Raw genomic sequence first — 72089 nt, 5'->3', positions numbered from 1 at the left:
CTGACACTTATCACCAGGACGTGCATTGCAATGGCCTGATTTGTTTCCACCATGCCAATACCTTTTGATAACTTTTTCAAAATCATTCTTTCAATAATAAACACAGCATTGAATACTGGCCACACGGTGCTATACCTGCCACCCTAATGCTGGAGGGCATGTCTTAACAATGTAATTTCAGCTCCACCAGCAACTCTGTGTTGTTCTGGGCTCGTCACGTAACTGTCCTGGCACATTCTCCCACCTATGAAGTGAAAGGTGTGGACTCTCTAATTTCATGATTGTACCTCTGTTGAACTTATTAATATTCAGGAGGCAGTGTCTAGAGATCTAAGAGGTGAGAATAGGAGGTGGTATGGGAATAGGATGACTCATCTGAGCACGGCTTTAGACAGTGCCGTGGAACAAACACAGGTAAGAAGAGGAACACACTCTTCTGGGACAAAACATTGACCGTGACTGTGTTATATCTAGTTTGCGAGCCTCATAACTGTGTTGACCTTAAAAGAGACACAGCCAGTCTGCCCACTGTAACCATGTTTAAACCAAGGAAGAGGATGCCAAGAACACTGAGTGCTTACTATGTGCCGAGTGCTGTGCTGAATCCTTTCATCCCCACAGCAGCCCACTGGACAAACTGAGGCCCAGGAGCCATCTGTCACATCCATAAAGATCATGCAGCTCGTCAGCAACGATCCCAGGCGTCTGCCTCTGAGGCCTGTGCAGCCAGCCATTAGGTTGAACTGCCCCTCGTGAGAAACTGTTCTGAAAACTTGATCTCATTTAATGCATTTTCAATAAAAAGCACCCTTATATTCTAACGCACTGCCTCTGACACCTGACACGGAGACTGTATGCAGTGGGGTTCATTTTCCTACAGCAAATCGACTCATAGGAAATAGTGTCAGGTCAAGACAAGATAGAACTGCAGACCTTGAATCACTGAAAGTCTCTTTCTCTAAAGAGAATTTAGAGACCCGTGAGTCTGAACTCCTCCTTATATACAGGAGAAAAGTAAAGCCCAGGGAGGTAAGTAACTTAGTTCCCCGGACACAGCTAATGAGAGGCCACAGTGAGAAGGACAGTGCAGGCCTCCTAACCAGCTGAGCGTGTGACCTGCCTTCTCTGTCTCTTGACTGTCACCCAAGCATGCCTTCTCCTTAAGTACTTTTTCCAGCCTCTCTGCTTCCAATAAATCACAAGTTCATTATATGCACACGTAAAGTCTCGTTTGCTCATTTGTTCCAGTGTATTTTTATGCTACCTGTGTGTTCCCAGCAGACACGAAGCAGAGGAATATTTTTAACACAGGTTGTTTTGCTCCACCTCCAACACCTGATGATGTTTAGCTGTTAGGACATTAGTCATTCCTTCTGTGCTGGTGTGACTCAGTCTCTGACCATCTGGGAGCTGGAATTCATGTTTCCAGCTTAGATCCACCAGCGACCCATTGGGTGACCACTGGGAAGCCTTGCCCAGGTTCAGTTTGATAAGAGAAAGAGTATGACTCTCCTCTTCCACTTAGGGTCACTAAGGTGTAAAAAAAAGGTAACAACAGAAGAATAAGAATGTGGGTTTTTTTCCTGTTGTTGTTGTTGTTGTTGTTTTTTGCTGTATGCAGGCCTCTCACTGTTGTGGCCTCTCCCGTTGCGGAGCACAGGCTCCGGATGCGCAGGCTCAGTGGCCATGGCTCATGGGCCCAGCCACTCCACGGCATGTGGTATCTTCCCGGACCGGGGCACGAACCCGTGTCCCCTGCATCGGCAGGCGGACTCTCAACCACTGCGCCACCAGGGAAGCCCTAAGAATGTGTTTTGTGTACATAATATACTATCTAACTAAAACTATAAATATTTACTGGACATCAATGATTGCTTTTAATAGTTAGTTTAAAAATAAACACAGCAGGCTTCCCTGGTGGCACAGTGGTTGAGAGTCCGCCTGCCGATGCAGAGGACACGGGTTCGTGCCCCGGTCCGGGAAGATCCCACATGCCGCGGAGCGGCTGGGCTTGTGAGCCATGGCCGCTGAGCCTACGCGTCCGGAGCCTGTGCTCCACAACGGGAGAGGCCACAACAGTGAGAGGCCCGCATGACACAAAATAAATAAATAAATTTTAAAAAATAAACAAACACAGCATTACATATTGGGCATACTCTACTGTAATGGAGAGAGTGCCACTCTGCTAGAGGACACATCCTCACTGTAATTTTAACTCCATCACCAACCCTGTCATCTTGAGCACATCATTTAACTCTCCTGGCATATTTTCTCCTCTATGAAATGAAAAGTCTGGATTCCTTAATACCTAATGTCATGACAAAAAAATCTGTCTAGTTTATTAATATACAGGATGTCGTGTCTAAAGGTCTAAGACTAAGAATAAGGAGGTGGTATGGGAATAGGATAATTCAATTACTTCAAGGAACCAGAAATTAGGGAAAAGAAGAAGAAAGAAAATGAGGAGGGGAGGGGGAAGGGGAAGGGGAAGGGCAGCCCTTGTGTCTTACATGATAATTTCATGGGTCTGAAGCAGCATTAATATATCTGCAGTTTCAGACTAACACACTTGCAGAATTCCTGCGGATACTGGCTACTTGAACTAGGAAAGTTAAAGTCTGGAAAGCAGAAAGAAATGATATTTTTTACACCCTCATGGTGAGTGTTTAATATGCTGTCCAGGGTCAAGAAAAGTCCTCCCAAGAGCATCCCTCTGCTCCCCGCCCCTGCCTGCTTTCCCAGTTCAACTCTCCTTTCCAGACTCGGGATAAGATATTCCTCACAGCTTACTCAGGGCCAGAAAACACTCTACGTGCTTTATCATGTATTCAATTATTTAATGCTCACAAGGACCCTAGGAGGTAGGTACTGTTAGTAGTCCTATTTTATAGGAACATAATTGGAGACACAGGGATATTAAGTAATATACCCACGGCCACACAGCTGTCAAACAGCAGAGCAGGAGTCTAGCTTAGAGTAGTTGCAATGTCTGTGCTGTTAAGCACATACTCGACTGTCTCCAATGAGATGCTCTTGTGTCCTTTACATATGAGATAGGTAATCTCGGATTCATTTAGGCTGAGTCTTATCTTTAAACTGAGGACAAAAAAATCCTACCTCCCTGGGTTGTAGTGAGTATTAAATTTGCTTAATACCTGGTATATACAAAGGGCTCAATATTTTTTTTCTCTTTCCTCTAAGATGCTCAAGTTAGGGCTCTCCATTTCTCAGCTTACAGAGCTATCATTCTTCTTGTGTGCCATTTGCTACCTTTTCTCATTGTGGCTGATTTGGAACCTGATTTTTCATATATTCGTTCTTCTGGGCATAGAAAAAGATGTTTGTTTTCCTGGTGTGTGTGTGTGTGTGTGTGCACGAGCTTGTTTCAAACCATATTTTCATTTGGATGGAGTAAATGAATCCTTCTCAAGGTTTAGCATTTGCGGTCTGAAAAAACAGAATTAGAGCCTTTTCAAATCTGATAAACGGAAGTTTCCAGCTGCTCTTCTTTCAATCTAGCCAAACACTTTATGCTCAGTTTGAAATTGGTCTCCTTTAGTTTCCAAGCTCCTAATTGATACACCAAGATTGAACTCTCTTTCCTCCTGATATCTTAACTGCTCGGTTCTAAATTAACTGCTCCATTCCATTTAGCATATTTTAGAGTTTTCTTTCATGAGAAAAGAGATGATCTCTGGAGAAAAAATAATCACTTTTTCCCCATCTATAGTTTATTTTTTTTTATTTAAAGTAAATGCCTTACCTAAGTTCATTTGGATTTCAATCCTTAAATTCCAACTCTATATTTTTATCAGCATCTTCTACATTTCCATTTTCCTGTGGCTGATATTCCAAAAAGAAGAAAGTTGTTTCTATGGTTATTTCATCCAGAAGCTTCAGGAATAATTATTGTATTGGAAAGTTTGACAAAAAAGAAAGAAAACAAGTTAACAGAATTAGAAAAGAAGACATATCATTTAAACTATACAAGAATATCATGAATAACCATATACCAATAATTTTGAAACCTATATTAAACACATTAAGTTTTTTGGAAAATAATTTAAAGAGCCAATACTGATGCAAGAAGAAAAAAGAAAACTAATGCACCAACATGTTAAAACTATTGAAATTATATGCCTAAGATCCTTTTCCTCCCCTACAAAACAGCCCTAAGCTCAGATAGTTTTATGCCAAACTTCAAGAGAGTCAATAATCCTGATCTTAAATAAACTGTTCCAAAGCACAAAACAATATGGAAAGGAGCCCAATTCGTTTTGTGAGGCTATGAGTTTATACCAAAAATTAGGTAAAGACATATAAGAAGAAAAAAATTAATTTTATTTAATAAAATAGATGCAAAAATCCCAAATAATAAAAATGTTAAAAAAATAAAAAAAAGTATCATGGGCTTCCCTGGTGGCGCAGTGGTTGAGAGTCCGCCCGCCGATGCAGGGGACGCGGGTTCGTACCCCGGTCCAGGAAGATCCCACATGCCACAGAGCAGCTGGGCCCGTGAGCCATGGCTGCCGAGCCTGCACATCTGGAGCCTGTGCTCCACAACGGGAGAGGCCACAACAGTGAGAGGCCCGCATACCGCAAAAAAAAAAAAAAAAAAGGATCATGATCAAGTAGTTTTTTTTCCAAAAGTGAAGATAAATAGACATTTAAAAAATCCATTCCATTCATGTTAATGGACTAAAGGAGAAAAATTACATGTTCATCTCAGTATATATTGGAAAAAAAATTTAATGAATTTCAATACCAAGCCAATATTTTTAAAAAGTTAAAACTACAAATAGGAGAGAACTTCTATAACATGGTAACAAGCTACCTACCAAAAACCTATAGCAAGCATTATATTTAATGAAAAAAATTTCAGTCATTTTCTTAAATGTTGGAAAAAGACAAGGGTGACTGCTCTCATTATCATTCTCCCTAGTGTCTGTGGAAGCTTATAATACCTTTCCTAATTATCCCCTGTCCTCTGTACTAAGTCCATCTCTAGACAGCTCTCCCCTGGGACCCTCCCCTTAGCAGAGTGGACTTCCCAGGTCATGGCTATCAAGTTTGGCCATGCCACATCCAACAGAAGCTCTAAGAGTTACCATCTGGTTCTGCAGTTGCTCTTTTCCTTCTGCCATCAGAAGGCCATTTCTCAGACAGGGGCTGCTTCTTCCACTGGATCACAGAAGAAAGGAGATAGGACTGCAGCCAACCACAGCCAACTGTTACCAATGGGTAGGTGCGATTAAGAAGTTAAGACTTGATTTTGGAAACCTCTGAGATTTGAGAGTGTTTCTTATCATATCATAACCTAATGAGAGCTGACCAATACAGTCCTGAAGGTCTTATCCAACATGAACATTTAAAAAAAATTAGATATAAGGGCTGCAAGAGGAAAGGAAAAAAATTCATAATTAGATTATATGATTTATGATAAAAACCCAATAAATTCAAAAAACTACTAGAACTCATAAATTTCAAGCAGGTTGTTGCATATAAAATCAATTAAAACATCAGTAACTTACACTAGTAAAAACATAAAAATGACAATCATCCCAGAACAGTGGACCATAAATTCCCATCTCTTATGTGTGGGCTGCCCATAGTGACTTCTTTCCAAAGGGTACAGTACAAAAAGGGGGATGAAAAGAATAACTTCACAGTGGAGACCCCTGACAAACACTACCTCAGCTGAGTGATCAAGGTCAACCTCCACATTGATAAGTCATGTCGACAGCATCTATTCTTGACATGATGTGATGAGAATGGGACTTTACCTCTGTGATCTTCCTCCTCAAAACCCACAACCCCAGTCTAATCATGAGCAAAAACATCACACAAACCCTAACGGGGGGACATTCTACAAAAAGCCTGACCAATATTCCTCAAGTTGGTCAAAGTCATCAAAAATAAACCCCACTTCAGCCCATGTATTAGTCAGGTTTACTGTGACAATTCTGGTTAACAAACAACCCCGCTCACAATGTTTTACAACAATAAGTATTTATTTTTCACTCTCCAGCTTATAGATTGGGTTGTGGGTCTGCTGGGCATGGCTGAGTTCAGCTGGACTTGACTCTAGTAGGTATCCAGGATACATCTTAGGTTTAAGTCAGCTTCTCAGGTCTCTCTCATTCCTTTCACTGGAATGCACCCTTGGCTAGATGATACATTTGTTTACAAAAGAACAAAAATGGGAAAACTTTCTATGGTAAGCCTCAGAAGCATTTTTGATTATTGATTGGGTCTTTTTCTATGGTAAAGGAAAATGAAACTAGCTCACTTCAAAATATGTTTCTAGAAATCATTTTTTCCTCCACTAGATAAAAATATGCTTTTCAAAAATCAACTCTTCTTTTCTCCACCCAGAAAAAAGAGAAACAAAAAAGCCCAAGAACATAATAAAACAGACCAAGTATTATGTGATTTGTCAAGATGAGCTCTATCTTCAGACCTTGACAAATCACATATGGAAGGAAGTCATATGGAAGGAAGGGACAGTTTTGATGAGTGATGTTGGGATCAGATGTGGATGGCTAACCTCTGTCCACATGCTGGGCTCTGACTGGCACCCTGCATCTGTCAGTCAGCATATGGGTGAGCTGCCCTATCTCGTCTGTCACATGAAAGAGCAGGCATACTAGGTGTCCTTACTGATGAAAAAACAGGACATGCCCCTCTTTGCCTGTTCACTGTAGCAATGTGGACATGTCACAGAGGCTCTACATGGGGAAACCACCCTGGGGGGGAGGGCTTAGTAACATCTTAAGACCATATTTTTCAAGTTATTCCATAGAAGTACCTCTTTTCTCAGAGGCAAATGACAAGTGCACACACATATACCCAGGGAAACCAGGAGATAGAGCCCGAAGGATCCTGGCCTAAGTAGAAAATGTCTTCCAAGTCTACTGATTGGGTTTTAAAATGTCATATGAATATTCCATTTGATTTCATATTCTCTTCTATTTAACATAAAATAATGCTTTAAATTGCCATCTGGAATTGAAAAATTCCCCTAGCATTTTAGCCTGTGCCTTGACCTGCAATCAGCATACCACGTGGGTACGGAGTGAGGTGCTGACAAAGAATACGAGAGCTGGTGTCTGATACTAGCGGAATCTGTCCACTTTTCCATTTCCACAACTGCTATCTTAGTCCAAGTTACCACCATCCTTTTCCTGGACCACAGTTTTACGGCCTCCAAGCTGGACTGCCTGCTTCCACTCTGATCTACTCTTCGCTCTGTGTTCAGAGTGTATCCCACTACTGTAAACCCTTCCATGACTTTTCACCGCTATCAGTAGAAAATCAAAATCTTTAGCAAGGCCTCCCAGCCCTTGTGGTCTGACCTCCACCAGTTCACACAACCTCCTCTCTGACCACAGTCTTCTCACTCTCTGTGCTCCAGACATATGGCCTCAAGCCTGCTAGTCTGTTTCCTCTCCAAAGACTTAGAACAACCAATTCTCCTACTTAAACATTCTTCCTTTTACCTTTATTTTTGTTTAGACCCCCTAATAAGTCACTATTCTCCTATACGACATTCTGACAGCATATTTCTCTAATCCACTGGCACTAAGCTTCTTTTTTTTTTTTTTTTTTTTATTTTTTTTTTTTTTTTTTTATTTTTTTTATTTTTTGCTTTATCACAAATTTAATCAGTTATATGTATACATATGTTCCCATATCCCCTCCCTTTTGCGTCTCCCTCCCACCCTCCCTATCCCACCCCTCCAGGCGGTCACAAAGCACCGAGCTGATCTCCCTGTGCTATGCGGCTGCTTCCCACTAGCTATCTACCTTACGTTTGGTAGTGTATATATGTCCATGCCGCTCTTTCACTTTGTCACAGCTTACCCTTCCCCCTCCCCATATCCTCAAGTCCATTCTCTAGTAGGTCTGTGTCTTTATTCCTGTCTTACCCCTATGTTCTTCATGACCTTTTTTTTTCTTAAATTCCATATATATGTGTCAGCATACAGTATTTGTCTTTCTCTTTCTGACTTACTTCACTCTGTATGACAGACTCTAGGTCCATCCACCTCATTACAAATAGTTCAATTTCATTTCTTTTTATGGCTGAGTAATATTCCATTGTATATATGTGCCACATCTTCTTTACCCATTCATCCGATGATGGACACTTAGGTTGTTTCCATCTCCGGGCTATTGTAAATAGGGCTGCTATGAACATTTTGGTACATGTCTCTTTTTGAATTATGGTTTTCTCAGGGTATATGCCCAGTAGTGGGATTGCAGGGTCATATGGTAGTTCTATTTGTAGTTTTTTAAGGAACCTCCATACCGTTCTCCATAGTGGCTGTACCAATTCACATTCCCACCAGCAGTGCAAGAGTGTTCCCTTTTTTCCACACCCTCTCCAGCATTTATTGTTTCTAGATTTTTTGATGATGGCCATTCTGACTGGTGTGAGATGATATCTCATTGTAGTTTTGATTTGCATTTCTCTAATTAGTAAAGATGTTGAGCATCCTTTCATGTGTTTGTTGGCAGTCTGTATATCTTCTGTGGAGAAATGTCTATTTAGGTCTTCTGCCCATTTTTGGATTGGGTTGTTTGTTTTTTTGTTATTGAGCTGCATGAGCTGCTTCTAAATTTTGGAGATTAATCCTTTGTCAGTTGCTTCATTTGCAAATATTTTCTCCCATTCTGAGGGTTGTCTTTTGGTCTTGTTTATGGTTTCCTTTGCTGTGCAAAAGCTTTTAAGTTTCATTAGGTCCCATGTGTTTATTTTTGTCTTTATTTCCATTTCTCTAGGAGGTGGGTCAAAAAGGATCTTGCTGTGATTTATGTCATAGAGTGTTCTGCCTATGTTGTCCTCTAAGAGTTTGATAGTGTCTGGCCTTACATTTAGGTCTTTAATCCATTTTGAGCTTATTTTTGTGTATGGTGTTAGGGAGTGATCGAATCTCATACTTTTACATGTCCCTCTCCAGTTTTCCCAACACCACTTATTGAAGAGACTGTCCTTTCTCCACTGTACATTCCTGCCTCCTTTATCAAAGATAAGGTGACCATATGTCCGTGGGTTTATCTCTGGGCTTTCTATCCTGTTCCATTGATCTATCTTTCTGTTTCTGTGCCAGTACCATACTGTCTTGATTACTGCAGCTTTGTAGTATAGTCTGAAGTCAGGGAGCCTGATTCCTCCAGCTCCATTTTTCGTTCTCAAGATTGCTTTGGCTATTCGGGGTCTTTTGTGTTTCCATACAAATTGTGAAATTTTTTGTTCTAGTTCTGTGAAAAATGCCAGTGGTATTTTGATAGGGATTGCATTGAATCTGTAGATTGCTTTGGGTAGTAGAGTCATTTTCACAATGTTGATTCTTCCAATCCAAGAACATGGTACATCTCTCCATCTATTTGTATCATCTTTAATTTCTTTCATCAGTGTCTTATAATTTTCTGCATACAGGTCTTTTGTCTCCTTAGGTAGGTTTATTCCTAGATATTTTATTCTTTTTGTTGCAATGGTAAATGGGAGTGTTTCCTTGATTTCACTTTCAGATTTTTCATCATTAGTATATAGGAATGCCAGAGATTTCTGTGCATTAATTTTGTATCCTGCAACTTTACCAAATTCATTGATTAGCTCTAGTAGTTTTCTGGTAGCATCTTTAGGATTCTCTATGTATAGTATCATGTCATCTGCAAACAGTGACAGCTTTACTTCTTCTTTTCCAATTTGGATTCCTTTTATTTGCTTTTCTTCTCTGATTGCTGTGGCTAAAACTTCCAAAACTATGTTGAATAAGAGTGGTGAGAGTGGGCAACCTTGTCTTGTTCCTGATCTTAGTGGAAATGGTTTCAGTTTTTTACCATTGAGGACGATGCTGGCTGTGGGTTTGTCATATATGACCTTTATTATGTTGAGGAAAGTTCCCTCTATGCCTACTTTCTGCAGGGTTTTTATCATGAATGGGTGTTGAATTTTGTCGAAAGCTTTCTCTGCATCTATTGAGATGATCATATGGTTTTTCTCCTTCAATTTGTTAATATGGTGTATCACGTTGATTGATTTGCGTATATTGAAGAATCCTTGCATTCCTGGGATAAACCCCACTTGATCATGGTGTATGATCCTTTTAATGTGCTGTTGGATTCTGTTTGCTAGTATTTTGTTGAGGATTTTTGCATCTATGTTCATCAGTGATATTGGCCTGTAGTTTTCTTTCTTTGTGACATCCTTGTCTGGTTTTGGTATCAAGGTGATGGTGGCCTCGTAGAATGAGTTTGGGAGTGTTCCTCCCTCTGCTATATTTTGGAAGAGTTTGAGAAGGATAGGCGTTAGCTCTTCTCTAAATGCTTGATAGAATTCGCCTGTGAAGCCATCTGGTCCTGGGCTTTTGTTTGTTGGAAGATTTTTTATCACAGTTTCAATTTCAGTGCTTGTGATTGGTCTGTTCATATGTTCTATTTCTTCCTGATTCAGTCTTGGCAGGTTGTGCATTTCTAAGAATTTGTCCATTTCTTCCAGGTTGTCCATTTTATTGGCATAGAGTTGCTTATAGTAATCTCTCACGATCTTTTGTATTTCTGCAGTGTCAGTTGTTACTTCTCCTTTTTCATTTCTAATTCTATTGATTTGAGTCTTCTCCCTTTTTTTCTTGATGAGTCTGGCTAATGGTTTATCAATTTTGTTTATCTTCTCAAAGAACCAGCTTTTAGTTTTATTGATCTTTGCTATTGTTTCCTTCATTTCTTTTTCATTTATTTCTGATCTGATTTTTATGATTTCTTTCCTTCTGCTAACTTTGGGATGTTTTTGTTCTTCTTTCTCTAATTGCTTTAGGTGCAAGGTTAGGTTGTTTAGTCGAGATATTTCCTGTTTCTTAAGGTGGGATTGTATTGCTATAAACTTCCCTCTTAGAACTGCTTTTGCTGCATCCCATAGGTTTTGGGTCGTCGTGTCTCCATTGTCATTTGTTTCTAGGTATTTTTTTATTTCCTCTTTGATTTCTTCAGTGATCACTTCGTTATTAAGTAATGTATTGTTTAGCCTCCATGTGTTTGTATTTTTTATAGCTCTTTTCCTGTAATTGATATCTAGTCTCATAGCATTGTGGTCGGAAAAGATACTTGATACAATTTCAATTTTCTTAAATTTACCAAGGCTTGATTTGTGACCCAAGATATGATCTATCCTGGAGAATGTTCCATGAGCACTTGAGAAAAATGTGTATTCTGTTGTTTTTGGATGGAATGTCCTATAAATATCAATTAAGTCCATCTTGTTTAATGTATCATTTAAAGCTTGTGTTTCCTTATTTATTTTCATTTTGGATGATCTGTCCATTGGTGAAAGTGGGGTGTTAAAGTCCCCTACTATGATTGTGTTACTGTCGATTTCTCCTTTTATGGCTGTTAGTGTTTGCCTTATGTATTGAGGTGCTCCTATGTTGGGTGCATAAATATTTACAATTGTTATATCTTCTTCTTGGATCGATCCCTTGATCATTATGTAGTGTCCTTCTTTGTCTCTTCTAGTAGTCTTTATTTTAAAGTCTATTTTGTCTGATATGAGAATTGCTACTCCAGCTTTCTTTTGGTTTCCATTTGCATGGAATATCTTTTTCCATCCCCTTACTTTCAGTCTGTATGTGTCTCTAGGTCTGAAGTGGGTCTCTTGTAGACAGCATATATATGGGTCTTGTTTTTGTATCCATTCAGCCAATCTGTGTCTTTTGGTGGGAGCGTTTAGTCCATTTACATTTAAGGTAATTATCGATATGTATGTTCCTATTCCCATTTTCTTAATTGTTTTGGGTTCGTTATTGTAGGTCTTTTCCTTCTGTTGTGTTTCTTGCCTAGAGAAGTTCCTTTAGCATTTGTTGTAAAGCTGGTTTGGTGGTGCTGAACTCTCTCAGCTTTTGCTTGTCTGTAAAGGTTTTAATTTCTCCATCAAATCTGAATGAGATCCTTGCTGGGTAGAGTAATCTTGGTTGCAGGTTTCTCTCCTTCATCACTTTAATTATGTCCTGCCACTCCCTTCTGGCTTGTAGAGTTTCTGCTGAGAGATCAGCTGTTATCCTGATGGGGATTCCCTTGTGTGTTATTTGTTGTTTTTGCCTTGCTGCTTTTAATATGATTTCTTTGTGTTTAATTTTTGACAGTTTGATTAATATGTGTCTTGGCGTATTTCTCCTTGGATTTATTCTGTATGGGACTCTCTGTGCTTCTTGGACTTGATTAACTATTTCCTTTCCCATATTAGGGAAGTTTTCAACTATAATCTCTTCAAATATTTTCTCAGTCCCTTTCTTTTTCTCTTCTTCTTCTGGAACCCCTATAATTCGAATGTTGGTGCGTTTAATGTTGTCCCAGAGGTCTCTGATATTGTCCTCTGTTCTTTTCATTCTTTTCTCTTTATTTTGCTCTGCATTAGTTATTTCCACTATTTTATCTTCCACCTCACTTATCCGTTCTTCTGCCTCAGTTATTCTGCTATTGATCCCATCTAGAGTATTTTTCATTTCATTTATTGTGTTTTTAATCGATGCTTGATTCATCTTTAGTTCTACTAGGTCCTTGTTAACTGTTTCTTGCATTTTGTCTATTCTATTTCCAAGATTTTGGATCATCTTTACTATCATTATTCTGAATTCTTTTTCAGATAGACTGCCTATTACCTCTTCATTTGTTAGGTCTGGTGGGTTTTTATCTTGCTCCTTCTCCTGCTGTGTGTTTTTCTGTCTTCTCATTTTGCTTATGTTACTGTGTTTGGGGTCTCCTTTTTGCCGGCTGCAGGTTCGTAGTTCCTGTTGTTTTTGGTGTCTGTCCCCAGTGGCTAAGGTTGGTTTAGTGGGTTGTGTAGGTTTCCTGGTCGAGGGGACTAGTGCCTGTGTTCTGGTGGATGAGGCTGGATCTTGTCTTTCTGGTGGGCAGGTCCACGTCTGGTGGTGTGTTTTGGGGTGTCTGCAGACTTTTTATGATTTTAGGCCACCTCTCTGCTAATGGGTGGCGTTGTGTTCCTGTCTTGCTAGTTGTTTGGCATAGGGTGTCCAGCACTGTAGCTTGCTGGTCGTTGAGTGAAGTTGGGTGCTGGTGTTGAGATGGAGATCTCTGGAAGATTTTCGCCGTTTGATATTATGTGGAGCTGGGAGGTCTCTTGTGGACCAGTGTCCTGAAGTTGGCTCTCCCACCTCAGAGGCACAGTACTGACTCCTGGCTCCTCAATTTGGGATGATTTGTTGTCTATTCATGTATTCCACAGATGCAGGGTACATCAAGTTGATTGTGGAGCTTTAATCCGCTGCTTCTGAGGCTGCTGGGAGAGGTTTCCCTTTCTCTTCTTTGTTCTCACAGCTCCCGGGTCTCAGCTTTGGATTTGGCCCCGCCTCTGCGTGTAGGTCGCCGGAGGGCGTCTGTTCTTCGCTCAGACAGGAAAGGGTTAAAGGAGCAGCCTCTTCGGGAACTCTGGCTCACTCAGGCCGGGCGGGAGGGAGGGGCACGGAGTGCGGGGCGAGCCTGCAGCGGCAGAGGTCGGCGTGACGTTGCACCAGCCCGAGGCGCGCCGTGCGTTCTCCCAGGGAAGCCGCCCCTGGATCCCGGGACCCCGGCAGTGGCGGGCTGCTCAGGCTCCCGGAAGGGCGGTGTGGACAGTGACCTGCGCTCGCACACGGGCTTCTTGGCGGCGGCAGCAGCAGCCCCAGCGTCCCACGCCCGTCACTGGGCTCCGCGCTTTCAGTCGCGACTCGCGCCCGTCTGTGGAGCCCCTTTAAGCAGCGCTCTTAATCCCCTCTCCTCGCGCAGCAGGAAACCAAGAGGGAAGAACAAGTCTCTTGCCTCTTCGGCAGCTCCAGAGTTTTCCCGGACTCCCTCCCGGCTAGCTGTGGCACATTAGCCCCCTTCAGGCTGAGTTCTCGCCGCCAGCCCCAGTCCTCTCCCTGCGCTCTGACCGAAGCCCGAGCCTCAGCTTCCAGCGCCGCCCGCCCCGGCGGGCGAGCAGACAAGCCTCTCGGGCTGGTGAGTGCCGCTCGGCACCGATCCTCTGTGCGGGAATCTCTCCGCTTTGCCCTACCCAGGTATGTGGGGAGTTTCTTGCCTTTTGGGAGGTCTGGGGTCTTCTGCCAGCGTTCAGTATGTGTTCTGTAGGAGTTGTTCCACGTGTAGCTGTATTTCTGGTGTATCCGTGAGGAGGAAGGTGATCTCCGCGTCTTACTCTTCGGCACTAAGCTTCTTAAGGAGAAAGGTAATGTCTTCTTTCTGTCTGTTCCTGATGCCTGCCTAACACCTTCCCTGAACACATAGTAGCTGCTCAATAAATGTTTTGTAAATGACACGAGAATGAGCTAGTGAAAAGTTCATCTTCTTTCAAGTCCAGAAAACTAAGGCTGAGAGTGAATGAGTAACTTAAAGAATTTTCTAATACAATACATACTTTGTTAAAAGTCCATTCTAGTTATCAGGAGGCAAAAAAAAAGTTAGACTGAAAGCTTTGTTCCAGCTTCTCCTAAGACACCATTTAGGTAACTCTGGGGATGAGAAAGACCTTTTGAGTGGCAGAATCTCGTCAAAGACTTGAGACAGAATTTGTGAATCTCTCCCGAGTCTTGACACCTGAGTGCTCCTTATCAAATTTGGTCCCACAAGAACATTAAATGAAATGGCAAGGGCTTCTTACATTTTTGAAATTTCAAAACTGCTCTCGATATAAATAATTATTTGGAGTTTTTTATTTCTTATTCATCATGCCTATTGGGAAACATAAAAAAAAAGAATGTTTTGTTAACAAGCACCATCCCTTGATGATGATTCTCGTACTGGCTTGAGGCCAACATGAAAAAGGGGGGAGAATAAACTGGCAGTGAAAAGCAGAGCATTTGCTCAGTAATCATTCCACCAACTTTATGAAGATCCACCTGCCGCTTAGAGCTACTAGGATACAAGACTGACACTCCCCGACTACAGGTAGCTCAAGGCCTCCCAGGGAAGATAGGTCATCATCAGAGAGTTACTAACAGTCTGTGATTTGGACATGGTACATGAGCTCTTTCAACCTGTTTCCTCATCTCTAAAATTAGGAAAATGACAGTACTTACCTCTTAGAATTGTTGTGAGATTAAATGGGATAATGACCGTAAAAGGCTTAACTCAGCATCTGGCACATGATTATTTATATCAGTTAGAATATTTTTGCTTACAAGGGACAGGAAACCTGACCAGTAGTGACTTAAATCATGGACTTATTGTTCTGTTAACAAGCAGCCTGGGGGTGGGCTATCCACTGAACTGTTTAGCAATGATGGGGATCTGGTCCAGCATCTCTGGAATTCTCTTGACCTGACTTCACAGTGTAAAAACGGCTGCCATTGCTCTGATCGGGGACTTCTCAAGTGCCTCTCTCTTGACAGCAGTAGGTACATCTTTCCTAAGAAGCCCAACAGACTTTCTTTTATACTCCACTGGCCAGAAGTATAATATGTATAAAGTGCTTAGCACAGGGCCTGGTACATACTAACTAGTCAGTACAATTTAGCCATTAGATGACAATGATCGTGATGATGATGATGGTGATAATGATGGTGGTGATGACAGTGATGATGATGATGGTGATGGTGGTGGTGACAGTGATGATGATGGTGGTGATGGTGATGACAGTGGTGACGATGCAATAGAGAGGCAAAACATATGTACTTTCTCCTTATAATCAAGACATCTCTCAACTTCTGGATCCATGTGTCCCTCTTTTCTAAGGTCTGACATAAAGATAAAGAAATGGATCATAGAATACAGAAGCGAATTGGACTAAGTTAAGTTACTGTTTGGGATAGCAAAAAGGAAGGATGGTCACGGATAAACAGAAGTAGATAAAATAGGATGTGGTGTTTATACTAGGGAGGTTGGTAAAGTTGGAGATAGCATGGAATCATAAAGCATGAGCTCTGAAAGTCCTTCTCATCCCCCATATGAGAAAACCAGGGCCCAGAGAAGTTAAATTATTTATTCAAGGTAATACAGAAATTCAGTTAGAACTCAGGTCTCCTAAAGCCTATGATTTAAAAAAAATTTTTGTTACAAAAACGCACTCTAAGGGTAACAGAAAGAGATGCCTAAAATAGACTCTAATTATTTGTGGAATCAATTGCTGTCCATCTGCTATAATTTTACCCTTCCATCCTGGCATAAAAAGAGTTAATAAATAAGAGTTTTCTGGTTATAAACAACAGAGAAGTCCAAAGATTCCTTGGTTAGTTGAATGGCACAAAAGGCTGATGGTCAAACCTTGCTTTCAAAAGATTTCATCATCTATAGCGTGTGCTTCATTATAAGCTGAACTTTTGATTCCTTGCCCCTGGAAACAAAGAGATATTTCTATTTCAGTAATCAAACAAGTGATCTGGGTTCAAATCATGGCTTGTGTCCCTTGAAAAAATTCAGTTTCTCAGAAATAGACTCACAGACATAGAAAACAAACTTATGGTTAACGAAGGGGAAAGCGGGGAGGGAGGGATAAATTAGGAGCTTGGGATTAACAAATACAAACTATTATATATAAAATAAACAACAATGATCTACTGCATAGCACAGGGAACTATATTCAATATCTTGTAATAACCTATAATGGAAAATAATCTGAAAAAGAATACATACATATATGTATATATGTATATATAGATATATACTTTGTTATATACCTGAAACTAACACAACATTCTGAATCAACTATACTTAAATTTAAAATAAAAGTCCAGTTTCTTTGTCCCTCTGGAAATAGAAACAGCCTCTCCAGTCATAATCCCATGACACTGAACAGTTTATATTTTACTTTGTTTCTTGATTTAGCAATTTGTCTATGGACTGGGTACATATGCAACAGATGGGAAATAAGTATGTGTCAAATGCTATCCCAACATTAATACATAGATATCTGATCATCTTTTGGACCTTAAAAAGATGGGGTTAACACAAACATCAGAGAGACCAAACACAGTGGCACATCAGAGGCGATGGCAGTCAGAGCTAAATCCTTACTAACAGGAATAGTTAATTTATATCGACATCTTCCACATGTCAGATGTTACGCTAAGACTTTGACATGCATTGCCTGTTGCATTTAATCCTCACAACAACCCTCTGAGGCAGGGACAGCTATTGTCAACTCTCACTTGGTAGATGAAGAAACAGGTTCAGAGAGCGTCACCCAAGTGGAAAATGATGAAGCCAGGATTTGAACAGCACTGATCAGAGCTGCATTCAATTGTATGTAATAGGAACCAGACTTCAGTGGCTTAACCAAATAAGGGTTTAATTTTTCTTACACACCAAGAAATCCAAGCCTAGAGAACTGAGGGCTCATACATCAGCTCAGGAAGTCTTCAAAGACACAAAGACCCAGTTGCCTTCTCGCTTCCATAGGCACCACCCTTAGCTTGCGGCTATTGTCCTTATGGTCAGGAGAGGGCTGCTCCACTCCAGGCACTGCATCTGGAGTGAAGCAAAAAGAAGCAGAAAAGCAAGGGACAAAGGACAGGCTAGCCGAATCTGTTCCTTTTATCAAGAAACTGATAGCTTTTCCAGTAGAACTCCATTTATAACTAGTTGACCAGGACAGGATAACACAGCCATTCTAGCTACAAGGAAGTATGGACACGTGAATATTTTTAACCTAGCATATTGTTACCCTAAATAAAACTGGGGTTCTGTTACTGAGAAGCAGAGAATGGATATTGGGTAGACAATCAGCAGTGCCCGTCACAAATCCACATGGCTATTGGATGTTAAAGCTCAAGAAATAAATGTGCTCATAACCTCTATGCCAGCATGAACATCAGATATTCTACCCCATACCCCCTCCCCCTGCCAAAAAAATGTTTAAGGCCAACTTGTCACCCAAGTGATAGTGTTTTTACTTGGCTTCTTCTAAAAACCCAGTCCCGGAGCATAGAGGAAGGAAGCCTGAACGCTGTCTGGGTTCTATAACCACCACTTGCCTCCCATGCCCCCCCTTTTCAGTGTAGTAAATGACCATCAAGCCTTCTGCTTCCCGATGACCAAACACCGAAAATAATTTTCTTTGAGAAGATTTTGTTCCACCTAATTTGTGAGTAAAATTTCCTAAGGGCAGTAGTGAAAGGTCTAAGATAATGAGGAAGTCTTCAAACTCAGGGGAACTGATGAGATCTGCTCTCAAAGTTACCATACACCATTAATCAATTGTTACTAGGCAGAGTCATGGAACCCAGATAGAGGTCAATGGATCACATGACCCACCACAGGCCAAACGGCCAGCATCCTGCTGCTTAAACAAAAGCAGAAGTGACTTTGTAACTATTCCCACTTAGCCGAATTCACAACCTATGCTGATTTTTCATAGCCAGGGTTCAGTTCAGACTGTGGAGAATCACTGAATAAAATAAAGTCGAAAACCCAGAGGTGGGTGGTAGTGTATGTGTGTGTGTGTGTGTGTGTGTACAAGTGTGTGTGTATGTGTGTGTGTTGAGAGGGGCGGTGTCACCAAGTAAACAAGATAAGTTGGCCATATAGTTTACAAGAAAAACAAATCGGAAATAAAAATCACATTTAGCACATTATCCAGTTTAACTTAATGTGTCCCTATCTGAAAATTGCAAGTACTGTTACTCATTATTTTCAATACGCATTGAAATTTAATCTTGTCCTTTTTTTGATCTAAACCACAGAACACGGTATTTTGATTTTTCAGATGCTCTGTAAACCAACTTATATCAGACTTGTGACAGATCTTGCCCTTCTTTGACTTCTGTTTGTTACTGCTTATATGCTAACTCTTTGTAAGAGTATCTTTAGATGGTTTTGAAAGGTAGATAAATAAACATCTCAACATCGCCTTTAACTATTTCTTAGCAAAATCCAAAATCCAAAACTCCCTCTCTGTTAGTTCATTCTTCCACTGATTCTAGAACTTTCTTGGTATTAAGGAAAAATATAAATTAAAACAAAAAGTAAAATCATTTATTACAGAGAGCAGGACAATTTTATTTTATAAACAATTCTCTCCTATCTTGGTTCAGCCTGTTCTTTTTAGTCATACTTGGGACAAGACGCTGGGCATAAACCACATTTAATAGAAATACACAAAAGGCGATCCAGAGAAACAAATTGGGTTGTGTTAAGGTTCTCTTTCCATATCCATTTAGATATGGAACAGTTAGTGCTTGGAAGCCCCCAGTTTTAGTTCCTGAAGTAAGAGAAGTCCTCTAATTTGTCAAATAAAAACTTACCCACATTTGTACCAAAGCAGAAAAATCTGTGCAGATCTAATTTACCATGAGAAAAGATGAAGAAGCAAAATGCATTCGTTTAGGATCTCTGGTGTGTATTTTTAGTTTATGCTAAATCTTTTCTAATATTACCAATTCTTTAAGTTCTGGAAGTCAGACAGCATTCCAATGAAACATTTAGGAATCTTTATGACAAGGGCAAAAGAGAAGCAAAAGTTAAATCTTACATGCATTTTGACCAGCCTTCCACGTTTAGGAATTTATATTATAAAAATAATCAAAAGAGTACAAATAAGAACATGTAAAATATATTCATCATATTCATTACAAACATACTTGCTCATAGTGAAATTTGCAAGTCACTAAAATGTCCCAAAATAATGGATTGGCGAACTGCATGACGATGCTGCAATGACATTCTCTGTAGGTATTTGAATTGGTAATGAAGATCACTATTTATTGATATTACAAAGATGTCCACAGTTCAGTGTGATGGGGGAAAATCAGCTTATAGAACAACGTATGCAGTACGACCTCATTTTTGCACAAAGTGCAAAGATGTAATATGCTAAGAAAAAAGTATTTAAAGGATACGCTCCAAAATGTAAACAATGGTTGTCTTTGGGTTTATTAGGCCATAGACAATTTTCACTTTTTCCACAATAGACAATTCACGTCAAGGTTTTAGCATAATATCTGAATACATATGGTCCATATGTGTTAGGTATTATTCATATTAGGGTTTTAGCTTTATCAGCCATTGCCTCTGATGTGTTTTGTCCCCTTCTAAGTAATTTCTTTTTCTTTTAACAATCATGAGAAAACTATACAAGAAGTGATTTCCATTTTGAGGAAAAAAATGGCTGGGGGGAAGGTTAGCAAGAAGTTCCTGCACCAGTGCCTGCCATTCCATCTGGGTTAGTGACATGCGTGTAAAGGGCTAAAAAGAGAGGCGGAGGGAAAGTGAGAAGGAAGGCTTCGCCACACTAAATGAAAGGCAAACAATATGCATATCAGCATCCCAAGATATACCACTCTACTGGGAAAACCCAAGACAAAAGAATTATCGGACATAACAGTTCAAAGCATATTGCACCTGTCAAAACGTCTGTCATCTTCTATAGAAATTCACCATTCTAAGAGAGAAAAGGGAAACTTTCGCAAAGTCACTCAGGAACAACAGCTTACTTTGTTTCCTTCCTCTGGCCAACTCCTCCATCTGAAAGCCATTTAGCTCCATGCTAAAGCTTGCCTGGAAGGACCAGACAATAGGAAGGTCTCTTTCATTGTCAAGGACAGTTACACTTTGAAGATGACGCTCAAAAGAGGTTAAAATGGGTCAACAAGCAATTGTTGGGCCTAAGCAAGGACATGTGAAGAGGACATTGTTAAAGTCACAAATAAAAAAAATCTCGATCTCAAAGAATTTAACTTTAATCTAGAGGAGGTGTCGGAAGGAAGGAAGTAACAGGCAATACTGATTTCATCTCAAAGAAGAATTAGGAGGGGAGGGGATCTACCCCAAGAGGATTAATTAATAGACAGTTTGGGGATGGTCTTTGCCATTCCAAACACGCACCCACACTGTGTATTAGAAAGATAAGTGTAATTTAAGGCAAAGTGAGAAAAACGTGACTTTTCTAAAAATGATGTAAATGCAAGTGGTATTAATTCTATGCTGGCTATTACATTTGTTAAGAGTTTTATTTTCTGGATGTGCTTTGGGAACTATGTGTGGCATTTAGTCAGATGATAGGTAAGTGGCTGGGTGGGTGGGTATATTTAAACAGTAGTTATTTCTTTTGTGCAATTTCTTAGATATCTTTAAAAGGAAAGTCTCAAAATCCCTCTGAGAAAAGCTGATCTAGAGAGAAGCAACAAGGTAAATCTGTGTCAGCCCACCTAGATGCCTAGGTTTACAGTCTGGGTCTGCCTTGTTCAGGCCACGTGACTCTGGACAAGCACCTTAACCTCATTCCTGTCGGTCACCACCTGTGTAAAAGGGGATAACAACAACAGCCCAGCAGGAGTATTGGGAGGATTAAAGGAGAGACTGCATCCAGGAGAAATGAAAACGCATGACTACACAAAAACTTGTACACACAAGATTATCACGGCATTATTCATGATAGCCAAATAGTGGAAACAACCCCAATGGATAAACAAAATCTGGTCTAGCCACACAACGGAATATTATTCTGCCATAAAAAGGAATAAAATACTGACATGCTACAACATGGATGAATTTTGAAAAATTATGTGAAGTGGAGGAATCCAGTCACAAAAGACCACATATTATATAATTCCATTCATATTAAATGCCCAGAATAGGGAAACCCATGGAGACCGAAAGTAAATTAGTGATTGTTCAAATGGGCTGGGGGGTGGAGAAGAAGGGGAGGATAGAAAGGTGATAGCTAAAGGGTACAGAGTTTCTATTTGAGTGGGTGAAATGTAAAATTTACTGTGGTGATGGCTGTACATATCTGTGAATATGCTAAAAACCAGTATATTGTATACTTTAAATGGATGACTTGTATAGTATGTAAATTATATCTCAATAAAGCTGCTAAAAATAAATAAAACAAACCAATCAAGAATGATGGACAAATCTTTGTGGCAAAAAATAAAACAAAATACTTTTTTTAAAGGATGGTGGAGAGATACTACAATAAAGCAATCAGAACAGTACTTGGCACAGAGTAAGTACTCAATAAACACTGAGTATCAGTAATTATTTTTGAGAGTAAGTATAAATCATTGTGAATAGTTTTGGGAAAGCTTTGGAAAAGAGTACTGTTATGTAGTGTGACTAATAGTAAGACTGAAATTTCCATTTTAATCTTAAAATATTCATCTTTAAAGATTTTTCAAAATTCAACCTTATTCCCTGAAATCTAAAGACAATCTATTCCTCAGTAGTCTATTCAAAAGGTAAATTTCAAAATACAATGCAGCTTTTTCTCTTCCTTAAAGAGTTTGATATTTAAGTACATTAAATTATTTATGATTGTCAGATCTTCTTTAAGCTTTAGAAACTGACTAGCTACAGAGTCAAACATGAGAAAAGTGTGAACGTTCATTCATTCTGAAATACACTTACAATTGAAATCATTCTTTAAAAAAAAATCTTTGGACTGTTTTCCAAAGGCCACACATACTATGCCTAGATTAAAAAAATAGCTGTTGTCAGTTTTCAAAATCTCAAACAATTCAGAAAGATAAAAATGGTAGATTCACTCCTATCCCCCACAAGAACCCAACTCTTCTCTCCTTCCATGTGTCAACATATGTGTCTATTTATAGATCTACAGGTATATTTCACTTTATAAATTATCCATGCCTTTGGCCTTGCTCAAAGATGAATTTACTAAGAAACTAATGAAATTTAAGCTTCAGGGCTCCTATTTGCAAAAACCCTTCCAAGGCCCTCTACCTAACTATGTTCATAATTTTGTATTCTTTTTCTTAAAGAGGCCCCCTCAAAATATATAAGCTCAGGCTCCACAAAGTTTGATCTGTCCCTGGTTGCTACTTCCTGCACTACCCATCACTTTGTCCTTTCAAATCCTACCTCTCCAAAATCAAGTTTAAATCCTGCTATGGGAGCCCTTCTATGATTACTCCAACCCAAACTGACTTCTTTCTCTAAGTTTTCGCTGCACTTATTCAATAGACAACTTCAAAATCCTTTTGCCAAAACTCTGCAGGTCAATTAAGTTTTGGAACTTAATTTTTTTTTGTATATTATTGTGCACAAGCTATATATTATGTAATGGTGCATAAATCATGTATTACATAACACTGTCCCATCAGGATCCCAAGTAACACCCCATAATCAATTATATTAACACATCTTCATCAAAATACATGAATATTCACACTGAGTTAAATAAAGGCTATAAATAGCCTCACTTTGGTTTGGGTGATACTAACACCAAATGAGTTAGAAAAGAACTCAGTTTTCAGAGATTTTGGAATTTGGAATTATGGCTAAATGATTACAGACTTGAACATTATTGTGTTATTATTTCACGTCTCATCAGTTAGGTTTTACTTGACCAAAATAGCTCTTCACCATTATATCCCCAGTGGAAGGTGTCTGGCATATAAGTGGGTGTTTAATACATTTGATAGAATGAATGAATCAATGAAAGAACTAAGTTTTATACTAGATGGAGCTTGTCAAGGAGAAGGACTGTGTCCTTTTCAGCTGACATTCGCGATGCACGCTGGTGCCCATAGTGTCTGGCACATGGTGAATACTCAATGCACGCTGGTTGAGTTGAATCACACTTCTCAAATCTCCCACAATGACTACCTAGGATATTGATCCCAGTATCACTGACTCACAAAATCAGATTGATTCCCGTAGTGGAGGGAAAACACCAGTTGCAGGGTACGGAGGGAGCAGTAAGAGAAGGAGCCTAGAGACGTGGCAAAAATTTGTTGTGGGAAAGTACTGATGCAGGTGAAAAGACCTTGGACTGTGCAGTAGGGAGGCCATACACCTTAAGAATTCTGGAGCATTTTTTTTTTTTTTTTTTTTTTTTTTTTGCGGTACATGGGCCTCTCACTGTTGTGGCCTCTCCCGTTGTGGAGCACAGGCTCTGGACGCGCAGGCTCAGCGGCCATGGCTCACGGGCCCAGCCGCTCCGCGGCATGTGGGATCCTCCCGGACTGGGGCACGAACCCGCGTGCCCTGCATCGGCAGGCGGACTCTCAACCACTGCGCCACCAGGGAAGCCCACCTACTGCCGTCTTTAGTAAAACCTCAAAACCACCTTCCCTTTCTTGAGTTTCTGAGACTTCATTCACAGCGATGATGTTGCTTCAAACATAAAGAACGATGTGATGATCATCTCTGATCCCACTCTGCTCTTCAAAGTTTTCAAACGTATCATGTCATCAACTCCCAGTTATCACCTCCTACTCTCCACTTTGTTATAAGGAGGAGAGGGATATAAGTAGCGTTTCTCTACTGACCTCACTTAGGCACCAATAGCATGGAATAAAAACTGATTTATATATGATATCTGTATTAGGTGGAATACACATATTCATATGTACATATATTAGCTCTAATGATACAGAACGTAATAACACAGCTTTATACACAAACAATATTGTATAATATATAACAATATAGTTTGTAACTTATGTATATATAATCATAAGCTTCAATATACACATATGTATATATAATTGTTAAAAAATAAAGCTTTCTCATCTGTGAAGTAGCGATAATGGTATCAGTAACTACTTCATGAAGACGTTGTGAGGACTAAATGAATTAATATATTCTAAATGCTTAGAACAGTCCCTAACATAAAATACACACTCAGTAAATGTTATCTGCCATAATTATTACTTATTTTACATATCATAAAAGAGTTCCTCACTTGTAAACATTATTCACTAGAGACTCTCTTAAAGATTTCATTTCTTCAATGCACTAATTTTTTAAATTTATCACTATCTATTTTCCAGGGCAACTTCCAGAAAAACATTTTTTCCCTAAAATGACACATTATCTTCCTTAGAAAACTGTTGTAGTATGTGGTAATAAATGTCCCTTAAGTCAAACCACATATCCTTGAAGAAATAAAAGCAAACTGTAATTCAGAACCTTAGCAACAATTATTTTATACCATAAGACCTCATTCTAGTCCTCAAGCACACACACACGTATTATTTATTTCCTAAAATTGATTTGTACCCAATTATAACTGCTTAAATCAGCACTATTTTCAGAAATAATGACATTGGGAAAGATTTAACTATGTTTACCTTGGTGCATTTGTGTCTAAGTTCTAGTGTCATTCAGAAAGACTTGGACACCTGTAGCCCATAACTATGGCAGTCAAAGCCAAAAAAGCTCTTCATCCATCACTATCTAAGCTATGGTCATGGTTAGACCAACTAAACTCCCAGCCATGTGCACCCAAAATGAGGAAAATTAAGATAGCTCATTACATTCCTCCAAGGAAGAATGGGCTCCTGGAGGTATTTATGAAGGGCTGCTTTCTTAAGCTCTGATTCTTACTTCACTTTTTTGAAAAGAAATCCTTACCTTGAACCCTACCAGTTTACATGGATTCTAGTATATTAAGAATAGAGTTTTGAGCAATGTTTTCTCAACTGTGTTCCACAGGACACTAGCGCTGCAAGGTATTGATAGGCGTTATATTTTTAAAATACATATATGTGTACACACACACACACACACGTCGGTGTTCCCTGATCACATAAAACTGGGAAACACTGGGTTAAACAGAGTTTATCAGATTTTTTGCCATGGGATTTTTGGGGATCCTTAATATATTACCATGACTTTCTAAGTGGGAGCATCATGGCCACATCTCCCAGACATACTCATCTATAGCTTCTCCATCTCACAAAGCATCTTTCTAATTCTAGTGTTCCACAGAACACACTTTGGGAAATTGCTTTAGAATATCCTGTATCACATATTTTATATCTTTTGCTTGTATCCCTTTTCTCAAATCTGAGCAGAATTGCTTCTTCTGTACTGTATTCTTTTAGTAAATTCGCTATTTTGTATTTCCACAGGTGAGGAAATCCATTTACTATATATCAAAAACATTTTCTATTCCTGCATTTGACCACTATAAAATTTTGGTTGTTTTATAATCACTTAAAGCAATGATCTCTTGACCTGAAAAAAAAAATCAATTGTGCTAACTCATAATTAACATATCCCAGAATCAAAATTTTACATAAAACCCATGAGTGTGCCCACCCACTTCTCCCTAACCAAATGACATGAAGTTGAACTTATGGTTGTCGCAAGAACTCTGGTGAGTAGATGCGATTATATCCCCAGGAAACCATGGCAACCACCAATGATAACCCATACATTCTTTTATCTAAAATCAGGCTAATAAATAATAAAAATAAAAGCGTATTTATTATAAAACCATATTAATCTGGAACAAGAAAAGCGCTAAAGTTTGGGGATATATTTTTTTTTTTTTTTTTTTTTTTTTTTTTTTTTGCGTTATGTGGGCCTCTCACTGTTGTGGCCTCTCCCGTTGCGGAGCACAGGCTCCGGACGCACAGGCCCAGCGGCCATGGCTCACGGGCCCAGCCGCTCCGCGGCATGTGGGATCTTCCCAGACCGGGGCACGAACCCGTGTCCCCTGCATCGGCAGGCGGACTCTCAACCACTGCGCCACCAGGGAAGCCCCCCGGGGATATATTTTTTAAGTGCATTACTCCTAGGGAATAATATTCAAAAACAATCAAATCGTCCTCAAAGGATTAAACAGACTTCTAAATGTTAAGCAACTATCAGTTATAACATTTCATTTCGATTGAAACTTTGAAACTTACATTTGGACTTTAGACAGGAGGACATCTTAAATATAGACATACTACATATAGTATACACATAGTAGTATATAGGCATTATATATATATATATATATATATATATATATATATATATATATATATAAATCTCAAACTGAAGGGGAAAGTGTACTAGGATTTTACATGTATCAAATTCTATGAATCCAAGCCTGTGGGAAAACTGCAAGAAACCTGAGTGCAAAACTGCACATGAATGACTTGGTCACACTGATTTGTGTTTCTCTCTGAATGTTGAAAAAAATAACACATTAAAAAAAAAAAAAACCTAAACTCATAAAATCATTTGATAAATCAGTCTCTGCATCGCCTCACAGTGAAAAGCTGCCATGTTTAACTGACGTTAACCAAAATCAAAAACACTGCCTAAAACCACCAGTTTGATAAAACATTCCCTAAGCATCTCTTTTGCATTAAACTTAGTTCCAAGTGTTTCAGGGCCTCCAAAGAGGATCCAGCTTCAGGTTTCTGACATAAAAACCTTAATATAGCCTGAAGAAAATTCCCCTAGGCACATTGGGAGTAATCAAATTTCATGTTAACTATTAAATTACAGACATTCAATTATGTTTTCAAAACCTCTGTTTAGAGACTCAAAAGGCCCTTAGAAAACATCCTTAAACTAAGGCCCAAGTTGGCAAGTGAAACCGTTTACCTACGAGAGTAAAACAAAGCGGGGACCTGGCCATCCCTGACGGCGGCACGTTGCGAAGTGGCACGCGATGTACCCCATCCCCATTGTGAGGCACAAATTCTTTGTGACACTGGAAGACACTGCAGAACAAAAATACTATTAGAAATCCTTCAAAAGGAACATTTTTGGCTGCGATAGAGACTTCTGACATTATTTATTAGGTTCAAAACTGCTTCTGTGAAGCCTAACAATGGTTCTGTGGAAACCAGTACATCTGAGGTCCTTTCTGTTGTTCAGGGCAGGCATTGATTTGAAGACGGGCAGTGCTCACGGAACAATTCCCTTGCAGTGGTCAGTGTAAGTGAGCATTCACCCCCGGCCTAGGAGGGGCCTGTGAACAAACCGTATGGAAACGCGGGGGTAGGCGGGAGGGCGGAGAGGCGCAAACCTTGATTAGCCTCTTGGAGGGGAGATGGGTGGGAGCACCGGCAAGCACAGGAAGGGGCGCTCCTGCCAGACTGCCGGGGAGAGAGGCGTCTGCCCCGGGCCCCCTTTTCCCGGGAGGATGAAGATGCCTGGGGAGCATCTCTGGTGCCATGGCAATGGTGCCCCTTCCCACTGAACTCCCGGGTGCTCCCAGGAGCCAGCTTTCGGAATGTGGGTTTGCTGGTGCGCCTACTGCGGGTGTCATCCTCTCTTCCAGCTCAAGCTCTGACAAACTCCAGGAGACCCTGGACGAGCCAAAGGGGGTCTGGCTTCTCCCGTTGAGGCCGACGGCAGTGTATGGCCTCAGAGTAAGACTTGGAAGGCAAAGAAAAGCCAGGGTGGTGCTCAAGTGTGTGGAATTTACCTGCCCCGCTGGGACTTAAAAAAAAAAAAAAAAAATCTCCTGATAACTGGATGTTTGAGAAATCGATGTTTGTAACGTGCTGAGAAAAAAATTTTAAATCCACTGACATTATCCTCACGTGCTTCCCATATTTCTTTAAGAAAATAAAATGCTATCTATTCTTTTCCTATTGTTTGAAAGCACCTCCTCCCCCAAAATAACTTTTACAGAATTCTCATAAAACTGTTTTTTTTTTTTTTTTTTTTGGCGGTACACGGGCCTCACACTGTTGTGGCCTCTCCCGTTGCGGAGCACAGGCTCCGGACACGCAGGCTCAGCGGCCATGGCTCATGGGCCCAGCCGCTCCGTGGCACGTGGGATTTTCCCGGACCAGGGCACGAACCCGTGTCCCCTGAATCGGCAGGCGGACTCTCAACCACTAAGCCACCAGGGAAGCCCGGGTGTTTCTCATCTTAAGAGATTCTTCCTGACATTCAAGTTTTGCAGGTTGTTTCAGTGTGTAGACAACGCTGCCTCTTATTTTGCAGCACAGGTCTTCCATCTGTTGCTAATTTCTTTTGAAATAATATTGTGGCAGACAGGAGATTTCAAGGCACAATAAGATAACCCTCGGAGCTGAATGTCGTTCACAAAAACAATTTATCTTTCTCTTGAGCTGCAAAATAGCTCATGATAAATCATGACAGATGCAGATTTATTCATCTTCTATTCATTAGAAAAAGACAAATATGGTAACCCCTGCATATTCAGCCCCTCTGGGCTACCAGGGAGCAGGACGGTGCACCCCATCACACCTGCTGCTGGCGGCTCTCCCTCAATGTAGAACTCCTGTGTGTTTGATCCCCACCCTATCTCTTCTGCTCCCTTGGGCTTCTAACTCCAGCATGTTCATGTTACAAAAAAACTAGAGGCACCTGTCCTAGAAGGCGAAATGAAACGCAGACAATTAATTCCCCAGAGCTCATCTTGCCCTTAACTGTAGGCGTAAAAGCTAATTAATATCATCTCCTGCATATCTAAAATCAAACTTCAACTTTAAATAGGTCTTCAATTAATACTGAAAATCCCAATGACACACTTTTAAAGGATTCTTAGACCACGTAGTGGAGTCGGAGTCTGCCACCTCAGCAACACCACTTCTCCTAGTGGGGGAATGAGAGTTTTTAAGCTAGTGGGGCTGAGTCCATGGGAGGGGTCTGGAAAGCATCAAGCCCTGAGCCCAGACTTCTCGGATCAAATCTGGTTCACCTCTTCCTGGCTGTGTTACCTAAGTCAAGCTACTTCAGTGTTCTGTGCCTCAATTGCCCCATTCACAAGATGGCAATAACGCTTGCCACTACCACCCAGGGCTGAGGTGCAGATTAAATGAGTTGTTAATAAACAAGAGTCTAGAGCAGTATGTGACGCACAGGAAGTACTCAGTTAGCCTTAGCTGTTGTTATTGTTGTTGTTATTGTTCTCTCTCCCTCTATAGGTCCTGAATAGCCTCTTTTGACAATAAGGACTCAAGTGGAAAATGATATCTTTTCCACCCATCCAGAGTTTGCCCCATTCTATTCATTCCTTCATTCAAAAACATATTTATCAAATGCCTACTATGTGCCTTGCTCTGTATTTGGCCCTGGGGATACAACAGAATAAGGCAAATGTGGTCCCTGCCCTCATAGAGCTTACAATCAACTGGAGAAGATGACAACAGCAAGGCACAACTAAGCGATTACAAATTGTAGTGAGTGATATCAAGGAAAAAGCAAGGGACCGAGACAGAGAAACATGGGTGGGTGGAGACCTAGGAAGGTAATATTGAATTTGAGACTGACCCGAAGGTTGAAAAGGTCAGTCATGCAGGAGGCGGGAACAGCATTCCAGCCTCACGAGGACTGAGATATATTCCTAAGATTGCTACACCCAATGGCTAAATGGACGTGAGCAAAAAAGAAGGGACACGTGAGGTCTAGAAGTTGCACAATGTATGATGGAAAGCTACTAAGACTTTCCCACAGATGAGTCACGACAGCAGCGCTTACCCTTGAAAAAGTTCTCTAAGGAAAGCTGGGCAGAAGAGGATGAGAGCAGAAGCCAGTTAGAAGGCAGTTAGCAGTCAGCTAAGTCAACAGTGATGGCAACTTGGATGTGCCTGGGAGTTTTGTACAGTGGTTGAGACACAGACTGTCTGGGCTTGATTTCCTTCATCTGTAAAATGGATAGATAATGCTAATCCCCATTTTTGGGGAAGGTGTTGGCAGAAATACACGTAATGGACTTCCAGTTTTAGCTCCAACATGGAAACAGCTTGGAAACTGACAGTCCTACCTTACAACAAGAAACAGCTTAACAAAGCGAAAAACAACAACTTTTCCTGGACCCATCAGAGAACTGAGTTTGCAGGGCAAAAGGCCACCCCAAACTCTGGAGAGACAGGTGAATCCAAAGAGTCAAACCAAGATCTGTTTACCTGGAGTAGAAGCCTCTGGAACAATACACTGGTTCCTACACTGGTAGGAACATTTAAATGATCATTTTGATGAATTGCTGGAGGCTGGGTGTAGACTAGCTTGAGAGTTAGAAACTCCTGAGGACAGCAGGTTTAGGTGGTCCCTGCACTTTAGTGGATTTTGTCTATAAGAACTCCACTAGTTTCTCAAGGTGAAAGTCTGAAAAAGATCCCTTCAAAGCTCGGATACAGGCATGGGAAAAACAATCATAGTAAAATATGCCCAGAGCATCCTCCATAACAAAAGCATATCCTTATCCCGGCTGAGGGAAGGGCATTTTTCCCACTCCAGTTCCTTTAGCCTTCTCGTCTGACCTAAGAAGCAGTAAAAAAAAAAAAAAAAAAAAAAGTTAAAAAACACTTGTTAAGGTAACAGCCAGAGACACAGACCCACTAAAAGACTGAGGTTAATCATAAGATTAGAGAATGTTTCCCCTCCCCCACACCTTATCAGCACACCAACAGGTGTCCAGTATAATAACAGTGGATTCCAGCTGAGAGAGCTACAAGAAACAGACTCTCTCTCAGGAGGAGGAGTCAGGGAAGCCCAAAGTCTGGAAATGGGACAACAGTGAGAACACTGGAGAAACCTGAAGCCTCTCGTTCTTACAGCTACAACAAACATTAAACACATCCCAGGACCGAGTCGGGTCGACACAAAAACCCACAGCAAAGATCTGTTTACTTCCGTTCCTATTACCTGATGTATCATGCTTGGCTTTCAACAAAAAGTTATGAGGCATGTCAAAAGGCAAGGGAAAAAAAACCTCAATCTGAAGAGACAAAGCAAGCATAAGAACTCAGCTATGGCACAGACATCAGAATTATCAGAGAAGGAATTTCAAATACTGTGATTAATATGCTAAGGGAGTTAATGGAGAAAGTAGACAACAAGAAAGAACAGTTGAGTAAGGAAAGCAGAGAGATGGAAACTCTAAGAATCAAAAAGAAATGCTCCACAATTTCACTTACATGTGGAATCTAAAAAAGCTGAGTACATAGCAGCAGAGAGTAGAACAGAAGTTACCAAGGACAGGGAGGTGGGGGAAATGGGAGGCTGTTAAGTCAAAGGGTACAAAGTTGCTGTTATGGAAGATGAATAAATCTAGAGATCTAATTTCCAGCATGAAGACTGCAGTAAATAATACTGTACTGAACACTGGAAATTTGCTAGAGAGTAGATTTCAGGTTCTCTCATCACACAAAAAATGGTTAAAAACTACATGAGGAGATAACAGGTCAATCAGTTTGGCTATAGTAATCATTTCACTATGTACACATGTATCAAATCATCATGCTGTACACTTCAAATATATACAATTTTTATTAAAAGTAAAATACATTCCAAAAATGCTAGAAATACAAAATGCTGTAACAGAAATGAAGAATGTCCTTGACGGGCTCATCAGAAAACTGAACATGGCCAAGGAAAGAATCAGCAAGCATGAAGACAGGTTGATAAAAACTCCTAAACTGAAATGCAAAGAGAGAAAGAAATAGGGGGGGAAAGAACAAAATATACAAGAACTCTGGGACAATTTTATAAGATATAATATATGCATCATAATTGGAATACCAGTAGAAGAAAAAAGAGAAAATGAGCAGAAGAAATGTTTGAAGTAACAATGGCTGAGAACTTTCCAAACCACAAATTCAGGCAGCTCAGAGAACATTCAGCAAGATAAATGCAAAAACAAACAAAACAAAAACAAAAACAAAAGACCTACTACATATAGGCATAGCATATTAAAATTACAGAAAACCAAACACAGAAAGAAACTCTTGAAAGAACCTGGGGGGCTGAGAAACAAGCAGGGAACGCTTTTTAATAAGTGTCTAATAAGTTTAATAAGAAGAAGAACTCAAGAGGACTGCTCTTCAGCATTATAGCTCACTGTTCTCCATGTCCACCTCATACCCTCCCTCCTCCCTTTCTGCAGACTTGCCTGGGGATAATCACTTCTCTTGCCTCAGGGATTAGTCCATGTTGCTCAGTTCACCATAATCAGTCATTCCAGCTCTAATGTCTTGTCTCTTACTAAGGATGGCAAACAGCTTTCTTCTTGAACACCAGTACCCGTTGGGACATCAATTTTTAAGAGTTCCAGGGCTGTGTCTCAGTTCATGGGGAAATGACTGATATCTGCCATGGATGTGGGAGAATGAAGTGGCCACAAGAGGGGCAGGAACTTGTCCCAGCTCAGGTACTCTGCTAAGTATGAGGGTGACTTCCCTGCCTCTGAGGGAGGGATGTTCCTTCTTCCAATATCACTCCACCACCTCCCTTCCTCTAGTAAAAGGACACATGGAGTTGGTGTCTCACCAGGCACCAGAAGGTAACCAAAGTGCATTCAGATGCACTTCACCCTCCTTCCATGACACCACCTCTTCCCCATGACACCATCTGCCTTACTCAGTTGCATTTGAATCACAGAAAGTCTCCAGCCCAGGGGCATGGATGTGTACTGAAATGTTTTGTTTTTTACATTTCCAGACTAGACTGTGAATTGTTTTAAATATGAGCTATAATTTGAGAGCCACTGTATTTGGTTTCTGGTGGATTCACTGAATGAATGTCTGAAGGCCTTGATTTCTTCATCTATGGAAGAATTTAAATGATCTCTAAAATATTCCCTAGCCCTAATAATCCTGTGAGTCTCTGAGGTGTTTTTTTTTTAATTGTGCAAAACATTTTTTATTTAATTACCTTATTTATTTTTGGAAGCATTATGCTACCATATGAAATTGCTGTTTTGTAGGACAAAAACTGTCAAATGTAGGCCATTTCACATGTTACAACTGAATATGATGCTTAAAAGAGTATAGATGACATATACACATTGTTTAAAGGAAACAAATAGCCACAGACCAACCTAATTTCATTACATGAATATCTACAAATTATTCATCCATTCTCTTATTGATGGGAGTATGCATGAAATCCATTTTCGTTTTGTTTTTTAATATTACAAACAAGGTGCTATGAACATTCTTGTACACATCCTCTGTTGCATGTACTCTAGTTTCTCTAGGAGTGGAATAGCCAAGTCCTAGGGTATCCATGTCTTCAATATTATACAATATCCATTGTTTTCCAGAGTGTTTTTACCAACTGACACTCCCACCAGCAGTGTATAAGGCTTCCTGTTATTCCACATCCTTGCCAACACTTACTATTACTTGACTGAGTTTTTCAATTTTTGCCATACTGGTAGGTATAAAACAGTACTCCGTTGTGGTTTTAATTTTTTCATTTTCTCAATAAATAATGAGCTTAACATCCCTCCTCCCACCACATCTTTAATCTGAATTGCTTACAAGCTCTGTGATTATGGGTTGAGTTTCCACCCCTTTCCTTTCTTCTGCCCCTCATATTCTAACCAGCTGGTAAATAGTGGCACAGCCCTGGAGGACACAGTGGGGAACACTTAGATAATCCACAAAGTCCATAACCTGCCTCTAAATAAATAACCAGGAGTTGACCCTCGGGGATTGTACTCACGCAATTCAACTGCCATGACCCAGTGCAATATTTCATGTCTTGCTAAAACTCTGGCCAGGCACTGTTTTGCATGCAACCAAGCACTTGGACAATTCTTTCATCTGAATGATGAGCTTATTTCAACCACAGCTTGCTTAAGACACAGAGGGCTTCCACTACCTGCCTGTAGTATCACTCCAGATGGCCCCCTACTTAGCCTTCTTACACAAAATGGTTTTCAAGTTGCTCACCTTTCTGCCTTGAGGATGTGTGGTTTCTCAGTCACCCTTTTAAAATGTGATACTAAGACTGGAAAACATTTTAAATCACATCATTCAAGTGCACATATTCAGGAAAGCAACACTTCATTATATTTATCCTATAAGAAAAAAATCAAAAGTGTTTTCCCCTCAAGCTAGAAAATGCAACAGGAATGATGATCTTTCTTAAATGATGCTGATGAATAAAATTTAGGAGAAGGGTGGAAAAAAGAGTCACACACAGAATTGGAAACAATTGAAAAAGGAATCCAGGCTATACCCCCAACCCCGGCCTTTGTTGAAGGGATCACCAGAGATCTGTGTAGATATTATTTTGAAATTTAGAGCTTCAACTTGTATGAACATGAATGCCCATGCTGAGTTTTTGCATGCCTCTGTGAAACAGCAAAAAGAACCCAACGGACCCTATTCTTGCCTTAAAGCAACACACTGTGGAAAGCCTGAAAATAAACCATCTATGCTTGATTAATTAGGTTTGTAAGTATTGTTTCAGAACCAAACAATATTTCTAAAGATTTCAATAGTTCAAAGATTGCCCTATGGCCGTCTGGCCAATACATCTTCTAACACATGCAGTTTACAAGCATTTTTCTTCCCAATATGTTGTCTTTGGTTGGTGCGACATTGTTTGAGTGCAGGGCTATTTGGGTCATAGTGGTTTTCTCCCCTGCACAGCAGTGGTGCTAAGCACAGCACTTCAACCATACATCTTCCATGTCATTTCCATCAAAGGCACATGATACTTCCTAGTGACCAATCAGGAGTGGTCCAGCATCCTAACAGAGGGCATATTGGCAAACCCAGCTTTCTTAATGACAGCCATTGTTTGAGGCCAACAAAAGGGAGGTACTGAATATTAACATGTGGCCTTGTGTAAAGGTCACCGGTATGGCACATCCATCATATTCCACAACCGAGAAAGAGAACTTTATAAGTTCTGTCAGAACCTACTGTTGTCCAAATAAATGTATTAACCTGACAGCTGACATCAGCGAGGCAATGATCTTGAGTGATGATCTCCTCTTTTAACAAACATCCTTTCACTTCTTTGAAGCAGGAGCAGACATTATGGCTAGAGATCATGTTTAAGGAATATACCTCGAGGCCACGGTGGGTGAGAATAACCAGGCAACCCAATTAAAATATTAATTTAATAACATGTAATCATTAGACCAAATGGCATCTCCTTCTAATAGGTGTAACTTTCCACACTGAAAAGAGAAATCATATTTTAACAGCTCAGAGTCTTGAATGGTCTTCTTAATGGTAAAGGCCAACAAGTTCATGACAATTCTATCAATAAGGTTTAATACAATTGGTGTAAAAGAACTCAAAGGCCTGGGTCTGTAGACCATACTGCATCTTGGCTAAAGGCCACATAAAGTAAAGTATGATGGCAGAATTGAATGAAGCTAGATGGTAGCGCATGCATTTAATACTAAACCTAAGAGCAGGTAGCAAGCTTTCTTACTTGACGACCTTGATCAGAAGCAGTTCCATGTTCAGTATTAGAAATATGGGATTCTTGTTATTAAACAGCATTCGAAAGTAAAAGTTGAAATTTATTTTTATTTAAGAGATCAGAAAGAATACAGTCAATGGAATGATTAGTGAATAAGAATGTGTATCTCAGCTTCCTCACTCTGACCTTACTGTCGTAGTCCTGGAGGGGGTTGGGGAGGGAATAAAAGAGGGAAAGAGAAAGAAGAGAGAGAATGCTGTTTAGTTCCTTGGATACCTCATACTCTCAAACTCTCTCTTGACATTTAGATGGTTTCTTTCTATCTGTTCCACAGCCCCTGTTCCTCTGACCAGTTTCTACTCCTTCCATTCTTTTTCCCAAACCCCTGAACTGCTTAGATCCTTCTGTTTTTTGGACTTGCTTTATCATGACACTCACCACTTGAAATTGCTTATTGAATCATCTTGTCTTCTAAATTACTCCAAACTCCATGAGGAGAGAGAAGGGATATGTCAATTTCATCCTTGTAGGTGCTCCATAAACCTTTGTACATAAATAGTAACTTTCAATAATAAAACTGGATCAAGGTCTGAACTCATCACCTCTTGACTTATAACAAGTTTCTGTTAAATAAAAGAAATTCTTGTGCACATGAAGGAAGGATTCAGCACTGGAGCAATTTGCCTTTATCGTACTATAGAGAAGGCACTAAGCAACTACAATGCAGCTTCACCAATTCATATGCTATTATTTCAGAGCAAGCCATAGACAGATAAGGGATAGGAGGAAGTCAGTTCTCAACCACCTGTGAAAAGGGTGTTTGCCAGGCAAAACAACTGCATACATAACATACCAGGGGCAACTCAGCCACTTGTCTTGGCACTGAGTCCTCCTTCCCCCTCTGTACATTGACTCCACTTGGAATGTCCTCCGCTTGGAATGCTGTCCACCTGTCTACAGCGAATCAGCCTTCAAGGCCCAGGGTAAGAGCCACTCCTTTTATGCAGCCTTCTCCTGCTGTTCATGCTCACAACCCTCTCCCTGAATTCTGAATACCTCTAGTTCTTCCTGTATTCCCACTGGACACGAACCACATTGCAGTTGAAAGTCTTAGATGAGTGTGCATTTTTTAACAAAAATTTGTAAATTATTTGAGGGAAGAATCTGTATATTTGTACTTTTCTGAATCCAACCCAGTGCCTAGCATGTTGCACTCTGTGAGTGTTCAATGACTATTTTCAAAATAAATGCATTAACATATAAAAATAATCATTTAAGTATTTAAGCAAATTCCCAAAAGAAAAATCTCTGTTGGCAATGCTTTATTAAACATATATAGTAATTGTGCTTTAGTCTGTCTGCTTAGACAGCCACATGAGTCAATGATCCTATGACTCTAAGTGGTTTGAATGAGAGCCTCCTGATGATTAGATTCTCCTTTCTTCAGCTACAATGGGAAAATCACTCAAGATGATACCCTACTTCCTGTTCACAATTGATGGGTCCAGGTTCCTGCAATTGACCCAAGCTTGGACAATCAGACTCTTTCAACGGATTTTTGTTCTTAGGACCTAAGAAACTACATCTCAATTCCTTTCCGGAGGGGATGCTGTGACATATGAACTGAAAGTTATTGGAGGCCATGTTTTTAGTTTTCATTGAAGAATCTGCTCTGAGAAAATAAAGGTGACACTGCAGAGAGGAGGAGAGGCACAAGATGGAGGGTCTTAAGGATGCTCATTTTCCCTGGTTCAGAACTTCCCTGAGGCCTGACTCATCACAAATTCCATTTATTTCAGATATATAAGACGCCTCTCTTTCTGAACAATGTAATTCCGATTGATCTCCATGATGTCAAAACTAGTCACTATTATTATATTAACTGAAACTGCACTTCTTTACAAGTTTAAACTAGTCTCTCCACCACAAATGTCTAAATTCATAAGAATGCTATTAGGTTCATCTTACCACATCAATCCTGAATACTATAGGGATTCCTGAAGCTGAATTCTACAACCTCCCTTTCTGACTTAGGGCAGCCCCTAAGCCTCTCTGCCTCTGTTTCCCATCAGAAAGAAAGACAGAAATAGTTATTATGTTCATCCAACAAAAAGGAAATTAATGGTTGATTAGATGCCTGTTCAACACACTGAGGATGAAAACCAGTCTTCATGGTGAATTATTGAATTAGGGGCCAACTTACAGTGAGGCTGTGTCTACACAAAGCCAAACATCCAGTCAATTCAGCCAAAAAAAAAAAAAATACAGTTTAGCAACAGGAAAAATGAAATTAGTTGATCGGGACTGTGCAGACAAAATAAAATGAAGAAACGAAGGTCAATACAATAGCACAGTAAAAGTCCTGGTGGAGATTGCAGACTTAAAAGGGAGAATAAGTCAGGAGATTTCTGATGCTCACTGTCAGAAATACAGACGTGCTACTGAACATACTAAAACAGATTCATTAATTTTGTGTGGGGTTATATGTTTCTCTCTCTCTCTTTCCTCTTGATTCTATTGCACTCTCAGAATTCAAGTTTAAGATGTAAATCTAGAAAAAACAAGGCAGGTATCCAAAGATCTGAGTTATACCCCGGCTCAGGATATTAAAAAGAAGCACTCTCCTTTGCTAAGTCTGGCATACGACAGATTTTGATGTGATCATTCAATGTGGCTTAGTTTCATATTTGATAAATCAAATATTATCTTCATTTTCTACAGGGCAAAAAGCATACTGAGATGCATACTATCTATGGAGAATTCTAAATAACAAAACTTCTTTGATATTCACACTGACTTCCCCAAGTCATTTGTAACACTATGGCAAAAATCTGAACATCCTCTATAAGTTGTGTAATGTTTTTGGTTGACTCTTTAGATAGTAGTTGTTGGCTAGCATTAATGGTGTATGTCAACTGTGCTTTTAGGAGATGTCATTTTAATGTCCTGTATCATTTTTAGATTGATGTTTCCATTACAAGCCCTGCAATATTACTATGCTGTAATATTTAGAGTCCATAAGCTCTAAACAGGCTCTAAAACTGCATGAAGTTTTCATAACTATTGACTCATATCATTAGCTATTGACTTTTAAGTAGGGAAGGAGGAGAAATGATGATGACTTATGAGTAATGTATCACTTCATTATGAGTGAAATACAATTAATTAAAATTGAAGATCTTAATTAATAACTTATTAATGTAACTCTCCCCCTAGCCCTAAAAGAATTAGCCCCAGGAGTGAGACAAAGGAAGCCTTCTTCAAGACAACGTGGAAAGTACAGTTTCGTGAACTGAGTCCTGAACCCCAGGAATGAACGTTTGCAGCTGCACCATGAACTGTTTTCTGTTACCTTAAATACCGCTGGGACATATGGAGCATTTCTGAGGACCTTCTATTTTAAAACGTTCTGTTCATATCTTATGCTTTTCCATATGTCTCATCCTTATTTCAGAGTTTCTATTCATTTCCATAAAAATAAGACCTTTGTTTTCCGAGAGTTCATTTTCCTCTCTCCCCTCATCTCTATTATGGTCACAAACCTCTACTCGGGTTATTGCAGCCACTCTAGGACCAGCCAATTGTGAAAAGATGAATAGAGAATTATCTGGAAGAAAAACAGCAGCCGCAGATGATCCGTGGAGCTGCAGAGCTCCTGTTTTCTTTGCTCCTTCCAACCGACCCAGCATGGAGGATAATAAACCTGACACTGGTGGTGAACTGCTTCAAAGGAAGAAAATGTTTACAGAAATCGTTGCTGAGACCCTGAAGGAGGTGCTGAAGGAAAATATAATTTGGTTAACGGAAAATTAACCAAAACGTGCTTTCGGAAAAAGAAAACTCCCTGTAGTTTGGGGTTGACTTGGAGCAATTATCCAAACAAAACAGTTGGCGCCTGTGTTGGCGACAAAACTGTGTTTGCATAAAGTAGAGGGAGATGACAAATATGCATGAAAATTAAATTTAGGCCTCTGGGACTCCCCTTTTGGGGCCATAGAAGAGCTGATTACATGTTCACAGCTGGAACTGGTGTTGGCAGGCAGGCCTTATTCATGGGCAGAGTGGGGAACTCCCTTTTTGAGCAACACTCTGTGGCAAAGCAAGAGGGGCGGCATTAAAAGCGTCTGATGTTTACAGACCTCAAGCCCCGTGGTCCCAAGCTTTGGCGTCCAACTGCAGTTGTCTCCACTGGGAAATCATTAAGTGGCTCAAAGTGTGTGTTGGAGTACAGGTCCTCCCCCACATGCCTCATCACACTCTCAGCCGCCCAGACAGCTTTTTGCAACACTTTTCCTTTAGAAGGTAGCAAATCCAGCCAAGAGAACAGCCAGCACTCTGGACGGCAGGGAAGCTGGTTCTTGTAATACCACCAGCGAAGATCGCAACATGATGCTGAAGCTGTCTTGGAACAGGGTCCTTGGGGTACTTAAATGACCCAAAGTGTGTGTTTTAGCAGCATGTGGCAATGCTTCTCTTGGCATCTGTGGTGGTAGCTTCCAAAAATGGCCCTAATTCTCCACCCTTCCTTTGCAATGCAACTTTGCCCCATCACAAGAGAGAGTGTTTCCCTACATTAATCGGGGCTCACCTTGTGACTTATTTTGTCCAATAAAGTGGGGCAGAGGTGATAGGGGAGGCTTCCCTTGACAATATAAAGCATGAAGGATGAGCAGAAATTAGCCTAATGAATAGGGGGAAATGGACAATATTGTCCTAAGGCAAGAAAGAGCCTGTTACGTTGAATAATAATAGTATCTAACATTTATTGGGCACTCCTGATATGCCAGGAACTGTTCAAAGCATTTCGCTTGTATTTACTAATTTAATTTCCCTCAACAACCTGATGAAGTAGGTGTAATTATTACCCTCATTTTCTTCAAATTAAGAAAACAAGGCCCTGGGTAGTTAAGAATCTTGGCCAATATCCCACAGATAGTAATTGGCAGAGTTGGCCAAGGCCATTAGGCTTCAGAGCTCATATATTCTTCCACCATTATACTGTGGGGCTCTTGAAAGGACTGGGAGAAAATCAGCAAGACAAGAACACATTGTCAAAGGCAGGAACCAAGACTTTGCAACAGCCTCACCATCAGGGTCCAGTGTCTATCCCTGTGCTCTTCAGTCTATTCTCCGTGGAGCAACCAGACAGATCCTTTTAAAGATTAAGTCAGATCCTGTGGCTCCCTCGTTCAAACTCTTCCAATGACTTCCCAGTGTACTTACAGAAAAATTAAAACCTCTTATCATGGTCACAAGGCCTGACATGGTCTACCCCCTTCCTACCTCCATACCTACCTACCACCTTACTACACGCCATCTCTTTCACTCCATTCCAGCCTCTTGACCTCCCCGAGCTTGTTCCCACACAGGTTCCATGCCTTTGCTCTTACCTCTGCTTAGAATGTTACTTCCCCTAGACGTTGGCATTGGCTTAACCTCTTGCCTCCTACAGACTCTGCACAAATCTCACCTCCTCAGAGAGGCCTTTCTTGATCACCTTATCTAAAATAGCACCTCTCAGGCTTCCCTGGTGGCGCAGTGGTTGAGAGTCCGCCTGCTGATGCAGGGGACATGGGTTCGTGCCCCGGTCCAGGAAGATCCCACATGCCGTGGAGCAGCTAGGCCCGTGAGCCATGGCCGCTGAGCCTGCGCGTCTGGAGCCTGTGCTCCACAATGGGAGAGGCCACAACAGTGAGAGGCCCGCGTACCGCAAAAAAATAAATAATAATAATAAAATAAAATAGCACCTCTCCATCTCACTGCTCTTTCCCTACCCTGACTTGAAGAAATATGACATGAAGAAAACTTCATAGGACTTACACTGCCTGAAATGAAATAATGACATATCTGTTTGCTTGCTTGTTTACTACCTGGCTCTCCCACTGGAATGTACATCCCATAAGGCAGGGCCCTAGGTATTCTTGTTCACTGCCTAGACCAGTGTCTGGCATATAAAAAGCACTCAATACATTTCACAAAATATCCCAGAGCCTTGATGATGCTTAAGATTGCTTTACTGTTGAACATTTCAAAAATGTGGAACATAATCCAAGAAGAGCAGGCCTGAAGTAGGACAAGTAGGAGTGTGAGAAATAGTTAAAGAAGTGGTTCTCAAGCTTCAGTGAACAAGTATACACCTTTTGTGTCACGACCTCTGGGGTGGGGAGCTCCCAGGTGATTCTGATCCAGATGCTCTGTGGATAAGGTTGTCCCATTTAGCAAATAAAACTCTAGGATGTCTAGTTAAGCCTGAATTTCAGATAAACAACAAATACATTGCATGGGATGTGCTTATGCTACTAAAAAACGATCTGAAGGATAAACTGAGGGTCCTATACTCTATCTGAAAACACTGCAGACCACACTTAGAGAAAAACCCTGTATTAAAGGGAGAGATGATATTTAGTCTGGAGAAAATAAGTTAGATTGAGAAAGGGACCTGATTCACAGTGATATTCAAATAGCTGAAGGGAAAGGACCTCTAGCCTCTGTTACTCTAGAGGACAGATGAAGACCAGATGTTGAAGTCACCTTTCCAATAAATACATGTGGGCAACAGTGGAAAGGCTTACCACTCCCAGCACTGGTTTTCCATCCCCAGGGGTATGCAGGTCACATTGTTGAAAGAATTGAATGAATGTTGAGAAAGATGGTCTGTTCTGGGTGAGGGTAGATCAATTCCAAAGACTCTTCCAACAGTAGGACTTCAGTCCCACAGAAGGCATGAGAACAGACCTCTGTATTAGATAAGACGCCATTCATTGCACATAACTAGAATCCAAATCAAATAGGCTTAAGCAAAAAAAAAAAAAAAAAAATGAACTTATTACTTTGCACTGAAAGAAAACACCCAGGAGGATCCTGACTCAGGAATGACTGAATTCAGGTGTGTAGAAATGATGTTCTCAGGATTCAGATTCATCTCTTGCCAATACTTTTCCTGCATTGGCTCCATTCTCCAGCAGCCTCCTCTTTCAAGGTGATAAAGCGGTCACCTGTGCTCCAGGCCGATATCCTAATGGGTTAGCAATCTCATCAGGGGGCAAGCAGTCCTCTTTCTCAACAGTTTCAGCAAAATCACAAGGATACAACGTCATGGCCTCTCCTTGGGTCAGATGCCAATCCCCAAACCAGTATCACAGTGCCCAGGAGAACTAAATGTTCTGATGAGACTCATTTAGATCACGGACTCATTCATTCCTGGAAATTGGGAGTAGGGTCAGCCCCAGCCAAGTTATAGGAACTGCAACTAGGGGAGGAGGGTGATGTTCCCAGAGAAAAAGGGATATCAGATGCTGAGCAGATAAAAATACCAGAGAGTGCTATATTCCAAATTCAATCTATGCCAGCTGTATAAATAGTATCATACACGCCAATGTGCTTTTATTAAAAGTCATCTCCTTCTAACTATGCTTTCATTATTTCTTCAGCAATAGCAGGCTGCATCTCTCCCCCTCCCCCAAAGCCAATCCTTTCCCCACTATTCAGTTCCATTGAGTGAAAACATTTCTTGAGACGAAAATATTTCAATTCTTTAGAAAGACCAGCTTTTCAATAAATACAGACAGACCCTGGTGGAATGGGTTCCCTCTGCAGCACTGGTTTCCCATCCCTGGAGTCCGCAAGCCACGGCGCTGACGGAACTGAGAGAACGTGGAGAGGCAGCCTGTTCGGGTGAGGGGAGGTCAATGCCAAAGACTCTTCCAACGCTAGGACTTCAGGACCTCGGAAGGAGGGGAGATGGGCCTCCTCAGTATTTCTTGACCATTTCTGAATTGAAAAGAGTTACTGAGCACTTAGCATGCTCTAGCTACCATGCCCCAGACTAGGAATACAAAGATAGCTAAAGCATGGTCCATGCCCTTCAGAATACCCTGACCTAGTGAGGAAGGAAAAAGTATGCAGAGGAGACCATGAAACGATGTGATGAGTTCAGTGAGGCAGGGAAGCATTCAGGGCTAAGGCAGCACAGGAGGTGGCACTTAACGCAGCGGGGACACCTGGAGGGCTCTTGTTACCACCCCTGCACAATACAGGGGCCATAGGTTTGTACGTAAGAATTTTTAACATCTTTTAGTTTGTCACCTTGCTTTCTCAGTGGTTATGAAGATAGTCCCAAAGAGACTAAACTAAATAATGCCACTGCTCTTTACAAAACACAAAGACTTTCAGTTTACTAATCATAAGAGCATACATATTCATTGTACAAAATCTAGCAAGACATAAAAAAGGAAAAAATATATAACCACTATTAGCATTTTCGTGCTATTTTTATTCTGGTCTTTCTCCTTTCTCTCTCTACAAATGGACAAATAGATAATTGTAATATATATGTAGTATCTATATATGTAGATAATTGTAATATATATAGTAATATATATATGTAATATATATGTAGTAATAGATAATTGTAATATATATGTTATATAATATATATATATATATATAAAACACCTATAGCAATACAGATAATTTTATATTGTGTTTTTAACCGAACCCCCCACTGTTAGACATTTCCTGTGCCAATTAATATTCTTTGAAAACTCTTTTATGACTCTATAATATTGCTGTATGAGAATATCCCTGTTCCTTTTGGACAGCCTTTTTGACAGAGTCAATAAAAAGAAATTGTCAAGTGAAATGACTCATTTTGGCAGGCAAAGATGTCAAACTTCAAAACAGACTGAGATTTACAACTCCAAAAGTTTAAGAAAATTAAAGTGCCATAAACTTTAAGGGAGGTAAAATGTTGTCGTACTTCCTTTCGAATTATGGAAGCAATTATAAAATATAACAAATAACTCTCATGTGATTTTATAATATCTTCCTTCACATTCAGACCAACATCAAGGCATTCTCTATTTTATTTATAGTGTTGGGCTGGGATGAATATCAGTTACTTTTAATACTCCATTTAAAAGAATTTAATGAGTCAATCCTATTGCAGATGGAGCTATATACAGAGGATGTGGCTCTTGATTTCAGAGCCCTGCATCTGTGTTAAATGTCACTAATGATTTTCAGATTGTCTTATCTTATTCTGTAAATTCAAAGATGAGGAGGTAGTTCCACTGGAGGTAAAGGAATTACTTCAAGGAACGCACAGGGAGTTCTAATAGGATTAGACCCATTAGTGTCAAGAAATCCCTTGGTGTCAAAGTCTGGATAATCTGTAACCATTAACTTAAACCTGAAGTGGTTGGCTGCTCAGGCCCACAGAATAGAGGCACAATATGGGTCTGAATTTATTTCAGAGAGTTGGCCAGGACAAGCCTGACGTGGTGGGGAAGGATGAAGGTCATTTGTCCACTATCACTACTGTTCCTAAATCCTCATCTTTTGTTTCCAATTGTATCCTTTTTCATCATTTTTCCTCTGTTCTAACCCCCCTTGGGCTTTATTTCTCACCACCTGTATCATCTTGAATTATAGTTATCTGTGTGCCTTACTGGACTCCTTTGTTTGCAAGGACTGCCTATGTATTCCTCATCTATTTGTTTCCATATTTCAGTGTAGGAGGAACTCAATGTCCAGGTCTCATCAGTCCTTTCTCCCACCCCCAAGCTTACTCCTCTCCCCAGGATAGGAATGGCCAGATTATCAGCTATAGGAATCACTGTTCGCCAAAGCAGGAAAACAGAATGTATGCATTCTGTCGTGCTCCTGTTTTCTTACATGCCTGCTCTTGTGCAGGATGGACTCACCTAGTGCTTCCAATGCTCATTCTGTAAGCACACCAAGCAAAATTGCCACACCCTCCCATCCAGCTTTACCATTAGTTGGTGAAATTGAGGTCTGATTCTATTCTGCCTTCTTGTACCTACTCTCAGTTGGATGGGGAAGGGTTAGCGGCTACCTCCCTCCAAATCTCCAGCACTCTCATTCCTATGGAGTGCACAAAGGCAGACATGGCTGGGTATGCTTTAGTGAAAGTGCAACAAGACACACCCACCACCTCCTGGAAAGGCCTTTCCTCCATGCATCATTCACTCTCAAAGAGGACTTACAATTTCCACCGAACAACTCATCTGTTACCATCTACTCTGTGCAAGGCATCGTGCTAAACACTGGTCTTACAGCAATAAACAAATGAAGCCCAGTCTCTACCTTCTAGAGGCTCCAGTCCAGAAGGAGCAAGATAAGCAAACAGACTGTCACCACACAGTGTAACAATAGCTGTCATGGAAGCCTGCACTGATGAGATAGGAGCATCTCACAGTAGTCCTGGGATGTAGAGTCAGCAGACATTAATATTCCCATTTTACAGATGAGATATCTGGCTCAGAAACACCAGGTTACTGAAGGTTAAAATGGCACAAGATAGTTACAGCCAGAAGAGTCTCCGGTCCATTGCATTTCTGCTACAGCGTGGCACCTCTGTAGAATCATAGAACCTCGTTTATTCTAGAAGGGGAGGGAAGTTAAGATGATTAAAGAAGTCATCCATTATTGCCTTAGGTTTACGACTGATTGCTCCAGCCCATATAGATAGTATGATTATATGAACCACTCTTCTAGGCCATACTGCTGATGGGAGATCAGCTAGCACCTGATTTCAGGCTATATTTGTGAGTCAGTGTAAAACTAGCTTACACTGCAATAACAAACAACCCCCTAATCTTAGTGGTTAACAGAAACGAAGAATCATTCTCATTCCCAATTCCTGTCCATCTGCAAGTTGGCATGAGCTCTGCTCTACGTCATCTTCATCCTGGACCTCGTGCAGAGGGGCAGTCTCTATGTGGGACACTGCCTTTATCATAGCAGAAGAAAAGAGGACATGGCTCTCATAGCTTCTGCTTAGAAGCGACAAAATTCTGTTCATACCTTACTGGCCAAAACAAGTCACATGGCCAACCCTCATGTCAATGAGGCAGAGAAGTAAAATCCTCCCATAATCCAGGGCAGCAAATGTTTTGAACAATAACCCACTGTCTCTATCCATGACTATAGAGGTGCAACTGAATGTAGAGACAGAAGATTTGGGGATGAATACTAGCTCATTCACGACAGGTGAATGGAAATCAAATGCTTTGAACCCTAGTAATATCACCCATAAAACAAGAATAACTATTTCCCTCTATTTCAGGAACTTGACATGAGATTCAAGTACAATGTGTAAGAAAGTTCCTTATAAATTATGGAACACATTGCTCTTGCTCTCCCATGTTGATTCATGTTCAAATATCATGTCCCTACCTGTAGACCAGGTGTTGCAAATTCAAATATCTACAGAGCCAAGTAGATAACACAAACATAAACATGTAAGTTTCTTGTTCTGAAAGCAAAACCAAAAAACCTTAATACCCACCTACTTACATTTTTTTCTGGTGTTTTTTTTTTGTGGGGGGGGCTTCTTTCTTTCTTTCTTTTTAATCTAGTTTCCAGAGAAAACCATGCATACCTGAAGGCTAGATTTGGCCTGTAAAAACACTGCCATAGACTGTGCCTTCCTTAGGAAAAGAGAATAAGCATATGTCCAACCCACAGTTTCAAATACAGTTCTAACTCTCAGCAAATCTGAGATGAGGTTAATAAAATTCAAGTCCATTATCAAATAAATATTTATCTTAGAAAAGAAGTATGAACAGCCAAACATAAAGAAACTAGAATGATATTTAAGGCTCACACCTGCTAACTGGTGGCTCTTTTTTAATAAAACAAGCAAATTCTCAATGTAAAAGATATAATACTTCATGTCCAACCCTGAAAAAATCATCAGCTACCTTAACTGCAAGGAAACATTCAATCATTTCTTCATTCTCTCATCAAATGTTTGAGTGACTGTTATGTGGCACGAACTGTGCCAAGTCTCTGCTCTTGTTTACAGTATGGTGGAAAGACAGCCACTCTCACAGAAAGCATGAGGATAAGGTAAGTCCAGGGAGATAAAAGGGAACATAGGAGGAGCATGTGGCTCAGTTCATGGGTGTAAAGAAGAGGAAACAGTCAAATTACAGAAGAAACTGCACTGTGAAAGACTGAAACAAGAGAGATGATGTGGGACTGTGAGGGGAGCACAGCATGGGAGTGAGACTTGGAAAACAAGGATGCTGGTGGCGGGGAGCAGGTTTAAATTATCCGGGGCTGTGGCGAATGTGTCGGCAGCTTCAACACATGGAATTAAATAAATGAGTTGGACGCAGAAATAGTCCTTGCCAACCAGGGGAGGCGGGTTAGGACATAGCATAGCAGTGTAGGCTTCAAGGGGTGAAGTCCTACAGAGAGTTTGAATGGGGATGGGTTCTAACCTTCCCACTCTATGCAGTGGGGTGATGCATAGTCTTTTAAATGGGCTCTGGAAAATGGTGAGGATTTCAATTAACAGAAATTGGGAGGGGGGAGTTCTAGGAAATACATAGATGTAGAAATGAAGAGAATGATGATGAAAGCAATTTGTGCAAAAGAAGTATAAAGAAAGGAGGAGTAAAAGAAGAAAATGAAAAACCCCACACATTGGAGCAATTGCTTATCAAGGATCTGTGTGCTGGGCTCTGAGCTTAGCACCTTCCACAAAACTAGCTCAATTAACTCTCACAATAATCCCATTCCACTGATAACAACACTGAAGTTTTCTTCTAAAGTGACTTTCATCGAGGTTGTAAAGTAAGTGGTGGCCTCTGTGGCTCACCCACTATACCAATGTATTCCAGAGGCAGTAAGTCAGAGTGGTGAAAACAGTGTTTGGAGCAAATTCCTTAGACAATGAAATGGAAGACTAAGAATAGTGCTGGGAGGTTGCTGACATAGCCATTTAAAAGTCTTTAACTATCAAAAATCTCCCAGTGAAGAAAAGCCCCAGACCAGAAGGCGAATTCTACCAAACATTTAAAGAAGAATTAATACCAATCCTCCTCAAACTCTTCCCAAAAATTGAGGAGGAGGAAACACTTCTAAACTCGTTTTGTGAAGCCAGCATTACTCTGTTACCAAAACCAGACAAGGATACTATAGGAAAAGAAAATCACAGGCCAAGATCCCTGATGAACACAGATGCAAAAATCCTCAAAAAATACTAGCAAACTGAATTCAACAGCACATTAAATGGATCATACACCATGATCAAATGGGATGTAGCCCTGGGATGCAAGGATGGTTCAACATGTACAAATCAGTAAATGTGATATTCCACATTAACATAATGAGGGATAAAAATCATATGATCATCTCAGTAGATGCAGCAAAAAAGATCTGACAAACTTCAACATTCTTTCATGATAAAAATTTTCAATAAATTAGGTATAGAAGGAATGTATCTCAACATAACAGGGGCCATATATGACAAACCCACAGCTAACATCATACACAATGGCTTTCAGCTTTTCCTCTAAGATCAGGAACAAGACATCTTGTTCTGGATGTATCTACTGGAAGTTTTAGCCACAATTAGGCAAGAAAAAGAAATAAAAGGAATCCAAATCAGAAAAGAAGTAACATTGTCTCCATTTGCAGATTATATGATCTTATATAAACAATCCTAAAGGCTCCACCAAAAAACTGGTAGAACTAATAGATGAGTTCAGTAAAGTTATAGGATAGAAGATTGACATACAAAGTTCCACTGTGTTCTTATTTACTAACAATGAACTATCCAAAAAAAATTAAGGAAGCAATCCCATTTACAAAAGCATTTAAAAAATTAAATACTTCTGAATAAATTTAACCAAGGAGGTTAAAGATCTGTACACTGAAAACTATAAAACACTGATGAAAGAAAATAAAGAGGACACAAATAAATGAAAAGATATATCCATGTTCATGGCTTACAATTAATATTGTCAAAATGTCCTTATTACCCAAAGTGATCTTCAGATTCACTGCAATCCCTATCAAAAGTTCAATGACATTTTTTACAGAAATAGAAAAAAAATCCTAAAATTTGTATGGAACTACCAAAGACCCTGTATAGCTAAAGTGATCTTGAGCAAGAAGAACAGAGCTGGAGGCATCACATTTCCTAATTTCAAATTATATTACAATGCTATAGTAATCAAAACAGTATGGTATTGGCATAAAACAGACATATAGGGCAATGAAACAGAATTGAGAGCACAAAAAGAAATAAAACCATGCACATGTAATCAAGTTACCTTCAACAAAGGCACCAGGATACACAATGGAAATAGGAAGTCTCTCCAACAAATAATGTTGGGAAAACTGGATTCCCAAATGCAAAAGAATGAAATTGAACCCATATTTTACACCATATACAGAAACCAACTCAACATTGATTAGACTTAAATGTTAAGACCTGAAGCAATAAAACTCCAAGAAGAAAACAGGAAAAGCTCCTTGACTTTGGCCTTGGCAATTATTTTTTGGATATTACATCAGAAGCACAGGCAACAGAAGCAAAAATAAACAAGTTGGACTACGTCAAACAAAAAACCTCTGCATAGCAAAGGAGATAATCAACAAAATGAAAATGTAACCTACAGAATGATAAAATATATTTGCAAACCATATATCTGAAAAGTGGCTAATATCTAATATATATAAGAAACTGATATGACTTAACAGCAAAAAAAAAAAAATCTGATTAAAAGCTGGGTGGAGGACCTGAATAGACATTTTTCTAAAGAAGACATATAAATGGCCAACAGGTATATGAAAAGGTGCTCAATATCACTAATCATCAGGAAAATGCAAATCAAAACCACAATGAGATATCACCCCACACCTGGTAGTATGGCTATTATCAAAAAGTCAAAAGATAACAACTGTTGGCAAGGATGTAGAGAAAAGGGAACCCTTAAACACTGCTGGTGGTAATGTAAATTGATATAGCTGTATGGAAAACAATATGAATGATCCTCAAAAAAATTAAAAATGGAACTACCATGTGATCCAGCAATCCCACTTCTGGGTATATATCCAAAGAAGATGAAATCACTATCTCAAAGAGATATCTGCACTCCCAGGTTTAGTGAAGCATTGTTCACAATAGCTAAAATATGGAAACAACTTAAGTGTTCATCAACAGATGAATGATATAAACACCATTCAGCTAAAAAAAGAAGGAAATCTGCCATTTGCAGCAACATAGATGAACCTAGAAGCCTGGAGATCATTATGCTGAGTGAAATAAGCCGGATACAGAAAGACAAATACAGCATGATCTCACTTACATGTGGAATCTAAAAAGTTGAACTCATAGAAACAGAGAGTAGAAAAGGGGTTTCAGGGGCTGGGGGTTGGGAGAAATGGGGTGATGTTGGTCCAAGAGTACAAACTTTTAGTTTTAAGATAAATAAATTATGGAGACCTAATGGTGACTATAGTTAACAATATTGCATTGTATACTTGAAATTTGCTACAGGAGTAGGTCTTAAGTGTCCTCACTACAAAAAAATAAACATATGGTAACTATGTGAAGTGATGAATATGTTAATTAGCTTGAATTTGGGAATCATTTCACAATGTATACATGTATCAAAACATCATCTTGTACCTCATAAATATATACAGTTTTTATTTATTAAATCATATCTCAATGAATCTGAGGGAAAAAAGAAGTCCTTAACAGACTTCCCCAGCTAAAAACAGCTATCTGAGTTTTCATATTGTTATCCTCTTTGAGTTTCTAAATAGCACTCATCCCTACCTGAAAATATTGTATGTGCTTGCCTTTCTGTCTATTCCATGGAGCCTCCTTAGAGGCAGGACTGTCACTATCTGGTTATCACTGTCTCCTCAGCAATGTCTGTCCCATGCTAGGCACCTGTTGTAGGTTGAATTTTGTCCCCAGAAAAAGATATGTTAAAGTCCTAACTGCTGGAACCTGTAAATGTGACCTATTTGAAAGAGTCTTTAGGAATGTAATTTAGACGTAAGTTAAGGTGAGGTCATATTGGAGTTGGGTGGGCCCTTAATTTACTATGACCAATGTCCTTATAAGAAAGGGAGAAGAGGGCTTCTCTGGTGGCACAGTGGTTGAGAGTCCGCCTGCCGATGCAGGGGACACGGGTTCGTGCCCCGGTCCGGGAAGATACCACATGCCGCGGAGTGTCTGGGCCCGTGAGCCATGGCCGCTGAGCCTGCACGTCCGGAGCCTGTGCTCTGCAACGGGAGAGGCCACAACAGTGAGAGGCCCGTGTACCGCAAAAAAAAAAAAAAGATAAGTTCGGCACTGAATGAGACAGACCTGGCGGAGGTGGGGGGGTGGGGAATCTGGGCTTGGTTTCTTACTGGCTGTGTGACCTTGGGTGGTTATTTGACATCTGAGCTCTGAGCAAACTCTGTAGTTTAGCCCAGTGTTTCCTCTTTAAAGTGCAGATTCTGCTTTAGGAGGTCTGGGGTGGGGCCTCTGATTCTGCAGTTCTAACAAGCTCCCGAGTGATACACAGGCTGCTGGTCCTCAGACCACACTTTGAGCAGCAAGGGGCAAGAGAACATCAGCTTTTCAGAGAAGCTGAAGAACAGATTCAACAGAACCCAAAGAGGCTAAGATGAAAAATGACCTGACTAGAAATACGTTAACACTTGTCTTGAGATAAACAGAACACTTGTTCAGCAACACTGCGTAAGTCAGCAATCTACTGTCCCAGACCATATCTGGCCCACCTATATCCTGCAAAACCTAAAATATTTACTATCTTGACCTTTACAGAAAAAGTCCGCTGACTCTGGATTAACAGGTCTGCCTCCTTGTTTTGAGAATCAAACAAATACTTAGGAAGCCACTCCAAACTACCTAACACATAAGCCAAAGACTCAGTACACAAAGAGAGCAACTGCAGATGCGAAAGAATAAAAATGTAAAATGTCGACCGTGCTCGCCTCATAGGGAATAAAGGAAAACCACACAAATTTGAGAACAGAGTGATGGGCTTTTGCCTAATACCTTACTGAGAGTTAACAATAAATTTCAGGAACCAAGAAAGAAACCTAAAGAAGAGTTAAAACCATTTTTCCTTTTTCAGCGCTAGCAGGTAAACTGTGGTCTGGCTCTAAAAAACTCAGAACATCTGAGATGAGATAAAAAACTCTCAGGGTCCTCTTTCAATATCGTCTTGGCGTACTAGGATCAAATTTTCAATGATAAAATTTCAAAATATAGAAAGACAAGAAGAAAAGTCCTGTAATTCTTTTAATTTCAAATCACCAAGCAATTTTGCTTTCAAAAGCTCCGAGATGTAAAGCACTGTAGTTGTCATTCAGGATGTCTCTCTCTGTGAGGAGTCAGCTTTGGAAATCAATCTCCAGAATTAAGACCAAGAACAATGCCCCATATTTAGTACGAGTTCCAGGGCTACAATTGCAAAGCAAGAATGGTAGCTAAGTACCTTCCCAGGGCTGTAACTTGTAGGCCCTAACTGCAAGTGTTTCTTAATTAAAATTGAAGTTGCTAAGTGAACAATTTTAGCTTAATCTGTTTTTATGCATAGTAATGCCCAGCTTATGTCTAATTGGTAACTTTTCCCTCCTTCTTCTGTCTTGTTTCTTTTGGACAATGTAAGATCCAGAAAGCACCCAAGTTGTGCCTATTCAACGTCCATCTTACTCTCAAGCATTGCTGCATCGGCTCTTCTGAAGGGGAAAAAAATAACCCACACTAACTCGTTTCAGGAGGTTTGAGTATCCTGAATCCGAACCAGCTCTTATCTTAACCTGCTTATGTGAGATTTACAAATGGGATGAGAACAAATAAGGAGTAATTTAAATTTTAATTTAAAAAACCCTCTATTTTCTTATCCCTTATCAAACTGCCAGCATTTTTTCTGCTGACAATGAGCAAGTGTCATTGGCATAGGCCAGACCCTACCCACAACCAAGGAATCCCTTTCATCTAAAACCCTGATCCCTTTAATAAACAAAATACGAAAAGGCAGTCAAAATTACGCTGTGGCTTTATAAAAGAAGGCAGGGAAGTCCTCCGAGTACAATCCCCTACTTGTTATTTTCGCATGCCATGTGACTCCAAGTCATTCTGAAGGATAAAGAGACAGGGGCTGCCACCAGATCCCAGCCACTATTTCTCCCCGGTTCCCAGCCCTGGCCCATCTGTTCTCCGGAGGCCACATGAATGGCATATGTCAAGAGAGTCAGAGCTGTGCAAACTGCCCAAAGAAATCGCTCAGCCAACCTCCCTTTGCTTCCACGACTTCAGCGATTGTTGCTGCGCTAACCACCATATGGTGAATAATTAGTTTTTCGACCCCACTCAAGAAAAATGTCCGCTTCATTGCCAAACGTTAGCAATATGTGTGCTAATGAACAGTGGGAGTTGAATGCCTATACATTAACAGAAGTTGAGTTGTTGGTTTTTTTTTCTTTTCCAGCTTCAAGCTCTGTCCCTTTTGCTTTGCCTCCTTTCAAATAGGTGACAACTGGGAGTCCAGAGCATTTTAAAGAAAACTGTAAATTTTTTTTTTCTTTTTATGAAAGGCTGCAACCCAATGGGAGATGCCCAGTTTTCACAACCAAATGTCTTTCTTTTTTTTTTTTTTTTTTGTGGTACGCGGGCCTCTCACTGTTGTGGCCTCTCCCGCTGCGGAGCACAGGCTCCGGACGCGCAGGCTCAGCAGCCATGGCTCACGGGCCCAGCCGCTCCGCGGCATGTGGGATCCTCCCGGACCGGGGCACGAACCCGTGTCCCCTGCATCGGCAGGCGGACTCTCAACCACTGCGCCACCAGGGAAGCCCCCAAATGTCTTTCTTTTAATAAAATGGCTTTAATCTTCTTTTTCTCACAATGATGAATTTAGTCCATGTGAAGATGGTATGTCAAAGCCGAGGACCAGGACACTCTCTGCCCTTGATGTGTAAGAGGTGAGCATAAATCTATAGTGAGTATCATTAGTGCTGTCTCAAGCAGGATGCACTTTTGGGCCTCTTTCAATAAACACTTACCTCCTCATTCCAACAGAAAATACACTTGATGCTCTTAGCATGAAGATTTAAGAGCCCAGTGGAGATTTCAAGTTCACTATCCCCAAAGTAGAAGGCTTAATCAGCAGATAATTTCTCTCAAAAGAGGGAAAGATCTTTGTGTAGTCAGAAACTAAACATTTATTCCACATATACAGCACAAGATAAAAATACCTAAGTTTGCATCCATTTTTGCATTTTCTAGGGTAAGGCAACACTGATGTGCTCCTGATAGGTTTGAAATCGAACTGCTTTCTGACCTTGGCCTCCATGTTCTCTGTGTACAAATATATGAACCCTGAGGAAAAGAGATGGGGAACCGAAATATTCTCTAATACAATTCTCAGAGCCTTGCTAAAGGTCAGCGGTTCCCAAATACCTTTAGTTTGCAGACCATCATATGCTGGCAGAAGTCCCCCAAGATCCTCCCTCCTATTCATGGCTGAAAAAGAAATGCCCCGCCAGAATAAATCAGCAGAGTGGTGATAATTGAATGAGACAGTCAAGAGAAATCTCACAGGCAAAATGTGAATCAGTGCCATAAAATGACAACTGTCATTTTCTTTTTATATTTGCAGTCAATTAGGATAATACCTATGTCACCCTCTAGACTATAAACTCACTGAGGGTGTGGATGTGGCTTCTATTTGCTCTTCACTATATCCTCAGTACCTAGAGCTCAGCACCAGCTGGATGGTTTGAGCTACAGGGTATAAATGCTCAGCATGCATTTGTTGAGTAAATACTTTAAATAATCTTTTTTTTTTTTTTTCGGTACGCGGGCCTCTCACTGTTGTGGCCTCTCCCGTTGCGGAGCACACGCTCCGGACGCGCAGGCTCAGCGGCCATGGCTCACGGGCCCAGCCGCTCCGCGGCATGTGGGATCTTCCCAGTCCGGGGCACGAACCCGTGTCCCCTGCATCAGCAGGCGGACTCTCAACCACTGCACCACCAGGGAAGCCCTAAATAATCTTGAATATTACACAAAAGCAGTCTAGGAACCACGAGCATTTGTTAGATCATAGTTTGAGAATCCCTGCCAGCAGGCACTGGAAGTTGATATTGAACATAGCACCTAGGGGCATCTTCCATTTCATCTAATTAGCATTATCCCTCTGACTACCACTGGCCTATAATTATAGTCTTTCGTCTTTCTACTTTAAAATTCCAATTGGAGGAAAAACATGTTCCATTTTTGGTCAAAGAGCACCTGCTATGGTGTTTTCTGTGTACTTTTGGTCAGAAAATGTAGGGGCAACAGTATAGTCTGGAAGCCATACACCTCGAGCTTCGCGCCAGCTTTCACCACGGACTAGTTCCTGCTTAGTTCCTTTAAGCCTCGGTTTCCTCATATGTTTATAAATGGTGAAGAGAAAGGGAGAAGATAATACTTCCTCTGCATCATTTTGTGGATTAAAAAGTAAGTTGTGCAAGCTGCCTAATAGGTGCTTAACACATAGTTTATCATCTATGAAATGTGGTTATTCTTAGTTACAATCAATGACTAAATCCTCAAAGTATCCAATCTACTTAATCCTGGGCTTCATATTTGAAGGAACCATTAATAAACACTAACCTGAAACATGAGGGGAGTTGATTATGGATCTACCCTCTTATTTTGAGCGAAATCTTTTTTCGCTCAAAATAAAGCACTAAAAATGCATCACTGGAAAAAACAAACAGCTTGAAGTGACTCTCTTCTTGGCTTAAACAATGTATTAGGAACAAGTTTCCTTTTGCTCCCTGTTCTGAGGGGAAAAAAGGATTCTCAAGTCTCTGGCATCCTACCTTCATCTTGCTGGTGGGCATCAAAACTGATCCAAGGTGTAGCCCTTGAGGGAAGGTTGGGGGTGCTTCACCAAGAAATTGTTCTTAAGGGAAGTACTTCTGCTGCATAACCAAAACTGATTTCCTACAAAGTTACAGTTAAATGAGCTGGAAACTTCACTATTAAAGCAGAGTTGCTGTTCTGATTGGTCTATAGTCAAGACATATATTCAATGAGAGGCCAAAAGGGAAAAGTCAACTGTTGTAAATGAAGAAGTAACTGCCTACAGGAATGGTCTGTCCCAGTGCCATCAGCCCCTCTGTACACCGCTGAAAAGTTTGCTCCCGCTCGGCAGCTTGTAAGTCCCAGCTGTAGGGCTGGGGACAAGGGTCTGCGACTGTGAGGGGGAGCCCATAGTAAACCAGGAGGGGCAGGGAGCTTGAATATAAGACATGGCGTATTACTCGGGACCATGTCCCTCCTGCTGGGTAACCTCTCAAACACCACACACACCCTGGCACCCTGGTACCAAGCTAAGCCAGGCTCTCCTCCTCCTTTCCATGTTCACCTTACCCAGCCTCCCTAATCAACGGTTAAGTGACTGCTTTGTTAAAATGATTCTCTAAATATCCCCCTGAAAAAAGCTGCCCTGCTTCAAATGAGCTGGTTGGGCAAACAGGAAGTGACAACCAGGGTTAAACCTATGGAGGGTGGCGGAGACTCCTACCCATGGGAGGTGAGCGGAGGTGTGCTACAGAGTCTCCCTCCTCTCCCAATTTATGACTTTACTAGGTTACCCTGAAATTCTTATCCTTTCAGGAAGTCATGCTTTGGGGTTAAGATGTTGTCTCCAGAAGTTCTCCATTTAAAATCCTATGTTGTATTTGGAAGGGGATACCACATTAATTCCCTAGCATTCACTTCTTCACCTCTGTGGACTTGCCATGGTAGACATATGAACCTTCTCCAATCTCCTCAAGCCCAGAACCCATTCCCAGCAGGACCCTGACACCACCGAGAAGACAAAGCCATCCACCATGAACCCCTTCATGTGCCTCTTCTATCTGTCTCCACCCACCCAACCCTTTCCTGTCCCCTTTTCTTTGTTAAGTCTCAGTCAAGCCTCGACCTGGCCTCTTCATTTTGTCCCCTGCCACTTCTCCCTACACCATATTGTGTTAATTGTCCATGTTTCTATTGGGAATTTCTCTCTCTTCTTCTATACCTGTAAATGACTCAGATCTTTTAGCTCTAATATTGCTATCTTATCTTTCTCTTTCCCTTTACAGCCAGACTTTTGGAAACACAGGGTATGGTTTACTCTGATTGCCTCCATTTTCTCGCCCCCAACTTACTCCTTAATCCTCCTATTCGAATTCTGCCTCCACTACTGAAAATGCTCTCCAGATGGTCATCACCAAACCTTAATCACCGAATCCAGTGACCACCTCTGTGTCCTCTTCCACCTTGTCCACTAGGCAGCATTTCCCTATTTCATATATTCCCCACTTTCGTAACTCTTCTTGTCTCTTTAGACGTTGCCCTCTCTGGCTCTCCATCCATATTTCTGATCTTCTTATTTTCTGCCTACTGGTTCTCCTTCCATCCCTAACCATCCACCTCTCTAAAATGTAAGCATCCCTGTAAACAGCACTGAACAAAAGCTTTCGGCACAGATGGAAATGTTCTATATTTGTGTTGTGGCAGTGGCCACCAGCCAGATGTAGCTAGTAAATATTTGAAATGTGGCTAGTGCAACTGAAGAACTAAATTTAATATTTTATTGTATTTTAATTAATTTACATTTGAGTTGCTGCATGGGACTGGTGGCTAGCATATTAAGCAGTGCAGGCATAAAGTTCTGTCTCTTCTTGTGTGCATCCTCTCTCAGGGAACTCACTCTCTCCCAGAGCTCTCCCTATCTTGTCTATGCAGAGAATAACCAAAGCTTTCTCACAGGGCAAAGAAACAGACCCATGTTTCCAGGTTCCTTTTGAAAATCTATACAGTTCTTTCTCCAACACCTGGAACTTGACATTTTGGAGTCTGCATTTTACTGCTGTTACTGATGCACTTGAAACAGAAGTCATCCCAGGAAAGCTCAGAGCAGCATCTGGCTTCTGAAAGCTTTTCTAAGGAGGCCCAAAGGAGTGTTTCCTGGTCACTTGCAATGGCTCTGTTGTATTCAATCTTTACAATCCTCTCCTCCCAGACTAGATTTCTCTGTAAAGCCCCTTCTCAAGGTACGAGCTTCCAAAAGTGTTTTTATTTTTCCCCAACACTTTTATCCTTTTCAATTTTCAGACCACAGCTTCATCCTGTTGCCTATAGTTCCCGGATCCCCAACATTTGTCAAATAGGAGAGATGCTCTGTGGAGTCTCTAGCTGATTCTTGGTTCACAAATGCTGGCGATGCGTGCACTGGCAGAAAGGGGTACGAATGGGAAGCAGTGCAGCGGGAGGAGGGCAGGAGGCATTCTGACTGATTTCAGCCCTTTTTCCAACGTATTAGCTAAATCCAAGTCTGTCCAGACACAGCCACCTAGCTTCAAGGGATGAGCCTACCTCTCTTTTGTGGGAAAGATACATAGAAAAGCACATTTTGATAAAAACAATCGGGATACTCATTCATATTCAACATAAACATGCCCATGTTTCATCATTTGACTGGTTTTTAAACTACAAATAGATTAGATTTAGAAGACTTCTCTTTTCTTAACCTTCACGATAAAAAGAATTCAAGACATAAACGTTACAGTTGACCCTTGAACGACACAGGTTTGGACTGCATGGGTCCGCTTACACACAGATATTTTTTCTACAGTAAATACTACAGTACTACACGGTTCTTGGTTGGTTGAATCTGTGGATTAGGAGCTGCGGATATGAAGGAACCATGGATACGGAGGGCTGCCTATAAGTCGTTCGTGGATTTTAGACTGTGAGGAAGGGTTGGCACCCTTTACCCTGAATAGTTCAAGGGTCAGCTGTATTTGCATTTGGGGTCTCTAAGGCAGGATGACATATTAAGATACATATATTATTGGGTAAATTCAAATATTTGAATTTATATTTCATTTATGTGCCATTTGTACTCTAGTAAGGTCATGGTATTTCAGAACTTCTAGTGATATTCAGATCATCTGCACTCAAATAATTCACTCAGAATTTAAAGAAAATAGACTATTATGAAATGCATTTAACAGTGTTTCTTGGAAAGAGGGGAAGACTTCTTAAAATTTGCTAGGAAAGAAGTAACACGGAAATCGAAAAGGACAGTCAACCTAGAGAGATGCGAGAATGAGGTGATCACTAAGATTGTCTAGCTTACCACCTTCCAAGAGCTTCCTGGCCACGGCACAGGGAAGTGGAACCCTGGCAAAAGATGTGAACAGACATTTCACCAAAGAAGATATGTCAACAGCAAATTGGAATGTAAAAAGATTCTCAACATTAGTCATTAACATGCAAATTAAAACTATTACACACCTATCAGAATGGTTAATTAAAACAACTGAACTGTTGGCAAGATGGGGAGCAAATGGAACTCTCAGACACTGATGATGGGAACTTAAACAGACCAACCACAATGGAAACAATTTGGCAGGTTCTTAAAAAGTTCAAGTTGTTAAGAAGAAAGTTAAACTACGGGGAGATCTAACCATTTCCATCTTAGGTATTTATCCAAGAGAAATGAAAACATATGTCCATATGAAGACTTGTACACAAATGTTTGTACCAACCTTATTTATAATAGCCCCAAGCTGGGAACAACCCAGATGCCCCTCAACAAGTGAATGAATAAACAAACTGTGATGTATCCACACAACGGAATACTACTGAGCAGTGATAAGGAACAAACTGTTGGTATATGCAACAGCATAGATGAACCTCACAATAATTATTCTGAAAGAAGCCAGACCCTCCCCACGAAAAAGAGTGCATACTGCATAATTCCATGTTCATAAAATTCTAGAAAATGCAAACTAACCTACAGTGACAGAAAGCCAACCAGTGCTTGGTTGCCTAGGGATGGGAGGCATGGAGAGACAGGATGGAGGAATTACAAAGGTTAATGAGGAAACTTTGGGAGGTGATGGATATGTTCAACATCGTGAATGTGGTGAAGGTTTCATAGGTGTGTATGTATATGTCAAAACTTATATTTGTGCCCTTAAATATGAGCAGTTTATTTTATGCCCATTATGCCTTGATTAAAGAGTTCCCTAGCTAAAGTCTATTTTATATTTTAAAATGAAAGAAAGATCCCTTAGACTAGGGGGAAAGTACTTTGATGTTATAGGCCCATCATCTCTCAGTTTTTTCCTGTTCTATAATATTCTCTACCTACAATGCATCCATTGGGTATGTTGTATAATCAATATTTCAAATAAATAAATAAATAGGTGATGATGATGTTGATGAAGAAGTGGAAGAAAGACAGGGATAGATGGATGGATGGATGGAATACTTACACCAAGCTGATCAATTTGCAGGCATGTCTGCCTTTCTACAGATCTCCAAGGTAGAGGGGTACTGGGTTGCATACCTCTGGCACATGATGAGCCTCAAAGACCCAGGAGATACTCAAAATACTTGATGGGCCTCCTCAACCTTTTCCTTTTAACAGAAGAGCCAACTTTCTAAGACCAAAAGTGTTGTAAAGATATCAAGTGACAGTGACAGACTTTCTCTCTCATCCCATTAAGTCTGGGACATGTTATTCTACTCTAATAGAGATCTAGGCAAGGAATGATGCCTTATTGGATCCCATTACAAAGTGTTCACATAAAGAGAGGTGGCAGGGAAAAATGAATATGCATTGAGTTCCTACGGTGTGCCAGGCACTGTACTAGGTATTCTGTAGACACAATCTCTAGTCCTCAAATCTGTCCAAGTGAAGTTTAATGACCTTATAATATAGACTCCCTAAGAATTTTAAGCAAGGTTAATCAAAGAGCTTGCAAATGAGAAAACATCCTGCTCTTTTAAGGTAAAAAAAAAAATCCAAATTTAAAGATTACACATGCATTTTCCCCCTCTCTTTCTATGAAAACAAGTCTACTCTTAAACAAAACTCCTTGACAGGAGCTACAACACGCACAGATGACTGGACTGAATTAAATTAGAGAGATGACGTCGGTTTCTGAGGATCAGCATTGATAGGAAAACCTCATTGTCCTGTCACCAGGTCTCTGCTACCCTCCCAGATGTCAGAAAGAAAATAACCAGACAAGTGCAGGGGGCAAATTCAAGGGTACTGTTTCAGAACCCTTTGCCTGTTTACCCTGTTTACAACTTAACACTCTGCATCCAGGACGCAGAGGGTTGGAAGGACCTGTCAGAGATGTTGTGACATTGAAAAAAATAAAAAGAAAATATGCACATGTTAGAGTTTTAGTACAAATCCAAATGGAATGACCCATTTTCAAAATATCAATGTTTGCTGCCAGTGTGATTTAACAAAATTTTTAAATTCTAATGTTCACAAATGAAAGCAAAACTCTTCTATACCCAAGCACACACAAAGTGATTCCCCTACATGTCTTCCCACAAAAATTGAGATATTTAATAACTTCTTTTAATTTATTTCTACAAAGGCATTGAATCACAAAAATCAATTCAGTTTGACTTCTTTTTACCCTGAGAAAAACATAATTCAAGGCGGTGAAATTAAAGCATTGCTTTAAAAAGAGAAACATGCTGAAATCAAAGATTTTTAAAAAAATTAGACTGTGGACACAGTTCTCCATTTCCTAAAGAATATTTATAAAAGGAATTACATAGTTGAATAACCTTAAAAGAAGCAATAAAGTCAGCCGAGGGATACCTCCTGACATGCCTTTTAATGGCATTTCAAAAGCCAGAATTTTTAGTAATGCTTGAATTGAAACATGAGGAGAAAGTCCATTGTTTTTCTCCAGGGCTGCTAGTTTTAATGGTACAAATTTATTGAATCGGCACCATAATAAGCACTACCAATTAGTATATCCATGTGCCCTAAATGTATATATCCAGAAGGAAAGATTTTTATCTTTGTCATCTTTGAACCCAGACAAGAAGCAGTAGCCAAGCTCAGGCATGTTACCAGATGTCAGCTGATGTGATCAAAACAGGGAAAAGCCATGCATCTGAAAGCCTTCCTATATTTGTGTAAAATTAAGTTGTTTTCAGCCATTTTCATCTTTGTTATACAATAAAGTGGGAGGGCAGCTGGATCTTGGATCAAGATAAAGAAGTCTTCCTCACTCATCCACAAACATGAAAGTTAATCTAATTCAAACTTCTTGAAGCTGTGTTTTCATGGCACAAAGGGAGCAGCTGCTGAAATGGCCATGATGATGCCAGAAAGGTAGCCAATGGACACTGAATCTCTCCATGCAGAATTCTACTTGAGAATTCTGAAGAATTCTGTGCATGGGCTGATCATCCAAGGCTTTAGAAAGTGGCAAGGACCACACCGTTCCTTTCCTCTACTGGGAAAGCTCAGGTTTTTGCCTATCTCATTCCAATCAGTAATAAATATGACAACCCCTGCATTATTGCCTATATCCCCTACTTAGAGAGAAAGGGAACCACCCACAGCCTGGTACCATGTCTCACACACACACACACACACCCAACACAGGTGATTGGATAAACCCTGGGGCCAAACTGGACTAATCAGACATTCCATTCTCTGAAATCTGAAATCCGGACACAGGGAGTAAATCAAATGGCTGGAAAAGTCTGGTGGACCTAGGGGATGAGGGCACATTTGGGGAGGTCCATGATAGTCCAAGGGCAAATAGAGAGAGGAAGCTGGTTTACAGAAAAAGGAGAGCAAAGGAGATGCACATAGTAGAGTAAGAAGGGGACCAGGTACCCAGAGGGAGAGAGAAAAAGAGAGAGAGAAAGAGAAAGGCACAACAGCACATTGGAAAGGGCACTGGGCTAGGAGAAAGGAAATGGATTCCAGTCTAGGATTGGCTACTGCTCTTGAGGTAGCTCTAGGTAAATCTTTAACTTCACTCAGTTTTGGTTCCTTGATTTCTGTATAGCTCATATTAAGACTTTAGCCACTTTGGGGTCAGGCAGAGTTAGGTCTGAGTCTGTGCTCTGATCTTTGCAAGCCCTGTGAACTTAGTCACCTGCCTTGCCCTCTTTGGCTTCAAATACATCACATGTAAAATCAGAGTAATAATTATACTCCCTCATAAGGATTTTGGGAAAATTAAATAAATGATGCATGTAGAGCATAAGGCATCCAAGAAATATCAGCTCTGTAATAATAAAGAATTATTAACCTTTCTAGGAATGTTTCCTCTTCTATAAAATAGAGATAATAATAGTATCTTACTCAGAGTTGCTGTGAGAATTAAATGAGTTAATACACATAGAGCATTTAGAAGAGTGCCTGGTACATAGTAAGGGCTCAGTAAATTTTGGTTGCTATTATTATCTCTATTATTACTGTTGATATGATGATGATGTTATTACGATTATTATGATTATCATCCCAGTGCCTTACAGGACCTGGCGGCACTTTTTTTTTTTTTGCGGTACGCGGGCCTCTTACTGTTGTGGCCTCTCCCGTTGCAGAGCATGGGCTCTGGACGTGCAGGCTCAGCGGCCATGGCTCACGGGCCCAGCCGTTCCGCAGCATGTGGGATCCTCCCAGACCGGGGCATGAACCCGCAACCCCTGCATCGGCAGGCAGACTCTCAACCACTGCGCCACCAGGGAAGCCCCATGGCAGCACTTTTAACATCATCACCTTTGCAGATTAAGCTAGTTAATCAGAAAATTATGGAATTATGTTTGCCTCTGTGCACAACTTTGTAAATCTTGGATGCTTTATTAGGGCTACTTTTGCTGGCACCACCCCTATTAAATATGCAGCCAGAGTGATGATATTTCGTTTTAATGTGGTTCTTGTATTTTATCTAGGCAAGCATTTCAAAGTTATTTGTGAATGGGAAAAAAATAAGCAAAAGCAACCTAAATGTCTCATAAGGGAGAAATGACTAATTCGATCAAAGTAAGTCAGCTGGGTATAATACTGTTGAGCCTTGCTTAACTGAACCATGAAGCAATACAGAGAATGATGTAGTGGTAAGTTAAAGCAGATTATAAAATGGTACCTATTCCATGATTGAAACTCTGTGATAATACCTCTATACATGGGGAAAGTCTAGATAACTCTTTGAAGCAGTGATAAGTTTTGTCAAGCTATGAGGATCTGAGGACTCTCACTGCATTGGCCATACCTTCTGTAATGAATTTTTCAAAATAACTGCCTCATACCCTATTAATTAGATTACTCCAATGTTAAGTGACAAGAAAAGTCACAGAAAACAGGTCCTGCTGTTTTTAAACACAGAGGAAGCCTATGACAATCCTCCAAAGTTTGACCGTGATCACTTTCCTTAATTACATGAGGGTTTGGTCAGCCCCTCCCAGAGTTGACATCCAAGCATCACTGACAGTCTGCACCATGTTTTGTAATTACCACTTTTATGGATGCTGTGAACTACAAATAAAGTTACATGGCAAAAATTCCATAATCTCAATAATACCATGTGAAAATCCGTTATTAAGAGAATAATGTGAATGTCAAAAATAAATAAATTAATTTAAAAAAAAAGAAGAATGTGAATGTCTAGCCATCATCCCAGGTGTGACCTCTCCTCACTTTTTGTTAAACTCTATGCCTGAGAGACACCCTAGGCTGGATTCTAAGAGGCATTTATATCCAGATGAGATGGAATGAGAACAGCCATCAGTGCCATACCAATCTATGGATAATTGACAAAGGAGTCCCAGCTGATCAGAAAATAGGAGGTAGACATTTTGCTCCACCCAACTGTCCATCTCCTGGCCCAGAGAACAAGGGTTTGTGGCCAAAAATAGAAACAGAAAATTTTAAAAAGCAGAGCCTCCTCTATGTATTGCACACACTGATTTTTGAGGCAAGGCATGTACTCCACTCCCTGCCCTAGATCCCTGCCTGGATGTACAGGGAGAGAGGAGGGTAGCAGTTGTACAGTCTAAGCCCAGAAGATACAGACCCTACATGTCAAGTGTCAGGTCAGAGAAAAGCTTCATGGTAACAATGCTTGATGGAGTTTTAACCCCTCTTACAATCCATGAGTTCCAGGTAGTCAGGCAGTGAGAGGAAGGAACCACCATATCAGCGGAGAGCACCAGATGGAGGTGGGATAGGGTTAGGGTTAGGGTTGGGATTAGGATGTAGGTTATTCCCTGGGAGCAGGTCTGGCCCTGTACCCATCAACCTGCTTTCCAGCATCAGTCCTGAAAAGGATCAAGTAACTTCCAAGTAGATAATGAAGAGAGACAAATGACTGCTGTGTTTTCTAGAAAGCCCCAAGGAAAAGACACTACTGCTCAAAGACGAAAAATATGAACTTTTATAATGCTATGTATAAATGGATATGTAGTTACAGAGAGCAAAATGAGGAAGAGAATGCATCATCCTGAAAGCTCAGAAAAACCTCCTGCAAACAAATATTTTGGGACTTCTAGAAAACAGAGTTTGGCATCCTTAACGGAATATAAGACATAGCCTTACCGAAAAGGAACCTGCAAAAGAACAGGATAAGATGAAAGGACAAGAGCACTAGAGGATTTAAAAACAACAGGATGACCAGCAAAGACCAATAAGCAGAGAAGAAACAGAGCAGGGTGAGATAAGGAACAATTCCACGGAAATTAAATGTCCGATAGCAATATCAAGATCTTCTTTGTATGAGTAAATAAAATAAGCAACACTGCAAGAAAATCAAATCAACAGTAAGGAAGATGCAGCAGACACTGTTGGTACAAATAGAAACTATATTTTCTGCAAACAGATGCCACCATTTGTTCAAGTATCCACAGCTCAGAGAAGTAGCCCAATTCTCAGTTAAGGGGGAAATCCCTGTGAATGAGAACCGCATTCCTTTTACCATGACTGGTTTAGGGGAGGGCATGTGACTTAGGTAAACTCAGTGAAACCTGAGGGGAAGCCTGCTGGGGACTTCTGCGAAGAGTCTGCTCGTGAAGGTGACAACACACAGATAGACTGCTCTTCTTCTGGAACGTGAGGCTACTTTGCTCACACGAAGGAAACTAACTTGTGGGCATGGTCCCCACACTGGGCATGGCTTCTCTTAGTCATATTTGAAAGAATCCTGATACGCCGGGCAAATGTGAGAAGTTCACCCATTCTCAAGAAAAGAAAAAAAAATGGATGAAGAAATGAAAACCAACAGAGAGTAGAAAATAGGGAGGATACGGACAAGTAAAAACAAATTAAACCTAAGAAATATAGGAGTGTCCAGATAAAAATAGAGAGAACAATTGAAATTCAAGGAATAGCAAAGATATAATTTAAGAAAAATGATAGGGGATGAAAATATCCTGATAATTCAAACCAAAGCATTCACTGTATTTTAAGTAAAATTAATTTGAAAGGCTGTTACATAGGTTTATAATAGCAAATTTTGGTTTTCCTTTCAAGGATAAAGAAAAATCATGCAAGTATTTAGGTAGAAAAAGAAAGGATGTCCACCTCTGTATATAAATAAAGTTGGCATCTGCTACTTTTTATACAATTTTAAATACCAATGACAATGAGCCAACATCTACAAACACCAAATAATTTTACTTCTAGTTAAGTTTTCATTCACGTGGGAAGACAATAGAAAAATGCTGTCTTAAGATATGCAAGGGATCAGAAAATATACCAAGTAAATGTGTTTCTTTAAAATTTTACTTTAAAATGTCCTTAATAAACTGAAAGATTAATCAGGATTAAAGGCTGGGGACTTCCCAGGTGGTGCAGTGGTTAAGAATCTGCCTGCCAATACAGGGGACACGGGTTCGATCCCTGGTCTGGAAAGATCCCACATGGCCTAGAGCAACTAAGCCCGTGAACCACAACTACTGAGCCCACATGCCACAACTACTGAAACCCGCCATGCCTAGAGCCCGTGCTCCACAACAAGAGAAGCCACTGCAATGAGAAGCCCATGCACTGCAATGCAGAGAAGACCCCACTCGCTGCAAATAGAGAAAGCCTGCGCACAGCAACAAAGACCCAACGCAGCCAAAAATTAATTACTTAATTAATTAATTAATTTTAAAAAAGATTAAAGGCTGGTGGTGAACACAGAAAAAATTTAAACATAGATTGGCCTGAAATGATTGTTGTAAATAATGTGATTCCAATACATGAAAGGAGCTAAATAATTAAAGTCAATTGATATATGATTAATTAAATTAAATATTTACTAAAAATAACATCCCAAATTCTAAATTACATAAATAAAGATTGGGAAGTTAAGGGCGCTGTAAGTAAGCATAGCTTGCTAAATTCCTTGTTTCTAAAGGAAGGAGTCAAAATACATTTTTTTCATAAATTTTCTGAACATACAAATACAGATTGAAGAATATTTTTGAAAATATTAAAGGTAGCCCTAAGATAATGACCCTATTATTATCCCCATGTTATGGTGGGAGGAAAAGTTACAAAGAGATTAGTACCTGCCTTTAAAAGAAAAGATAAATAAATGCATCATTGATCTCAAGATGGGCAAGACTTGCCAGATGTGAAAACTGTGGATTTTGAATAAAATCTTCTTGATCACATCCTTCTGAAAAGCTAAGTGTCTTTGGGGGCTGTACAGAATGGTCAAGCACATGATGTGCCACATTTGCTGAAGGTAGTAGTATAGTGTTTGGTTGAGAGAAGGTTTTGAGATCAAACTCCAGTTTGAAAAGTTAGCTCTGCAGTTGTGTGTTGTGTGACTAGATGTGTGTTGTTTAAAGGAAATAACATATCAAAGCACTGAGCAGAGTTAATGACACCATTAAATGTTTGATAAATGTTACCTATTATTTCTTCTATCTAATCTTTCCAATACTGGAATAAACTGCCGCCCACTAGATGTAGCTTACAGCCCCTGCTTTTATGTGAAGAATTCTCAAATATGTAGGTTGGCCAAAAAATGTAATAACACTATTTTGCTATTAATACCTTGTAGAATAAGAAATTAATTTCTCCCTGAAAAGCATAATCTATGAAGCAGATGGATCGTGGTAAACATTTAAATATCACTCGAATTCTTCAAATATGGCCTGTTACAATGTGCATTTCTGTAAAGCAAATTAGCTCATTTGTCATTGGTAAATAAGGGATGAGGTCAATATAATGCAGTCGTTTGAAACTCACATTTTTTCATACCTAATTTTCCCAGTGTGTTCATGTTTGAACCATCGGTAAGAGCAGCTGAATACAACTTGAGCTATATTAGGATATAGCTGAACACAGCAAGTTACAGAGGATTCACCATCACACACTTCTTACTCAGCCTGACCAACAGCTCGGTCCTGCAAAGCTAACTGTGCAAATCTCCCAAATCTTTATGCATTTGCCCTTGCCTACAAAACTTAGCAGCCTCAACACTTCCTTATATTTCTCTACATTAAACTACCTTAAGATTTTTTTAAAAGCTATATCTAGCAATAAAAAGGGTATGTACTGATGTGGAAAGATCTTCAAGATAGATTATTAACTGAAAAATGCAAGATGCAGACACTTTGTGCAATATACTCTCTTTTGCATTAGAAAAGGAGAGAAAAAATAAAAATTACGCTTGCTTTTCATTAAAAAAATTGTAAAAATGACACAAAAAGCTGTTAAAAGGGACTACCTTGCTGGTGGGTCTGGAGACTGCTTTTTTTTAATGAATGTTTTTTGTACTCTTTGGCCATTTAAGTCATTTGCTGTGTTTTGGGAATACAATAAACAAAAGTTAAAAGGTTTTTAAAAAGTCGTATTTACTGCTCTAGGTCTTTATCAAGAATTCAACGCATCCTTTTAACAGCATCACTATTTTTGTTAGGATTGTTATTATTTTTGTAACTTTTCAAAGCTGCATATGCTTTGAGTGATCAGCCCAACATTATTTTTTCCATTTTTGTACATGATTTTGCAGAACATGGGGTTTCTTAGAAAACCATAAACAGCAATAACTGTAATTTCTGAACTACCCACAGCTCTTTCCTTCTCCCACATTCTCCCTCTCCCTTCCAGTCCCCTATCAAACCCAGTTTTACATCAATCGTCTCCGATTGTCTACATTGTGGAAAGACAGGTCTTAGAGATCTTCTAACATCTATTAACTTCCAAGGGAGATAGCAGAGTGTATTTGACATTTGAAGTGACAAATGGCATGACAAAGCAATGATATGTCTCCAAATGAGCTACCAGGTATCAAACAAAGGACTTTAGTTCTCATACACACTGAAAATAAATTAAGGACTATTCCTCAAAAGAGTTCTTTTTAAAAGCACATGTCCGTCAAGGAAGCCAGAGAATTTCAACTCAGGAGATAACAGCAAGTCGTTCAACAGCAAATGTCATTCCATTTCATAAAAGTTTTTGAGGAATAAGTAACTTGTACCTCGAGGCCACCCAGCATTTCTTGGATAAGCACAGATTCACAATCTTAAGACATAATGCATTAGTGCCAAAGAAAAAGGTTCAGGTTTAATGTAACAAGATACTAGCTCAGACTCAGAAGTTATTAACTACCTAACAGGCTATGGAGTCTTAACGCACAGGATGCTGTTTTTAGTGGGTTATGAAGCAAGCTTAGCAGCCGTTACTTCTTGTAGAAGAAAAACATGCGAAAGATCAAGAATAGTATAAGCCTTCTTACGCAATTTGATTATGTCCAACAAATGGTCAGTTAATCAAAAAAAAATAAGCAAGGAATCAAAATATTCTTCCTTTAAGTTTTTTTGTTTTTGTTTTTTAATGTAAAACATACGTCTGCACATTTTTAACCAAACTTTTGATGTGGGGCCAAGGCCTTTTCTTTGAGCATGGGCCTAAGAGCTGACGGAGTGTCGACTTTCCTTTCTTGCATATGTTGCATTCACAATACATGTCTGCAGTCACCTACCGGCAGTTTCTGGTTTCCAACTCCTGAAGTACAGTAGGATGCTTCCAAAATGATGTGAATGCAAATTCATTCTAGATTTAGTAATTTCCTCCTAAATCCCTACAACTATTAATAATTTTAAGCCTAACTTAAAACTACTGTATTTCTGAAGCACTTAGTTTTTAAAGAAACAACTCTTTGCCCTCATATAAGATTTAATTGTTATATAATCATAATACATGTACAACTGGCATCAACAGGTTAGAGAATAGACAACTTGGCAAACAGTACTCAATGATGATAGGATTGGATGGGTAAAATGAACAGTAGCACATGAGCGATATGCTGTGGGTGTCAGAATGTTCTACAAAGGAGACAGAGAACATTGGTGAACCTGGAGAAAGTAGAGGGTCAATTAATTTGGGGGTTGTAAGAGAATATTTACTGTAGTCTGGGAGTATTTAAGCCTTAACTACTTCAGTTCTGGAATAACTGAAACCCAGATGGCATGTACCAGCAGCATCGACACAGAACTTCTACAGAGGACACTGCATAGAGTTGAAAGATAATATTCAAGATTATCTAATTGCATGCCTTTATGTAACAGAGAAGTAAATTTTAGCCCAAAGAATAGAGGTGACTTCCCCGAAGTCCCACAGCTGATCAATGGTGAAAACAGACTGCCTCACTCCTGAGTCAACACACAGGGTGCTGGTTATTCTCCGTTTGCCACTGTCCCTCCTACTTTCTTCTCTTTTCTGGCAAGATCTGTGCCCAGAAGCCTTGTCTCCACTGAATGCGTTACCTGGTCTTCCTCTCCTTTTGGCTCCCAGATGAGTCTGGATCATGGGAGGCACTGAGAGACTAAAGCGTTGGAAGAGAGAAAGAGAAAGGAGTCTAATTCTCCCTCCTTGTCTCACCACTGTTCAAGCACGTTCTTCTGTGTTGTAATTCCCGTCAGCAGACAGCTCCGACTTCCACCAGGCGCTGGTGACAACACCTAGAAATAGTCATGGCCTCCCATCCTGCTTATCGCAAGTCCTGTGTGCCTCACCTTACAGAACTGAAACCCTCCGCATCTCTCTGTGTATTGTCCCTTTACTAAATTATTTTCTGTGAGATCCTTGTAAGTGTGCCAAATATTTCCATCCGGATCCTACTGACGTAACCAGTTATTGCTATGTAATTCTCCAATCATATTTTTTCCCTGCCCTGGAAACACTAAATCTTCACTTTTTAAAATTTACACCAGCAACTGAAGGGTAACTAACAGAATATCTCGATTTTATCCTGAGTTTTCAGAAGTTTCCTTTGGAAGTGTCTTAGCAAGTGTCTACTTTTCTTCCCAGGGCTCTTCATATAACTAGGTCCTTCTTAGGATTCCGATCCTGATTTAACTGTCGCTTTTGCAGGGAGTTGCTCCAACTTTACTTCCTTTATAGTTCTTTTCACAATCTGTAATGATGTGGTTATATGTTTAGTGGTTTCTTTTCTGCTTCCTCCCCTGGAAGCTTTAAAGGGCAGGGACCATGTCTTGTTGCACAGAGTAGGCACTCTGCAAATATCATTAGGGACAAAAAGTGAATAAATAGATCCCATATATGTCCAAAGAGAAACAACTGGCATGTCCCACGTATTTGAGTGATGGGGTTTAGATTCATACACACACCAAATTCCTTGAAAGCCTCCTTCTCCAG

This window comes from Hyperoodon ampullatus, assembly GCF_949752795.1.
Source record: "Hyperoodon ampullatus genome assembly, chromosome: 11".
Taxonomy (NCBI): Eukaryota; Metazoa; Chordata; class Mammalia; order Artiodactyla; family Ziphiidae; genus Hyperoodon; species Hyperoodon ampullatus.
This window is presented reverse-complemented; position numbering follows the sequence as displayed.